The sequence below is a fragment of the Cervus elaphus genome, chromosome 13 (genome assembly GCF_910594005.1).
Source record: "Cervus elaphus chromosome 13, mCerEla1.1, whole genome shotgun sequence".
Taxonomy (NCBI): domain Eukaryota; kingdom Metazoa; phylum Chordata; class Mammalia; order Artiodactyla; family Cervidae; genus Cervus; species Cervus elaphus.
In genome coordinates, this window is record NC_057827.1 from 71,682,530 (window position 1) to 71,754,618 (window position 72,089).

Sequence of the window (72,089 nt, forward strand, 5' to 3'; positions counted from 1 at the left end):
CATTCTCACAGAGTGTTTGTGGACGTTAGAGGTTGTGGAGAGGGTGTGCCCATCAGACCCAGAAACAACACAGCCAGAAATGTCCCTGAGGACAGCCGGGAACTGGGAGCTGAAGGAACTTGTTGATTCAAGGGGAAGCACCTGCCCAGTCACCCTGGATCTGTCACTGGTCTTGGGCTCTGAGCACCGCCTGCATCCTTGCAGGGAGGTGTGTGTCTGGACTCACACTGAATCCCCCTCTCTGTGTCTTTCACACGGTAATACACGGCTGTGTCCTCGGTGGTCACAGAACTCAGAAGAAGGGAAAACTGGTTCTTATATCCCATCCATTCCACCCTCTTCCATGGAGCCTGGAAAATCTAGTCTCATTACAAACACTGGTGATGGTATGCCCACCAGTTCAGCATTTCTTTGCCAGCCACCTCCCTTCTCTCGTGATTGTCACTTCACAGTCATTCCTGGAAAATGCTCGTTTATAACAGAGAGTGTGGCCAACAGCTAGTCTGCAAGAGACGAAAAGAAATGAATTTCAGCTCTGTGCTCCTGATGGGCAGGGGATATACCAGCTGGTGAAGATGTGGCAGTTTATGAAGAACGTTTCTGGCACAGATGTCTTTCTCAGTGACCTGCTGAGTAATTGCAGGAGAAAACACACAAAGTGGCAGGGAGGCTAAGACCAGTGTTGACCTGAACCAAGGAGACTGCCAGTTAGTTATTTCAGAAAATTAAGCTTCTTGGGAATCAACAAAGAATTGCAATTTGGGGTCTGCAACAACGGGAAACACAAGAAAACTTCCAGCAGCGATGCAGAAGTAAATATTTATTGAGAGAAAAGGAAGTTTTGAGGGCTATAGCATACCCAGAGTCCGTGTTTTTTCACTAGCTTATTTTGACAAGCTCTTATTGAGTGAGGGTTTGTAAGGAAAATAGAGGCGTTGTCCTTTCTGTCGGTTTCTGCTATCATTGTCAGGCATAAGCGCTCCCCCTTCTGGTCTTCTAGTTGGACAAAATTGAAGTTCTTGTTTGTTTTATCTTATTTCTTTTCTTTTCTTTTTTCCATTTCCCCCTTTTGCTTCAGATTTTCTCTGGAAGTTTACCTGATCAATAGATTTTCCAGTTTCAGTGGCTGTTTCTGAAAGCCAGTAAGGACCTTTCCTGGCTGCAGTGCTCTATTGACGGGAAAAAGTTCACAATTTGGACTCTCTCTGGTGAAGTTGAAGTCATTTTTATGACAATATATTTTGCATATATTAATATTGTTTGAAAAATTACAGGTAAAAGAATTCTAGACCCAAAGTAAATGAAATTTTTGATATATGCATCATGTGTTTTAAATCTATTTGTTACCTGTGAGCTAAACTATCATTCCAAAGCAAAGTTCTGAAGCAGTTATTTTCTATACACCCACAGGGGCGAAGTTGTAAATATTAAGACAATAACGTCTGCTTTGGCCCAGCCTTGTTCCTCATGACTCCGGTTGGACCAAACCGGAGCTGGACTTCAGGCTGCACTTTCCATGCAGACAATGTAGAGCTCCCTCCCTAGTCCCAGGTCTCCGCCAAGACCTCCCCAGCCCCGTTCTCCTGGTGGCTCCATGCTCAGCTCCCTCACTGCTCACATCCCAAAAATACACATAGAGGAGTGTGTACTGGTGTCTCTGAGTGCACAGAACTTCAGAGGATTTTTGTATTTCACTTTACCACTTAGAGTAATTTAAGCCCAGCAATATGCCTTCTGCAGTTCAGCATTTTAGTGACATTTGACCAGATACCAGGTCTTTCTAATGGTTTATTCTTTCTTTCTCTCCTTTCTTTCTGTGGCAGCATTGTGTCCTAGTTGTCACGTGGCTCTCCAATTCGACGTGTGGGTTCTCCACTTGCAGGGTGGGCTCTGCTTTCTAGCTGCGGTGTGCAGGCTTCGTCGCCCCTTGGCATGTGGGATGTTACCTTTGTGACCGGGGATGCACTTATATCCCCTGCGTTGGAAGGCAGACTCTTAGCCACTGGACTCCCAAGAAGTCCTCCTGTATGAGGTTTTAATTCAGAGTTCCTCATCGTTATCAATATTTGAGGCTAGATATTCCTGTGCTGTGGGTGCTGTCCTGTGCATTGTAGGATGTCTGGAAGCACCCATGGACTTTCCCAACTAGATTACTAGGTACTTATAGCACCTCTCCCATGTGTTAGAAACAATCTTGTCTTCAAACTTTGACAAATGTACCCTGGGGGACAATATCACTCTGGTGATACCTTGACATCATTTCCATATGTACAACATTAGTCTGACTATTCAAGTGAAAAATGTTGCCTTAAACAGGACAGGACAGGACTCCAAAAAAACAGGACTTGCAGATCTTTGTGATAGTGGAGGAAAGATTTGAAGTTCAACAGTAGAACCATTCATGCCATGAAATGTTTATAAATTGTATGGTTTATATACCAATTTATAAACTTATTTTATTAGATACTAGATAACTAATAACTTGGGTGGTCACCTAAATTTAAAAACAAGTTGTCATGAAGAAGTAATTCTATGCAGCTGGTTCTATGATTGATGGGGCAACACAGGCCTGACTGAATCCATGAAAAACGACTCCAGTTCAGAAATACTTGGGGAAGGAGAAACTCTGAGACACCCACTTCACAGACATCACCCCATAATTCCACATGCCTCAGACCTGAGAGATGCTCACAGATGGGAGATGCCAGCAAGAAGAGAAACAAACAGAATAACTTCATGTGCTTTTTGATTAAACATTTGTCTTTCAGAGAATTATGGCAGTGAAGACAGAAAAAAAACACTGACTTTGAATGTGACAAGGACCACTTGACTATATAAGTCAGGCTTTTTGAAATACTTCACTGTGTCCATCTTTGCCTGGTTTTATCAAGACACCTGAAAAGTCAGGTTAGTGAGAATTCTTACCCTTGACTTCTGATCACCCTCAATCTTTATTGCAACCCTTTACACCTGCTCTCTTCCAGGTGATATGTGATTGTATGATCGCCTTTACCAAGAATTCTCTGGAGACAGTGCAGCTAGATCCCCCTGAACTGGAAGTCTTCTCATAGTCATTTCCCATCTAGTCTGCTTACCAATGTTTTTAGCAGTAAATCTCTGTCTTACCATCTATATTTGGCACTGAGCGAAGTTTCAAGACTGCCTCAAATAACAAAAGTGAGATTTGCAATCCTTGTCTCAAAGTCATATTCATATTTGACGTTAGTTTCAAGATCACATCCCCAGAAGTATAATTTGTACATGAATGAAGCTTATCTGTCATTGATGTTTTCTACTTAAGTCAGCACACAGCATCATGTGTTAAGGACTCTAGTCTGTACTTCAGGATATGATGGGACTGCTATAAACAGGCAAACTGTCAAGTAATAGCATGACAATTTAAAAAAACATGACATTAGTTGACCAGAAAAGGCACTAATTTACACAATAGGAGTTGAAACAAGAAGGCATAGATTTGAGTGACTTCAGGAGGAAATGTATGTGTGATTTGGGGTGGTTTAAGTACTGGCCGCGTTGTAAATGTCCATGAAAAACAGTCAATAAAATAAGCATTTTCCTTTCGGGAGGCAAATACCGAGTGCCTGAATTTAAAAAGATGGAATCCGTGAGCAATGAGGTCATTGCATGTGCGGTATTGGGCCCTCTGTCATCAGAGCCTATCTCACTGCAAGCTGAAGGATTCAGACACTTTGTGCCCTTGACAGAAAGCTGCAGGCAGCGGCTCTTCCTTTCACATCTGCAAAAACAAAGAATAGCAGTAGCTTCTACATGTTTGCAATCCCCTGGGCCTTCTCCGGACAGTCACCAGGTTCAAGAATTTCTTGATAACTTTGATAACTATGATACCTTTGAACTTTGAACTATGATAACTATGAACTTTGATAACTACGGTGTTGTTGGAACTCCTTCAAGAAATAGAAGAAAGTTCATAAATAACAATATCGTTTTCTGGAAGAAAAACAAACCGCAGTAACGACAGACTAGCATAGAGCAGAGGGCCTCTGGTAGAGATGAGGGCAGGAGAGTTAACGCGGGGGTTCTAACCACAAACTCCCCCAGCCCCCGTGCAGCTGCTCCTGGGCTCAGCATTGTACTCGGTGGGTCCTGAGTGCCCCCTGGTGGTCACGGAGCCCCACGCAGGGAGGCTGGTGTCTGGGCTCACGCTGCCTCCCCCGCACTGTGTGTCTTGCGCGGTGATACATGGTCGTGTCCTCTGCTCTCAGGTTGTTCCTTTGCAGAGAGCTGTGTTCTTGGAACTGTCTCTGGAATTGGTGAATCGGCCCTTCACAGAGTCTGCATGGTAGGTGCTGCCACTACCAGGATAGATAGATCCAACTTACTCCAGGCCCTCCCTTGGATGCTGGCGGGCCCAGGCCATGCAGTAATGACTGAAGGTGTGCTCAAAGGCTGCGCAGGAGAGTCTCAGTCACCCCTCCCCTCTCCGCGCTGCACCAAGCAGACTCCACCAGCTCTTCCTCACACAGGACACCTGCAAACTCGGAGACATCCTGGTCACGAGGCTGTCACACACCCACTGATTCCCTCACTCACATCCACTGCCATCCTCGGGATCTCTTGTTCTCCATCAATCACCTTGTAAAATCACGACAAGGACAACCCCGCCCAGTCCAAAGTCCATGCTGAGTGGTCTGTGTGCAGTCCTGATCCCTGAATGGGAGCACCTGGATCCCGGGGCTGGGGCTCCACTCCCAGAGCTGCAGGGTCAGGGCTGGGCAGGTTTTCATCAGCAGAGGGAGGATGCTATTTGCTTGTCTCCTGACTATGTAGCTGGATGTGGGTTTGGACACTGACAGAGGAGGAAGTGCCCCATTGCACCTGTGAGTATACTGGGTAGTGCGTTGGCAGCGACAAGATTTGGCAAGATATTGTTCTATTACGTGGCCATATCTTGGGAGAACTTCAAAGCTCATCATAGTTTTTCATTTTTGCACACATAAATAAATAAAGCACTTAGGTTTGAATGTTAATGCATTTACATGGATCACATGTAAAATCACAAGCAGAATCATCAAGGACTGTGCAATGTGTCCAAGAGACTCTATCTGGTAGGTGTGAGCCCTAGTGCCTGGGCTTGTGATACTCACCCTGGACCAAAGTTTTCCCCTGAGCCTGCTCCATGACAGAGTGGGATATGCCTAGAGAGGTCTGCAGGACCCTTTCTTGTAGTGAGAACACGTGAGAGCCTGTTGCATTCTAGTGTTTCCTGGAGAATGTCTGGTGACCCAGGGTTCACACAGGTGCATTTTCAGGACATTTGCATTTGAACATATGACATACCTGCTCATCCAGACAATCCCAACAGTGAGCAAACCCTTCTCACCAAATGTCCCCCTCTGGACCCTCTGTGAGTCCTCTTCCCTTGCCCCCCACTCCCTCCTCCTACCCCATATCAGGTGAATCATCATGCTCATGACCTCACCTCACATTTGTTTTTTTTCTGGAATGTAATGAGTGGGATGTGCAGCATGCACTTTAGTGGACGGAAGACACCGAGTGTGGGAACAAGAGTTATCCTGACACCTTCAGTCATTCCTGATGAGAAATATGAGTCAGGATGGGGATGTGACAGAGAACTCAGTTAGAAATTAAAATCGTTTGTAGACCACTTGTTTTCTTCTCTATGTCCCTAAAGAATCCCGTAAAATCAAGTTTTCTTATATAACATGCGTGCAGTGTGCTGGCCCGTCTGGGATTCCTGTTGAGGTCTGTCTTCTGAGTCTGACTGGAAGAGACTCCCTGTGTTCCCTGGCCCTCCTCAGGTGTCACCTGGTGACACTGACAGTCGTTTCTCCCTCCACAGGTGATCCTGTGGCCTTGGTGAGGTGAGAACGTTTCCTCATGACCCTGTGGCCTTTGGTGAGGTGAGGACATGTCCTCATGACCCCATGCCTTTGGTGAGGTGAGAACGTGGCCTCATGACCCTGTGGCCCTGGTGAGGTGAGAACGAGTCCTCCTATTACTGCAAAGGTTCTCAATTTGAGTTGTTAGCAATTAGTTATAACTATAGGGGGCTCCATGGAAAATAGAGATGGAGAGGAAACCACAGACTGTGGCAGGAGAGCAGACTCATCCTCCACATGTAGCTGGTGCTGAGGCTGGACCCGGTGCACGCTGAGGGTGCCCTGGGGTTCCTGAGGGCCCTGAGGGCCCTGAAACCAGCCCCTCCTGCCTCCCTGCAGGAAGGTGTGTGTCTGGGCTCACACGCCTGTGTGTCTCACCCAGCAATACAAGGCTGTTCCCTTGGTGGCCACAGAGCTCAGTGGCAGAGATCACTGCTTCTTGGATGTGTTCCGGGATATGTTTGTGCGGCTCTTGAGGGACGGTTTGTAGTGAGTTGAGTCCCTGTAGTTGAGTCCCTGTGTTGTATATTTCCCCATCCACAGCAGCCCTACTCTGGTGCCAGACAGATAAAGCTGCAGTCATGTCCACTGGTGATGGAGTAACCACAGCTATGAATAGCACAGGTGAGGAAACGTGTCCGCTAGAGCTTCCCTAGTGCTAGACAGGATCTGCAGCTCCCCCTGAGAGAAGACACCTGGGGACAAGGAGAATCAGGCTTTGTCAGTTACCCCGGTCACAGACATCCCCACAAACCCATGTTTGACCTGAGACCCTCACCTTGAGGAGCTGTCACCAGGAAGAGGAGAAGACCCCATCTGCTCTGGAAGAAGCCTCATCTTCTTCGAGACCACGTTCTGCCTTCGCTGAGACCTCAGCCCTGCGTGAGGGAGAGCAGTGAGCTCCCACTGCCCAGGGTTGGATTTTACCCTGGAGCTTGAAGAGGAATTTCATTTAAGAGCTCTATCCCTGAAAGTCCAGGGAGGCCATGGTCACACTATGCCTGGTCATCCCAGGATCCCCACGGGAGCCTTCTGAATTTCCATGGCTGGAAAGCATAGGGTGGGAAAGCACTGGGCCTCCCAGATGGGTTGGAGACAGATCCCAGGGCAGGTCCACTTTTCTGAGCCCAGAGTCTCCGTCCTCCATAGCCCCCCTGCTGCCCAACCCCCATCTCAGCTCAGCTCCCCTTCCTCTCAGGTGGAAATGGAGAAGTCCTCCTGAAGACCTCTGTATTTCCCCGTATGAATGATCCAGATAAGCTCAGAATGGAGTGTGGACTTCAAGAAAGTTGAGGTCAGATGGAACCACCTTGACTGACCTCACTAGGCTTGTATGTGTGTTTGTTGAGTAACTCAAAGAACTGGCCATCATATAAGTGTGACTTATATAAGGGTGGCATCATATAAGTGACTCAGTCATATCTGACTCTTTGGGGCCACATGGATTGCAGAAAGTCAGGCTTCCTTGTCCTTCAACAAGTCCTGGAGCTTGCTCAAAGTAATATCCATGGAGTTGGTCATGCCATCCAACCATCTCATGCCCTGTCATCCCCTTCTCCTCCTGCCTTCAGTCTTTGCCAGCATCAGGGTCTTCTCCAATGGATCAGTTCTTTGCATCAGGTTGCCAAAGTATTGGAGGTTTAGCTTCAGCAACAGCCCTTCCAATGTAGGTTCAGGACTGATTCCCTTTAGTATTGACTGGTTTGATCTCCTTGCAGTCCATGGAACTCTTAACAGTCCTTAAGACTCTTAAGACTCTTCTCCAACAGCACAGTTCAAAAGCATCAATTCTTCTGCTCCTAGCTTTCCTCATGGTCCAAATCTCCCATCCATACATGGCTACTGGAAAAACCATAGCTTTGACTAGATGAACCATTGTTGGCAAAGTAATGTCTCTGCTTTTTAGTATGTGGTCTAGGTTGGTCATAGATTTTCTTCCAAAGAGCCAGGGTGTTTTAATTTCATATATGCAGTCACCATCTGCAGTGATTTTGGAGTCCAAGAAAATAAAGCCTGTCATGGGTTCCATTTTTTCCTCATCTAGTTGCCATGAAGTGATGGGACTAGGTGCCCTGGTCTTCATTTTTGGAACGTTGAGCTTTAAACCGCCATTTTCACTCTCCTCTTTCTCCTTCATCAAGGGGCTCTTTAGTTCTTCACTTTCTGCCGTAAGGGTGGTGTATCTGGATATCTGAAGTTATTGATATTTCTCCCCGCAATCTTGATTACAGCTTGTGCTTCATCCAGCCTGATATTTCATATGATCTACTCTGCATATACATTAATTAAGGAGGGTGACAACATACAGCCTGGACGGACTGCTTTCCTGACTTGGATCCAATCTCTTGTTTCATGTCCAGATCTATCTGTTGCTTCTTGACGTGCATACAGATTTCTCAGGAGACACGTAAGGTGGTCTGGTATTCCCATTACTTTAAGAATGTTCCACAGTTTGTTGTGATCCACACGGCTAAAGTCTTTGGCATACTCAGTGAAGCAGAAGTAGGTGGCTTTCTGGAACTCTCTTTTCCTTTTGTGCAGTGTATGTTGGCAATTTGATGTCCGGCTCATCTGCCTTTTCTAAATCCAGCCTGAACATCTGGAAATTCTCCATTCATGTATTGTTGAAGCCTAGCTTGGAGAAGTTTGAGCACTACTTTACTAGCGTGTTAGATGAGTGCAACTGTGTGGTAATGGGAACTTTCTTTGGCATTGCTTTTCTTTGGGATTGGAATGAAAATTGGCCTTTTCCAGTCCTGTGGCCACTGCTGAGTTTTACAAATATGCTGGTATATTTTGTGCAACACTTTCACAGCATCATCTTTTAGGACTTGAAATAGTTCAAGTGGAATTCCATCACCTCCACTAGCTATGTTTGTAATGATGCTTCCTAACTCCCACTTGACTTCTGACTCTAGGATGTCTGGCTCTAGGTGAGTGGTCACACCATTGTGGTTATCTGGGTCATTAATATATTTTTTTGTATACTTCTTCTGTGTATTCTTGCCACCTCTTCTTAATATCTTCTGCTTCTGTTACATCCATGCCTTTTCTGTCCTTCATTCTGCCCATCTTTGCATGAAATATTCCCTTGTCATCTCTAATTTTCTTGAAGAAATCTCTAGTCTTTCCCATTCTATTATTTTCCTCTTGTTTCTTTGTGGTGATGACTGAGGAAGGTGTTCTTATTTCTCCTTGCTATTCTTTGGAACTCGGCATTCAGATGACGAGTGCATATATAAAAATGCATATTTAAATGTCTATATAAGTACACAAAGTGATGATATTTATAGTAAGGTGCCAATAAACCTAGCATATAGGTGAATTTGCAATACAGAATCTGTCAATAATGATAAACATTGAATATGCAGCCCTGGGGATCTCTGATACTAGAGTCTTTAACACTGCATGCTGCAGCTTCTACCTGCAGTTTGACTGTAAGAAGGAGGGTAAGTGACTTCTTCATGTACAAAAACAAAACAAAAATTAAAAATGTTTAAATATCTCATCTTTTCTTTTAGGATAATTAACAGTTTTGAGATTATGGTGAGACTCAACTGTTTTACTGAATTCCTTAGAAAAAAGAAAAATGATGCAGAAAAAAAATTGTAACTGTTGAGTAATATGTGTGTCAGTCGGTTCAGTTCAGTCGCTCAGTTGTGTCTGACTATTTGTGACCGCGTGAACTGCAGCACACCAGGCTGCCCTGTCCACCAACAACTCCTGAGCCTGCTCAACCTCATGTCGATCGAGTCGGTGATGCCATTCAACCATCTCATCCTTTGTTGTCCCCTTCTTCTCCTGCCTTTAATCTTTCCCAGGATCAGGGTATTTACAAATGAGTCAGTTCTTTGCATCAGGTGGCCAAAGTATTGGAGTTTCAGATTCAACATCAGTCCTTCCAATGTATATTCAGGACTGATTTCCTTTAGGATGCAGTGGTTGGATCTCCCTGCTGTCCAAGGAACTCTCAAGAGTCTTCTCCAATACCGCAGCTCTACATCGATTCTTTGGCTCCCAGTTTACCTTACGGTCCAAATCTCCCATCCACACATGGCTACAGAAAAGCCATAGCTTTGACTTAGATGGACCTTTGTTGGCAAAGTCATGTCTCTGCTTTTTCGTGTGCTGTCTAGCTTGGTCATAACTTTTCTTCCAAGGAGTAAGCGTCTTTTAATTTCATGGCTGCAGTCATCATCTGCAGGGATTTTGGAGCCCCCCAAAATAAAGTCTGTCACTGTTCCCATTTTTTCCCCCTCTATTTGTCATGAAGTGATGGGACCAGATGCCATAATCTTAATTTTCCAGAATGTTGAGTTTTGCGTCAACTTTTTCACTCTCCTCTATCCCTTTCATCAAGAGGCTCTTTAGTTCTTCTTCTCTTTCTGCCATAGAGTTGGTGTCATTAGTATATTTTGTGTGTGTGTGTGTGTGTGTGTGTATAAAAGTATCCCTACTTCAATGAAAATTAGAATCAGTAGGGAGAGAACAAGATGGCAGAGGAGTAGGTGGAGGTGGAGCATGTCTCTATCCACCCATACATCAGGAATACACCTTCTGAAAAAGAAGTGCATGCAGAACATCTGCTGAGATGGACAGGAGTACCTGACCAACAGAAAAGATATATAGACCCACGCAAAATTCGGTAGGATGAAGGAACTAGGGGGAAAAACAGGAGTGTTCATAGGACTGGGTCTGCCCTCAGCAGGTGGGGGAACTGAAGCAGGGGTCTGCTCTCCACATTAGGGCAATTGTCTGAGTCAAGGAGGAACATTTAAGGCTGAGAGTGAAACAACTGATCTGTGACAGCCTAATTGAAAGAGAAGCAGACAGTCCTTGCCACAGCCATACATACACTGGGCAGGGATGCAGGTCCCCTGGAAGGTGCAGTGGCTGGGAGCTGGACTATAGGGATTGTGGATCAATCCCAGGGTGAGGGCTGCTGTTGACGGCAGAGAGTCTGATTGAGGGGCTGTAAGGGAAGAGATTACGGTGGGAAGTGCCTGTGGAGGAAAGCTGGGCAGCCAGAGAAGCAAAGTGATACTGCTGAGTCACGTGTAAGGGGTGGAGCCATAACCAAAGCCTCTCTTTCCCCAGACACCAGTATTGGCTGCTGAATAATAGAGAGGGTGGTCCATCAAGCGCCTGACGCACCGATCTACAGAGTAGGACCCTAGGCAGGGGGATCCCTCTATCTGACTGAAAAGCTGAACAACAGAGAAGAGCCCTAGGCAAGGGAGCCCTCTAAGTGCCTGAACGGGTGGAGCTATGGAGAAAGACTGGCCAAAGAGGGCTTCTGATCAGAAGCTACAAGACACTCAGAATAAGACTCTGGTAGGGCCATAACTCCTGCGGTGGACGCAGTCTGTGTCCCTGCACACTCGGAGCTGCCAGGGTCCCCACAAGCCAAGCAGCTCTGCCACCATCATGCCCAGCTCTCACTGGGGCAGAGCTGCCACAGACAAAAGAACTCTGGGATCTCTACGTGCAGGGTTGCTTCAGTAGTGTCCGACTCTTTGTGACCCTGTAGACTGTGGCCTGCCAGGCTTGTCTGTCAGGGAGGGGGTTTCTCCAGGCAAGAATCCTGGAGTGTTTTGGCCAACACTGGCTGCCATACCCTTCTAGAGCACTATATTTCCTGCTACCCTAGCTGCCAACTCCCCTGAGTACCTGGTGCGGCCAGAACCCCTGCAACCCAAGTGGCTGCACCACCTCCACACCTGGCCCTCACAGGGGCAAGCCCAAGTCCTCCAGGGCAGCCTCAGGAGCAAACCCCAGTGGACGACCCACATGAAGAGGTGGAAATAAAACCACAGTTGAAACCCAGGGGTAGTGTGAGTAAGGAAGAAGACCCAGAAACTTCTCACCAGCTGTACAACCTGCAGATTAAATCCACATGATCAACTAGGCAGACTCTGTGTCTATGGAATATATAAAAGGTCACTGAGAGCTCCCGCAAAAGAAAATGCACTAGTTCTGATAGCTGTGAACACTGGAGGCAAGAACACAGAGGAGAAGTACCAGATTAGGATCTGAGCTGCCCCGACAGCAGGGCCGGAGATCAGCAGTGTCGGAGAGCATCCTAGGTATTGAGGACACCCAGCAAGGGAAAGGACTCTGATAGAAGTGACTCAAGAAAAGCGTCTGTTATTCTTATGTTTACACTTGATCTGTAGATTCTTTTAGATTTTTCCTTTTTTTTTCCTTTTGTTTTCCTCCGTGCTGTAGTTGTTGATTTTATCAGTGCTATGAAATCTAATGAAACTTTTAAGCTCCCCACTCCCCTTTTTTTTGCAGTCACATTTTTTATTGTTGTTATAAATTTCTGCTTCTATGTTCAGCTCTAGCTGTCCTAGGGAATTTTCCTTTTATTCTCTCTCTTTTTAATTTTAATTTTTTAAACCTATTATTATTTTTTCTACATTTATCTGTTTGTTTGCTTTTCCTACTGTTCTTTTCCCCCTTGCAGTTAATCTTTAGTGTATATAAAACTTCTTTATCTACCTCTATTTAACTTTGCTTGTGTATTCATTCTTTCTTCCATTTCCCCTCAAAATACTTGTTAGTTCTATTTTCATTGCTCTATTCCACATTTGGCACCTTGCTTTAGTTTTGTTTTCCAGTTTGTGCTTTAGTTAGTTTTGTTCTTAACTGGTAAACATAGTTTTTGAATTCCTTTGTTCCACAGGTCAACCTATGGTACTCTATTTTTGTTGGATTGTTTTGACTTTGCTCATGGATATATATGTATATGTGTCTATTCCATCATTTTAATTATTATTTGCCTGATTTTGTAACTGCCATTTTTCTGGGGTTCATATTTGGTTTCTCGTTTTGGATGTTTGTTTTGATCTCACTTAATACCATAATGAACCACTTGTGGAATCTTTGTTCCTGATGAGAGATCAGGCCCCGAGCCTTTGGAGTGGAAGCACTGACTCCAAGACCCTAGAATACAGAGAACTAAGCCTAGGGAGTATCAGATAGTGAGAACTCACACAAAGGAGACCACTTGAACACAAGACCTGGCATCACCCAACCACCAGTAGCAGGACCCCTCATCTAAACAACAAGCAAAACAAAAATACAAGCCAAGTCATCAGCAGACAGGATTACCACCTCACTCAGCTTTGCCCATCAGAGGTAAAACAGACAAACAAAAACTCAGCACAAGTAGTACCCTATATGAATCTCACACAAACCACTGGACCGACCTTAGGAGGGCAGAAACCAAAAGGAAGAAAAATTCAACCTTGAAGCCTGGTAAAAGGAGACGTCAAATATGATAAACTAAAAAAAAAAAAAAGAATGAAAAGGTAGAGAAATACTACACAGATGAAAGAACAAGCTAGAAACACAGAATTCCAAATAAATGAAGAGGAAATAGGCAAACTAGCTGAAAAGGAATTCAGAATAATGATAGTAAAGATGATCAAAACCTTGAAAACCAAATGGAAAAAAAGCAAGAAGCAATTAACGACTTAGAGAGTAAACATGCAAATGACCCAATTATTGAAATTAAAAATACTCTAGAAGAAATCAATAGCAGAGTATCTGAAGCAGACGAACGTATCAGTGAGTTGCAAGATATAATGGTGGAAATAACTTCTGAAGAGCAGAATAAGGAAAAAAGAATAAAGAGAACTGAGGATAGTCTCAGAGTCCTCTGGGACAATCTCAAATGCACCAATATTCGAATTATAGGAGTCCCCTAAGCAGAAGAGAAAAAGAAAGGGTATAAGAAAATTTTTGAAGAGATTATTGTTGAAAAGTTCCCCAATATGGAAAAGGAAATATTCAATCAAACCCAATAGGCACCAAGAGTCCCATACAGGATAAACCCAAGGAGAAACACCCCAAGACACATATTAATCAAACCAGCAAAGACTAAACACAAAGTAAGGCTACTAAAAGCAGCAAGGGAGAAGCAACAAGTAAGATACAAGGGAAACCCAGTATGCGCAACAGGTGATCTTTCAGCAGAAACTCTGCAGACCAGGAGGGAATGACAGGATATATTCAAAGTACTGAAAGGAAAAATCTATAACTAAGATTACTGGACCTGGCAAGGATCTCATTCAAAGTTGATGGGAAAATAAAAAGCTTTTCAGACAAGCAAGAGTTAAGAAGATTCATCACCACCAAACCAGCTGTACAGCAAGTTTCATGGGGACGTGTACAGTCAAGGAACACAGAGGGATAGAAGGTCTACACAGTGAGCCACAAGCAGCTAAGGAAACGGCAGTAGGAACATACATGCCAATAATCACTCTAAGTATAAATAGACTAACCAACTGCACAGCAAATTTCATAGGGACGTATACAGTCAAGGAACACAAGGGGGATAGAAGGTCTACACATGAGCCACAAGCAGCTAAGGAAACGGCAATGGGAACATACATGCCAATAATCACTCTAAGTGTGAATAGACTAAATGCTCCAGCCAAAAGACACCGTTGGAGAGCAGATATGAAAATAAGACCCATATATAGTCTGTCTATAAGAAACTCACTCCAGACCCAAAGACACACATAAACTGAAAGTGAGAGGATGGAAAAATATATTCTATACAAATGGGAGGCAAAAGAAAGCTGGAGTAGCGATCCTCATATCAGACAATGTAGGCCTTAAAATAAAGAAGATTACAAGAGATAAGGAAGGACACTGCATAATGATCAAGACATCAGTCCAAGAGGAAGACATAACAATTGTAAATATCTATGCGCCCAACATAGGAGCACCTCAATACTTAAGACAAACACTAACAGACATAAAAGGAGAAACTGACAGGAACACAATAATAGTAGGAGACTTTAACACCCCTCTTACACCAATGGACAGATCATCAAAATAGGAAATCAATAAGGAAACACAAGTCTTATATGATACATTAGAAGAGATGCTGAGATTAGCTAGATTATCTTCAGGGCATTCCATCTAAATGCAGAAGAATACACTTTCTTTTCAAGTGCACATGGAACATTCTCCAGGATAGACCATATCTTGGGTCGCAAATCAAACCTCAGTAAATTTAAGAAAATTGAAGTCATATTAAGCATTCTCTGACCTCAATGCTATGAGACTAGATATCAATTACAAGAAAAAACTGTAAGAAACACAAACACATGGAGATTAAACAACACATTTCTAAATAACCAACAGGTTACTGAAGAAATCAAAAGGGAAATCAAAATATTTCTAGAAACAAATGACAATGAAAACACAACTCAAAAGCTATGGGATGCAGCAAAAGCAGTTTTAAGAGGGAAGTTTATAGCAATACAATCCTACCTCAAGGAACAAGAAAAACATCCAACGGACAACCAAACTTTATGCCTAAAACAACTGGAAAAAGAAGAGTAAAATTATCAGAAGGAAAGAAATCATAAACATCAGAGCAGAAATAATTTAAAAAGAAATGAAAGAAACAATAGTAAAGATTAATAAAACTAAAAGGTGGCTCTTTGAGAAGATAAACAAAATTGACAAGCCTTTAGCCAGACTCATCAAGAAAAAAGAAAGAAGAATGAAATCAATAAAATAAGAAATGAAAAAGGCGAGGCTGCAACAGAGAATGCAGAAATACAAAGGATTGTAAGAAACTATTATGAACAAATACATGGCAGTAAAATGGATAACCTGGACGAAATGGACAGATTCTTAGAAACGTTCAGTCTTCCAAGACTGAACCAGAAAGAAAAAGAAATGATTAATAACCCAATTACAAGCACTGAAATTGAAGTTATAATCAATATCTCCCCCAAAGCAAAAGCCCGGGATCAGATGGCTTCACAGGAGAATTTTATTAAACATTTCAGTCAGTTCAGTCGCTCAGTCATGTCTGACTCTTTGCGACCCCATGAATCGCAGCATGCCAGGCCTCCCTGTCCATCACCAACTCCCGGAGTTTACTCAAACTCATGCCCATCAAGTCGGTGATGCCATCTAGCCATCTCATCCTCTGTTGCCCCCTTCTCCTCTGGCCCCCAATCCCTCCCAGCATCAGGGTCTTTTCCAATGAGTCAACTCTTCACATGAGGTGGCCAAAGTACTGGACTTTGAGCTTCAGCATCACTCCTTCCAATGAACACCAGGACTGATCTCCTTTAGGATGGACTGGCTGAATCTCCTTGCAGTCCAAGGGACTCTCAGGAGTCTTCTCCAACACCACAGTTCAAAAGCATCAATTTTTTGGTGCTCAGCTCTCTTCACAGTCCAACTCTCACATCCATACATGACCACTGGAAAAACCATAGCCTTGACCAGACAGACCTTTGTTGGCAAAGTGATGTCTCTGCTTTTTAATATGCTCTCTAGGTTGGTCATAACTTTTCTTCCAAGGAGTAAGTGTCTTCTAATTTCATGGCTGCAGTCACCATCTGCAGTGATTTTGGAGCCCCCTCCCCCCGCCCCCGCCAAAAAAAAAGTCTGATACTGTTTCCACTGTCTCCCCATCTATTTCCCATGAGGTGATGGGACCAGATGCCACGATCTCAGGTTTCTGAATGTAAAGCTTTAAGCCAACTTTTTCACTCTCCTCTTTCACTTTCATCAAGAGGCTTTTTAGTTCCTCTTCACTCTCTACCATAATGGTGGTGTCATCTGCATATCTGAGGTTATTGATATTTCTCCTGGCAATCTTAATTCCAGCTTGTGCTTCTTCCAGCCCAGCGTTTCTCATGATGTACTCTGCATAGAAGTTAAATAAGCAGGGTGACAATATACAGCCTTGACATACTCCTTTTCCTATTTGGAACCAGCTGCTGTTCCATGTCCAGTTCTAACTGTTGCTTCCTGACCTGCATACAGGTTTCTCAAGAGGCAGGTCAGGTGGTCTGGTATGCCCAGAGAAGAGCTAGTGCCTATCCTTCTAAAACTCTTTCAAAAAATAGCAGAGGTATCAGCACTTCCAAACTCATTCTACAGGACCACCATCACCCTGATAACAAAACCAGGAAAGACCACACACACACACAATACTAGAGGCCAATATCACTGATGAACATAGATGTAAAAATCCTCAAGAAAATTTTAGCAAACAGAGTTCAGCAACACATCAAAAAGCTCATACACCATGATCAAGTTGGGTTTATTCCAGGAATGCAAGAATTCTTCAATATGTGCAGATAAATCAATGTGATGCATGATATTAACAAACTGAAAGATAAAAACCATATGATTATTTCAATAGATGCAGAACAAGCCTTTGACAAAATTCAGCATCCATTTATAATTAAAACTCTTCAAAAATGGACATAGAAGGAACCACTTCAGCATAGTAAAGGCCATATATGATAAGCCTATAGCAAACATTATTCTCAGTGGTGAAACCCTGAAAGCATTCCCCCTAAGATCAGGCCACTTGATGAATGTGAAAAAAGAGAGTGAAAAAGTTGGCTTACAACTTAACATTCAGAAAACTAAGATCATGGCATCTGGTCCCATCTCTTCATGGAAAATAGATGGGGAAGCAATTGGAACCAGTGACAGACTTTATTTTTGGGGCTACAAATTCACTGCAGATGGTGACTGCAGCCATGAAATTAAAAGGCGCTTGCTCCTTGGAAAAAAAAGTATGGCCAAACTAAACAGCATAGTAAAAAGCAGAGATATTACTTTGCCAACAATGGTCTGTCTCGTCAAAGCTGTGGTTTTTCCAGTAGTCATGTGTAGATGGGAGAGTTGCAGTATAAAGAACCCTGATCCCAAAGAACTGATGCTTTGAACTGTGGTGTTGGAGGAGACTCTTGAGAGTTCCGTAGACTGAAAGGAGATCCAACCAGTGCATCCTAAAGGAAATCAGGCCTGGATATTCATTGGAAAGACTGATGTTGAAGCTGAAACTCTAATACTTTGGCCACCTGATGCAAAGAGCTGACTCATTTGAAAAGACGCTGATGCTGGGAAACATTGAAGGCAGGAGGAGAAAGGAACGACTGGGGATGAGATGGTTCTGAGGGAGTCAGTTCCTAGGCTGGTTGATGAGAAGTCTGGGGTCCCCAAGGATAGAGTGCTCTGAGGTTCTTGAGGAGGAGATAAGGGGCTGGACTGGACTTCTCATGCAGGTGGAAAGGACAAACTCCCCCCCGCCCCCCAACATTCCTTAGTCTTAGTCGCATAAAATGTTTTTATCGTTAAGCCTGGAACTGATGATTACACAACAAACAACTCAGTTTAAACTGTGTGAAAAGGATTCTATAACAACAATGTATCCTGCTTGAGGACAGTTCTTCCTTCCTGAAAACCCTCTGGCTAATTGTGTTATCTTAAAATGTAAATTACTGGAGTGGGTTTGGTAAGATCTTTACAACCTCCAGACACTCTTTTGATTCATTGTAATAACTAATTAAAAGGTATATAACTCCATTGCTAACACTAGCGAGGGGGCACTCTTTCTGCCCCTTTCTGATGTATATGTCAGAAGCTTTCTCTATCTCTTTTATAATTTAATAAAAGCTTATTACACCAAACCTCTGAGCGATCAAGCCTCGACTCTGGCCCCGGATTGATTTCTTCTCCTCCAGAAGCCAAGAATCCCAGCCTCTTTCATGGTTCAGCAGCCTTTCAGTTGGGTGGCATCACTGACTCAATGGACATGAGTTTGTGTAAACTCTGGGAGTTGGTGGTGGACAGGGAGGCCTGGCGTGCTGCAACCCAGGGGGTCACAAAGCGTCGGATGTGACTGAGTGCCTCAAATGAACTGGAGATCTGGAACAAGACAAGCGTGCCCTCTTTCACCACTGTTATTCAACATAGTTCTGGAAGTCCTAGCTACAGCAATCAGAGAAGAAAAAGAATGAAAGGAATCTAGATGGTAAAAGAAGAAGTAAAGTTCTCACTGTTTTCAGATGGCATGATGCTGTCCATAGGACACCCTAAAGATAGTATCAGAAAATTATGACAGCATACTAGTGAATTTATCAAAGCTGCAGGATACAAAATGAATATACGGAAATCACTTGCATTTCTATATACTAACAATGAAAACTCAGAGAAATTAAGGAATCAATCCCATTCACCATTGCAACAAAAAGAATTAAATATCTAGGAATAAACTTACCTATGGAGACAAAAGAACTCTCCAAAGAAAATAATAGGACACTGAAGAAAGAAATCAAAGATGACATAAACAGATGTAGAGATATTCCATGTTCCTGGGTGGGAAGAATCAATATTGTGAAAATGACTATACTATCAAATGCAATCTACAGATTCAATGTGGTCCCTATCCAACTCCCAAGGGCATTTTTCACTGAACTAAAACAAAATATTTCCCAATTCATGTGGAAACACAAAAGACCCTGAATAGCCAAAGCAGTCTTGAAAAAGAAGAATAGAGTCGAAGGAATCAACCTTTCTGACTTCAGATTATACTACAAAGCTACAGTCATCAAGACAGCATGGTACTGGCACAGAAACAGAAATTTAGAACAATGGAAGAAGATGGAAAGCCCAAAAGTAAACCCATGCACCTAGGAGTACCGTATTTTTGACAAGTGAGGCAAGACTATCCAATGGAGCGATGAGAGCTTCTTCAATAAATGGTGCTGGGAAAACTGGACAGCTACATGTAAAAGAATAAAATCAGAAACACTTCCTAATACCATACACAAAGATAAACTCAAAATGGGTTAAAAACCTAAATGTAAGACCAGAAACTATAAAACTCTTAGAGGAAAACATAGGCAGAACACTCGATGGCAAAAATCAAAGCATGATACTCTGTGACCCATTTCCTGGAGTTATGGAAATAAAAACAAAAGTAAACATGTCGGACTTGATTAAACTTAAAAGCCTTTGCACAGCAAAGGGAACTATAAGCATGGTGAAAAGGCAACCGTCAGAACGGGAGAAAATAATAGCAAATGCAACAACTGACAAAGCATTAATTTCCAAAATATACAAGCAGCACACACAACTCAACACCAGAAAGAAACAACCCAATCAAAAAGTTGGAAAAAGACCAAAACAGACATTTCTCCAAAGAAGACATACAGATGGCTAACAAACACATGAAAAGATGCTCAATGTCACTCATTATTAGAGAAATGCAAATCAAAACCACAATGAGATATCACCTCACACCATCAGAACGGCCATCATCAAAAAGTCTACAAACAATAAATTCTGGAGAGGGCATGGAGAAAACGGAATGCTGTTGCACTGTTGGTGGGAATGTAAAGTGATACAGCGACTATGCAAGACAATGTGCTACTGCTGCTGCTAAGTTGCTTCAGCCATGTCTGACTCTGTGCGACCCCATAGACAGCAGTCCACCAGGCTCCTCTATCCCTGGGATTCTCCAGGCAAGAATACTGGAGTGGGTTGCCATCTCCTTCTCCAATGCATGCATGCATGCTAAATCATTTCAGTCGTGTCTGACTCTGTGTGACACTATGGACAGCAGCCCATCAGGCTCCTCGTCCACAGGATTCTCTAGGCAAGAATACTGGAGGGGGTTGCCATTTCCTTCTCCAGCAAGACAGTATGGAGAGTCCATGAAAAAATTGGAATAAAACCACCATATGACCAAACTTCACTCTTAGGATTATACCCTGAGGAAACCAAACTTGAAAAAGACGTATGTAACCCAGTGTTCATTGCAGCACTATTTACAATAGTTAGATAGTGGAAGTAACCTAGATGTCCATCGACAGATGAATGGATAAAGAAGTTGTGGTACATATACACAATGGAATATTACTCAGCCATAAAAAGGAATGCATCTGAATCACTTCTGATGAGGTGGATGAACCTAGAACCTATTACACAGAGTTAAGTAAGCCAGAAAGCAAAGATAAATATCATATTCTAATGTATATGTAATGGAGAAAATGGAATCTAGGAAACTGGTACTAAAGAAGTTATTTACAGGGCAGCACAATTGCACTCATCTCACACGTTCGCAAAGTAATGCTCAAAATTCTCCAAGCCAGGCTTCAAGAGCTCATGAACTAAGAAATTCCAGATGTTCAAGCTGGTTGTAGAAAAGGCAGAGGAGCCAGAGATCAAATTGCCAACATCCACCCCATCATCGAAAAAGCAAGAGAGTTCCAGGAAAACATGTTTCTGCTTTACTGACCATGCCAAAGCCTTTGACTGTGTGGATCAAAATAAACTCTGGAAAATTCTGAAAGAGATGGGAATACCAGACCATCTGACCTGCCTCTTGAGAAACCTGTATGCAGGTCAGGAAGCAACAGTTAAAACTGGACATGGAACAACAGACGTTCCAAATAGGAAAAGGAATACGTCAAGGCTGTATATTGTCATCCTGCTTATTTAACTTACATGCAGAGTACATCATGAGAAATGCTGGGCTTGATGAAGCACAAGCTGGAATCAAGATTGCCAGAAGAAATATCAATAACCTCAGATATACAGATGACACCACCCTTATGGCAGAAAGTGAAGAAGAAGTAAAGAGCCTCTTGATGAAAGTCAAAGAGGAGAGTGAAAAAGTTGGCCTAAAGCTCAATGTTCTGCCTGTAGTCCGAGTCCCCAGTCGGGAAAGAAGACTCCTCGAAACAATGCAACTCGCAATAGGGAATTTATTACTGACTCGAGCCAGGGCCTCCCACCCTCACCAGGTGTGTGAGAACGAAAGGCCCCGAGCCCCAGTTCTCTCGGGTATTTATTAGGTCAAAATAAGCAGCAGGTAGTTGGCGCAATCAGATTGCTTACACAGTGGGTAGTTGGCGTAAGTGGATTGGTTACACAGTTGCAAGGTAATTTTTGTTGGCCCAACATGGGGCTTTCAGCTTTCCCCTGATAGGTTCCCTTTTTTCTGGCTAGGCATATGTTGATTGGCTGGCTCCAGGAGGCCTGATAATTATGTTACCCTGGGAAACCAGGCCTACTCCTAATCTAGGCTGCCTGCCATGGTGTTAGCCGTGACAGCCTCACACTCAACATTCAGAAAACAAAGGTCATGGCATCCACTCCCATTACTTCATGGCAAATAGATTGAGAAACAGTGGAAACAGTGGCAGACTTTATTTTTGGGAGTTCCAAAATCACTGCAGATGGTGACTGCAGGCATGAAATAAAAAGATACTTACTTCTTGGAAGAAAAGTTATGACCAACCTAGACAGCATATTAAAAAGCAGAGGCATTACTTTGTCAACAAAGGTCCATCTAGTCAAGGCTATGGTTTTTCCAGTAGTCGTGTATGTATGTGTGAGTTGGACTATAAAGAAAGCTGACCACCGAAGAATTGATGCTTTTGAACTGTGGTGTTGGAGAAGACTCTTGAGCATCCCTTGGACTGCAAGGTGATCCAACCAGTCCATCCTAAAGAAGATCACTCCTGGATGTTCGTTGGAAGGACTGATGTTGAAGCTGAAACTCCAATACATCGGGCACCTGATGAGAAGAGCTGACTCATTGGAAAAGACCCTGACGCTGGGAAAATTGAAGGCAGGAGGAGAAGTGGACGACAAAGGATGAGATGGTTGGATGGCATCAGTGACTCAATGGACATGAGTTTGAATAAACTCCAGAAGTTGCTGATGGACAGGGAGGCCTGGCATGCTGCGATTCATGGGGTCACAAAGAGTCGGACACGACTGAGCGACTGAACGGAACTAAATGGAGCAACAGGCAGAGAAGAGCCTTACGGACATGGGGGGAGGGGAGGAGGGTGAGACGCATGCAGAGAGTAACATGGAAACTTACATCACCATACGCAAAATACATAGCCAATGGGTGTTTGCTGTATGGCTCAGGAAACTCAAATATGGGCTTTGTATCAACCTATAGCGGTGGGTTGGGGAGGGAGATGGGAGGGAGGTTCAAAAGGGAGGGGATACGTGTATACCTGTGGCGGATTCATGTTGAGATTTGACAGAAAACAGTAAAAGTCTGTAAGCAAATACCCTTCAATAAAAAGTAAATAAATAAAAAAACTGATGGTGAGACTCAGAGTTGTATTGACCTCTTTGACAAGAAGAAAAATAAAACAGAAAACACACAATTACTGAGTATTGGATTACATGTGTGTGTTGTTATATGATCCATACAGACAGATCTGTCTATCTATATATATATATATACACTCACACACACAACTAACTTAGAGGCAAAATAAAAACTACGTAAAGATTAATGAAAGCAGTATAAACCACAAAAATGGAACAGTGAGGACACAAAAGAGGTTTCCAGGGAATCGCTGGGCGGGACGAGAAAACCAGATTCAAAGAGGAGTTCCCTCCTGGCCCACCCGGGGCACCTGCTCCTGGGCACAGTCCTGAACGTGGTGGCCCTGAGCGCCCCCTGGTGGTCCTGGGCCCCCATGCAGGGAGGTTTCTGTCTGGGCTCACTCTGACTTCCCCTCACTGTGTCCTTTGCACAGTAATACACGGCCGTGTCCTCAGGTGTCACGCTGCTCAGTGAGAGAGAGACTTGGCTCTTGGAGGTGTCCCTGGTGATGCTGAGCCGGGATTTCAGGGCTGGGTTATAGCATGTGCTTCCACCACTGCATATAACACCAACCCACTCCAGCGCCTTCCCTGGAGCCTGGCGGACCCAGCCTACAGCATAGCTGCTTAATGAGAATCCAGAGACAGCGCAGGTGAGGGAGAGGGTCTGTGAGGGCTTCACCAGGCTGGGTCCCGACTCCTGCAGCTGCACCTGGGACAGAACCCCTGTGGACAGAGAGAAGCACGGTGACTCACGGGCTCAGATGCAGCTTCCCCACGTGCCCATGTCTGATCCAGAGACACTCACCGCTGGGAGCTGACAGCACGAAGAGGAAGGTCCACAGTGGGCTCATCTTCGAGCAGATGAGAGTCACCGCTCCTGGAAAGCTCTTCAAGCCTGAGGAGGAGCCTGAATTTAAGTGACCTGGTGCTTTGTTTCCAGCCTGTGACCTGAGTGGATCTTTGCATGTGGGAGGGGCCTCTGCATAAAAAGCAGAAAGTAGTGAAAGGAGGGTTCAGTCTATGGGCCTCGCCCCGTGAGGAGGACGCTGACTGTTCAATCAGAGAACTCAGCCCCTCCTGCGGTCCCCCTCCCCCTGCCAGGAAGACTGTTTATGGAGGAATGGAATGATGAGGGAGGGTTGTTCGGGAAAAATGATGCTGTCAGGGAACAATGGCAGATTTTGGGAAGAGACTTTAACCCCAGGGAGGTCTTTACCTTCACTCAACAAAAGCCCACCACACATTCGGGGACCACCCAGGTGTGAAACACAAACTCTTGTTTTTTTTTTTTTTTCTTTTCTGATTAGCTTATGTTTGCTTACTCCATATTCAAACATTAGAGACAAAATATACAAGTAATAATCACATTGAATTCAAATGGAGTTGAGTCCAACTTAATGTTTATCAGAATTCCCAAAGCATTTATATTTCCCTTACCTTTTATGACTATTTTTTTCATCTGAAACAGCTTAAATACCCTCAAGAATCACTCTAGAGATGGTTTATTCACAGTAATTACACAGAGCATTAACTTTGTGGACAAAGTAGACGTTTCTGCTGAGAAGCCCGTCTTCCCAGCATGGCTGACTTGCCCAGTGGACTGTCCCACACTGTCCTGTGCACAACTCAGTGTCTGCATGAGCTTGTGAACCTCAGGACCCCAACCCTGCGTGTGGACACTGCGGACCCCAAGGCTACTACAGACTGAGGACAGACAGCTCCCAGGAGCTCCTCAGTGCTCCAACATGCTGGGCAGGTGCCCTGCTCACTCTGCACAGACTCCCTCCTCCTCCAAGTGCTTATTCCTTCCTCTCTGTGTCCCTGCCGTGAGATGGGAGCTCAGGGAACATAGTCCCCACCACAGTGGTGAGAGGACATGCATGGCTCGTGGAGGTAAACCTTCAGAGTGAATGGCGTGCAGTGTGAGGGCGGCATGGTCAGAGGAAAGCCCCTCCTCAGGAAGCAGGTTCCCTTGAAAACCCCACTGAGAGCAGCTTTCCTGAGCCCAGGGTCTCTGTGTCCTGGACTGAGCCTGAGGTCCTCTGAGTCAGCAGTGCTGGAGAGCAGAGCTCAGGCCCCCCGTCTCCCTGTGGCCCTGAGGCTGTGGCCTCGCACCTGCATCCCGGCTGTGAGCATGTAGACTGGGGATGACGGCTGTCACCGCATGTCTGGACTTTAGGTGGGTTTTCCGGGGGTGGTGAGTGCTGCCATCAGTGGTGTTATCGCTCCTGGAGCCAGAAAAGACCGATGTGAGTCCCCATCTCTGACTGACACCCTGTCCATGTGACCCTGGTCCACTCCTTCCTGAGATGTCAACACTGCAGCTTTGGGGCAGGTCAGCTCTCCCTCAGCCCAGGGATCTCAACTGTGTATCGGCTGAATTGGAAACTGCTGTCTATGAAAAGCCCTTTCCTCCATCCCGTTTCGTGAGGAGAGTCCTAAATGGACCATATTGCTTCTGTCTTTTCAATAATATTGGTTGTTGCTGCTGTTCAGTCGCTCAGTCATGTCTGACTCTTTGTGACCCCATGGACTGCAGTTCCCTGTCCTTCACCATCTCCCAGAGCTTGTTCAAACTGATGCCATCCAACCATCTGATTCTGTCATCTCCTTCTCCCCCTGCCTTCTATCTGTCCCAGCATCAGCGTCTTTTCCCAGGAATTGGCTCTTCCCGTCAAGTGGTCACAGTATTGGAACTTCAGCTTCAGCATCAGTCCTTCCAATGAATATTCAGACTGATCTCCTTTAGGATGGACTGGTTTGATCTCCTTGCAGTCTCAGAGATTCTCAAGAGTCCCACAGTTCAAAAGCATCAGTTCTTCAGCTCCCAGCCTTCTTTATGGTCCAACTCTCACATCCTTACATGACTAATGGACAAACCAAGGCTTTGACTATATGGACTGTTGCTGACAAAGTCATGTCTCTGCTTTTTAATACACTGTCTAGGATTGTTAGAGCTTTTCTCCCAGCAGTAAGTGTCTTTTAGTCTCATGGCTTCAGTCATCATCCACAGTCATTCTGGACCCCAAGAAAATAAATTCTTTCACTGATTCCATTGTTTCCCTATATATTTCATGAGTCATGGGTCCTCATGCCATGATCTTAGTAATTTGAATGTTGAACTTTAAGCCAGCCTTTTCACTCTCCTCTTTCACCTTTAGCAAGAGGTTCTTTAGTTCCTCTTCGGCTTCTGCCATAAGAGTGGTGTCATCTGCATATCTGAGATTATTGCTATTTCTACTGGAAATCTTGATTTCAGGTTGTGATTCCTACAGCTCGGCATTTGTGTGATGTACAAGGCATGTAAGTTAAATAAACACAGTGACAATAGAGAGCCTTGATTCATTCCTTTCCTATTCTTGATCCAGTCTCTTCTTCCATGATCTGTTCTAGCTATTGCCTCTTGACCTGTATACACATTTTTCAGGAGGCAGGTAATGTGGTCTGGTATTGCCATCTCTTTAATAATTTTCCATGCTTTGTTGTGATCCACACAGTCAAAGGCTTTAGCATAGTCATGAAGCATTAGTAGATTTTTCCTTTTAATTCTTTGCTCTTTTATGATCCAAATGTTGTTGGCAATCTGATCTCTGGTTCCATTACCTTTTCTAATCCAGCTTGTACATCTGGAAGTTCTCAGTTCATGTGCTGTTGAAGCCTCGCTTGGAGGATTTTGAGCATGGCCTTGCTAGCATGTGATGTGAGTGCAATTGTGCACTAGTTTGACCATTCTTTGGTGTTGCCCTTCTTTGGAATTGGAATGAAAACTGACCTTTTCCAGTGCTGTGGCCACTGCTGAGGTTTCCAAATTTGCTGGCATATGGAGTGCAGCACTTTCACAGCATCATCTTTTAAGATTTGAAATAGCTCAATTGGAATTCCATCACTCCCACTAGCTTTGTGTGTAGTGATGCTTCCTAAGGCCCACTTGACTTCGCTTTCCAGGATATCTAGCTCTAGCTGAATGATCACACCATTGTGATTATCTGTGTCATGAAGATCTTTTTCCTGTACCTCTTCTGTGTATTCTTGCCACCTCTTCTTACTATCTTCTGCTTCTGTTAGGTCCCTACCATTTTTGTGCTTTATTATGCCCATCTTTGCATGAAGTGTTCCCTTGGTATCTCTAATTTCCTTGAAGAGAAAATTCTAGTCTTTCCCATTCTGTTGTTTTTCTCTATTCCTTTGCATTGTTCACTTAAGAAGTCTTTCTTATCTCTCCTTCCTCTTCTTTGAAATTCTACTATCAGATGGGTATATCATTCCTTTTCTCCTTGGCCTTTCACTTGTCTTCTTTTCTCAGCTATTTGTAAGGCCTCCTGAGACATCTTCTATCTTTTCAATCATATGAGTGAGTAAATTAAATCAGAAAGAACCTGCGCTGCCCGTGTGTAGGTAATAAGACCTTCAACCAAAGCAGGAAGAGCAAGAATCACAGGACACATCTAGACTCTCTGGTCTGGACCTGAGAAGTGAGCTGATGCTGTGGGGCAGGGGAGGGAAGGTGTGGCATCCGACACCTGGAGCAGGTGAGACTGTTGCTACTCACCAAGGGGCATCAGGGCCTGCATTTGCAGAGATGCCCCGCATCTGACCTGGACACCATGAGCTGGTGGAGTTAGGAGACACATATAATTTCATGTTCTCACAGAAGGAAATATAACAGGTCCCAGGTTCATGGACCTCTTCTGTGCACAGATGTGTTGTGTCCGAACTAGGATCTGTGAGTTCAGTGTGTGAGTTCAGTCTGTCAGTTCAATGTGTGAAGATGTGTCCTCACACCACAGTATTTTTAATTTGAAATGTCATTTCATTTAATTACAAGGAAGTCTGTGGAAAATATTTATAATTAAAATTAAGTATGTCAAAATGTTGCACACTTTTGCACAAGAGCTCATACAAGAAATGATAAGACATTGATAAATGTGCTCATTCATGTCTGACTCTTTGAAACCCCTGGGCTGCATCACGCCCAGCTCCTCCGTGCACCAGTATCTCCAGTGATGCTATCTAACCACAACATCCTCTATCTTCCCCTCCTCCTTTTGCCTGAAGTCTTTCCCAGCATTAGAGTCTTTTTCAATGGCTCAGCTCTTTGCATCAGGTGGCCAATGTATGGGAGCTTCAGCATCAGTCCTTCCAAAAATATTTAGGGTTGATTTTCTTTTGAATTGACTGGTTTGCTCTCCTTGCAGTCCAAGGGAAACTGAAGACTCTTCTCCAGCAGCACATTTCATTTACATCAATTTTTCAGCTCTGTACTTCAATAGAGCCCTTTAAAATGAAGATTCTCCTAGATATGGTGGACTCTCTTCATTGTAGGAACACACAGCAGACCCAAGACCTTCAAAACAAGCCATGACCTTACACAATGGACACCTAGCACCCAAGTTTCTGGGCTAAACCTTCCTCTAAACCCATCATGAATTTAATGTTATCATTGCTTGCTTACAGGTCAGCAGTCCTCTTGTTTTCTAAGGACTTGGGTTATGCCACCTTTAGTGATCATTTACCTCTTTCTTTCATCCTTTCTTATAGTGGCTAAGAAGAAGAAAATGTCAGACTCTGTTTTGAGGACTACTGACCCCTTAAGGCTTAATCCTGTTTTCTCCTCTGCCCACACACTGGAGGTTCAATAAGAAACTTGTTTTCTCTCATTTGATGCAGGTGTGAGACTGAACCCACAGGAGCCTCTCCTGTGAGCAGGACCCTCATTGCTTCAACACCTCTGACCCCTGTAGAAACAGATGTCCTGGTCAGGTCTCCACTCCAGACTCAGGCTTCATTTCTGATTGCTGAGAGGATTTTCCTCCTCTCAAATGACACCTGGATAATGGACGTGATGAAGGGTTTATTAGTAAATCCCCTTGGTGTATCTGTGTGTGTGTCTATGTGTGCACGTGCACATACTGCAAGTTTGAACCAAGGTTTGGTGTGGATCCTTGCCTTTTCATAGTGCCCACTGAGCTTGATGCTGTGAGCAAGTGTGCAGACAACACCACCAGCAGCAGGGTCTGTCTCTCTGCCTGATGTCCACCATGTGCATCGTGCTGCTACCTCCTGGCAGGCTTGCTCACTGCCCTGTGCTGAGCTGCCCTGTTGAGCCCCGTAGAGTCCCTTGCATGTATGTAGCTGACTTACCTCCATAGATTTGGAAATTACTTGGCACTTGGCGACAGAAGAAAGTGACAGTGACTGCTTTTCTGCAGGAGAAAATGACTTTCTCTTATTCCAACAAATCTTTATAGGTCAAAGAACTAAGAGATAAAAAAGAATATTGAGGCCAGAGATGTTCCCCAAGGGGAAGTACTGACTGTAGAGGAAATCACAGATCCTGACAGGAAACCGGCCCTTAACCTCCATCTGCACCTGCTCCTAGGGCGGAAACAAGTGTGAGTCCCGAGCATCACCCCTGCATCCCCCAGCCTGTCTCCTGCAGGCTGGCTTGGTTCTGGGCTCACACTGACCTCCCCCCATGATGTCTCTTGCACAGTAATACACGGCTGGGTCCTCGCTGGTTACAGACATCAGCTGCAGGGAGAGCTGGTTCTTGGATGTGTCTCTGCAGATGGAGGTGCGGCTCTTGAGGGGTGGGTTACAGTAAGTGTTGCCACCAGAAATGACGGCTCACATCCACTCTACCCCTTCCCTGGGGGCTGGTGGATCCAACTCCCCAGTGAGCACTGGTATGGAGGAACCAGAGACGCACAGGTGAGGGATAGTGTGTGGGACGGCTTCACCAGTCCTGGGCCGGAACCTGCAGCTGCACCTGGGACAGGACACGTGGGGACAAGGGGAGTCAGTCGCTGTCAGTCACCTGCAGCCACAGCCGTCAGGCACAGGAGAAGCCTTAACTTTTAGACCACAGCTCTGCTTTCCCTAGACCTCAGTCCTGTGTGAAGGGAGTCCTGTGAGCTCCCACAGCCCAGGGGTAGATTGTACTCTAGGGAATGGGGGAACATTGCACGTGGGGGAAAGTTGTACTTATAAGTTGGGTAAGGCAGCTTTAGGCTCCACTCATCCACCTGGGACATTTGAGTTCTCTCACCCTGGCCTTTGGATCTGGAACACTTGGCCTGTGTGGGACGTTGGGAACAGGTCATGGCATTGTACCAGTTTTCTGATCACTAGAATAAAACTACACAGGATGTGTGAAAGTGAAGCTGCTCAGTCGTGTCCGACTCTTTGTGATCCCGTGGACTGTAGCCTACCATGCTCCCCCCTCCATGGGATTTTCCAGGCAAGAGTACTGGAGTGGGTTGCCATTTCCTACTCCAACACAGGATGAGTAGGTTTCAACACAGGATGAGTAGGTTTCTATAATTTTAATTTCTTGGATCTTCCAAGTAGCTGTTTTCATTGATTAGAGTTCTCTCCAAATAATTTCTGAAATTCAGATAGAACGAAAAAGTGTTCTCTTTATCAATTATGATGATCATATAGGTTTTATTTCTTAATCTCTTAATATGGTGTGTCATGTTGATTAATTTGCACGTATTAAAGAATCCTGCATCCCTGGATAATCCATCTTCATCACGGTGTTGTTTGCTGTTAATGTGTTGTTGGACTCTGTTTACTAGTATATTGTTGAGAGATATTTGCATCTTGCGTGTCAGTAATTTTGGCCATAATTTTCTCTTTTGTGACATCTTTGTCTTCCTGTAGTATCAGAGTGATGATGGCCTTGTAGAAAGAGCTTGGGAGTGTTTCTCTCTGAATTATAAAAGAAAAAACCTTTTGAGGATAGGTGTTAGCTCTTCTCTAAATGTCTGATAGATTCCTACCCTGAAGCCATCTGGTTGTGGACTTTTGGTTGTTGGAGCGTTGTTAATCACATCTTCAATTCCGTTATTTGTAATTGGTCTGTTCCTATTTTCTATTTCTTCCTCGTTGATTCTTTTTTTTAATTTTTTCCATTTTTTTTATTAGTTGGAGGCTAATTACTTTACAATGTTGTAGTGGTTTTTGCCATACATTGACATGAATCAGCCATGGATTTACATGTATTCCCCATCCCAATCCCCCCTCCCACCTCCCTCCCCACCCGATCCCTCTGGGTCTTCCCAGTGGACCAACCCCGAGCACTTGTCTCATGCATCCAGGCTGGCTGGTGATCTGTTTCACCCTTGATAATATACATGTTTCAATGCTGTTCTCTCCAAACATCCCACCCTCGCCTTCTCCCACAGGGTCCAAAAGTCTGTTCTGTACATCTGTGTCTCTTTTTCTGTTTTGCATATAGTGTTATCGTTACCATCTTTCTAAATTCCATATATATGCGTTAGTATACTATATACATGCACCCCAATGTTCATCGCAGCACTGGTTATAATAGCCAGGACATGGAAGCAACCTAGATGTCCATCAGCAGACGAATGGATAAGGAAACTGTGGTACATATGCACCGTGGATTATTACTCAGCCATTAAAAAGAATTCATTTGAATCAGTTCTAATGAGATGGATGAAACTGGAGCCCATTATACAGAGTGAAGTAAGCCAGAAAGATAAAGACCTCATTGATTCTTTGAAGGTTATATCTTTCTAAGAATTTGTCCATGATTCCCAGGTTATTCACTTTTAGTTGAGCACGCAGGGATGTGCGGCTAAGGAACAGGAGGGAAATCTCTCCCTGCGCTGTGTGAACTGAGCAGGGACACTTCCAGGGATGGCTTGCTAAATTCAGCACCTGTGAAAACCCCAAAAGACAACAGGGGCTCTTGAGCTTGGATGGTTCTAGTTTCAGCAGCCGTGCACTCTGTGGATCTGTACACGAGGGGGCTGGGTCAGAGGAGTGTCCATGTTGCCTCCATAGCTCCCATAGCAGGTCCAGGTGCAGTCCAGGTGGCTGAGCTCCGAGGATCTGTGCTGGTGATCTGGTGAAAACCATGCATAAGAGCCACCAGGGCCAACTGCTTGCATGTTGGTTTTGTTCACTCACTAAGTTGTGTCTGATTCTTTTTTGACACCATGGACTGTTGCACATCAGGCTCCTCTGTCAATGGGATTTCCCAGGCAAGAATACTGCAGTAGGTTTCTGTTTCCTTCTTTTGGGCCCAGGAGTTGAACCCGGGTCTCCTTCTGGGCAGGCAGATTCTCCACCACTGAGCCACCGACAAGCCATAATTGCCAGTGTACTCAGAGATACCTTGGAATTGAGAGCAGTGCCCACAGCAGCTCAATGGTCCTTTCTTAACTCACTTCAGTTCATAGCAATCAATATGCCATGGAGGCCCGTTTGGGAGCGACTTTCCCTGGGCCCTGACACTCAGTGCCTGTTTTATTACTAGTTTTTTTCTACACCAGCACAACTAGAATGTGATGTAGGAATTGGTTTACCTGCGTCTTACAGACGTGAAGCTAACCTGCAGCCTGGACTTGCGGTGATGTGCTGGAGGGCACACATCAGGGCACAGTGAGCCCTCCTGTCTGTGCCTGGGCTTCTCACAGTGGACCTGGCTGCCCCTACAGGGGATGCTGAACAGAGCTGGACGTGCCTACTCAGGCTCTGGTCTGTTCCTGGAAGGAGAACAGGCCTGATTTTCCTCCATTCTAGAGCTCCCTTAAGATGTTGTGGTAAAGAAAGGATTACAGATTTGTTTTCAGCACTTGTCTGAAAGTGCATGCTAGTATCTGTCTGACTATAACCTTTCCCACCAGCTATCTATGTGTCTAGTGGTAATTGCTTTGATGGTAAATATTTTACATAAAGCAAACCGCACAGTAGAACAGGATGTAGGTATTGTCTAAGCTTGTAGGGATTTATTGGACCTGGAAGCAAGGAGCACATGTAGAGCCACACACCATCATCCCCTGCAACTTGTATTATTCCCAGTGGCCCACAGAGGATCCCGTGGTGCTGCCTGTGCATTTATGCAAGAGACCAGGCAGCAATCCAAGAGCCTCCATCCTGGCAGGGACAGCTGGTCTACCAGTAGTGCAGGGCTGAGATTTCACAATGAGGAAGGAAAATCTGTTCCCTTTTCTGTAGCCTGGAGGACAGTTCAAAAGCATCAATTTCTTGGCACTCAGCTTTCTTCACAGTCCAGCTCTCACATCCATACATGACCGCTGGAAAAACCATAGCCTTGACCAGACAGACCTTTGTTGGCAAAGTAACGTCCCCGCTTTTTAACATGCTCTCTAGATTGGTCATAACTTTCCTTCCAAGGTGTAAGCGTCTTCTAATTTCATGGCTGCAGTCACCATCTGCAGTGATTTTGGAGCCCCCAAAAATAAAGCCTGACACTGTTTCCACTGTCTCCCCATCTATTTCCCATGAGGTGATGGGACCAGATGCCATGATCTTAGTTTTCTGAATGTTAAGCTTTAAGCCAACTTTTTCACTCTCCTCTTTCACTTTCATCAAGAGGCTTTTTAGTTCCTCTTCACTTTCTCCCATAAGGGTGGTGTCATCTGCATACAACTTACACATGATCACAATCTCATCAAATGTTATTGTTTAGTCACTGAGTGGTGTCTGACTCTTTGAGACCCCATGGATGGAAGCACCCCATGTTGTGCTGTCCTTCACCATCTCCCAGAGGTTTCTCAAACTCACGTCATTGAGTCGGTGAAGCCAGCCAACCATCTCATCCTCTCTCGCCCCCCTGTCCTCCTGACTTCAATGGTTCCCAGCATCAGGGTCTTTTCCAATGAGTTGACTCTTCCCATCCGGTGGCCAAAATCCTGGAGTTTCAGCTTCAGCATCAGTACTCCCAATGAATATTAGGATTGATTTCCTTTCAGAGTGACTGATTTGATCTTCTTGCAGTCCAAGGGACTCTCAAGACTCTTATCCAACACCACAGTTCAAAACCATTAATTCTTCAGTGCTCAGCTTTCTTTATGGTCCAACTCTCACACCCGAACATGACCTATGGAAGGACCATAGCTTTGCATAAAGGGACCTCTGTTGGCAAAGTATTGTACCTGCTCTTTAATATGCTGTCTAGGTTGGTCATAGGTTTCCTTCCAAACTTTTCTTCTTTTAATTTCATGGCTGCAGTCACCATCTGCAGAGACTTTGGAGCTCAAGCAAATAAAGCCTGTCAAGGCCCCCACTGTTTCCCCATCTATTATCTATGAAGTGATTATGATCATAGTTCACAGATGCCATGACCTCAGTTTCTTGAATGTTGACTTTTCAGCAAGCTTTTTCACTCTCCACTTTCACATTTGTCAACAGGCTGTCTAGGTTCCTCTTCGCTTTCTGCCGTAAGGGTGGTGTCACCTGTATATCGGAGGTTATTAATATTTCTCCTGGCACCTTGATTCAAATTTGTGCTTCATCCAGCCCAGCATTTCGCATGATGTACTGTAAATGTAAGTTAAATAAGCAGAGTGTCAATACACAGTCTTGACGTACTCCTTTCTCAATTTTGAATCAGTCCATTGTTCCATGTCCAGTTCTAACTATGGCTTCTTGACCTCCATACAGATTTCTCAGGAGGCGGGTAAGGTGGCCTGGTATTCCTGTTTATTTGAGAATTTTCCATGGTTTTTTGTGACCCACAGGCAAAGGCTTTAGTGCAGTCAATGAAGCAGAAGTAGATGTTTTTCTCATCAATTTATCAGATAGTTACAGTAATAAGACAAACAATGGATTTAAATCCTGGAGAGATGGAAATGCCCAGAGAGTAAAAGAGAAGAATATTATCTTAACTAGGGCAGAGGCCACTGAATAGAATGAAACCACCAGCAAATTAACCTGAAATGCATTCCCTGAGGTTGAGTGAGGAAAGGTGTGGTGGTGGTCACGGTGTCCTAAGTCCTGTCCCCACCAGTGCCAGTGTGGACCTGCTAAAGTGTAACCAGATGGTGTTGTTCTCCATGCACTCAGGTGTGTCTTCCTACCTGGGAGCCCGGGATTCCTGCCCGGGAACTTAGGTCCTCCCTGTATCTTGCTAGGAGGACTTTGGCTCTGGATTCTGACCTGGGACTGTCTCAGAGCACCTCAAATGGCAGTGTGACTTTTGTCCAGTCACCCCGTCCAACTGTGCCATACACTTACCATTTATGAAATGGGGAAATGGGTCCCGTGTGGAAGTGTGTAAAATTTTCATGTGTTTTCTGATGTGAAGGAAGCAATCACAACATTAGGCAGTTTAAAGTGACAGTCACCCTTTATTTTGTTCACACTCTGTGCTTTGGGAGGGTCCACCCCGTCTGACGCAGGGCTCCTGTGAGGGTCTCAAGTTCATCTCCAGGGTCCCCTCTTACAATACACTCACATGTAAGGAAGGTTGATCTGACTGTAGCCTGGGGCTCAGTCAGAGTACAGTGCTGGTCCTCATGTCCTTTTTGTGTGGACATTTCTTGGGCCCTGACTTCCTTTGCAAGATGACTGTGTCAGCAGAGTGAAGTTTTTGGTGCCCTGAGCTTCAGAATGAATTTTTAGATATCAACCCAGACACATGATTCATAAATCATTTCTAACTTTTTGTATTTATTAAAAACTCTGTCCTGACAACAACAGTGGTAACAATAACACTGACACAGGAATCAAAGCATAGACTTAGAGAATAAACTCACAAACATCAGGGTTGATAAATAGACCTGTATCATGAATAGAGAGTGTGAAGAGTACATCATGAGAAATGCTGGGCTGGATGAAGCCCAAACTGGAATCAAGGTTGCCAAAAGAAATATCAATAACCTCAGATATTCATATGACTCCACCCTCAAGGCAGAAAGTGAAGAAGAACTAAAGAGCCTCTTGATGAAATGAAAGAGGAGAGTGAAAGAGTTGGCTTAAAACTCAACATTCAGAAAACTAAGATCATGGCATCTGGTCCCATCACTTCACAGCAAATAGATGGGGAGACAGTGGAAACAGTGACTGACCTTACTTTTCTGGGCTCCAATCTCAGTGAAGCTTGTGACTGCAGCCACGAAATTAAAAGATGCTTGCTTCTTGGAAGAAAAGTTATGACTAACCTAGACAGCATATTAAAAATCAGAGACATTACTTTTCCAACAAAGATCTGTCTAGTCAAAGCTATGGTTTTTCCAGTAGTCATCTATGGATATCAGTGTTGGACTATAAAGAAAGCTGAACACTGAAGAATTGATGCTTTTGAACTGTGGTGTTGAAGAAGGCTCTTGAGAATGCCTTGGACTGCAAGGAGATCAAACCAGTCAATCCTAAAGAAAATCAGTCCCAAAGGTTCATTGGAAGGACTGACAAGAAGCTGAAACTCCAATAGTTTGGCCACCTGATGCAAGAATGGACTCATTGGAAAAGACCCTGAGGCTGGAAAGATTGAAGGATGGAGAAGAAGGGCACAACAGAGGATGAGACGGATGGAACCCTTCACCAAATTGATGGACATGATTTTGAGCAAGCTCCGGGAGTTGGTGATGGGCAGGGAGGCCTGGCGTGCTGCAATCCATGGGGTCGCAGAGAGTCGGAAAGGACTGAGTGACTGAACTGAAAGTTTCAGTTCTTTATTGAGAGACCTGTTTATTTCTGGATATTCCAGAACGCTGATCTGGATGAAATACAATGTTCTAAGAGATCTATTTTGTTGCAACATGTGGAAATTTTCTTCTTTTCTCTACTTCTCAAACTTTCTTCTTGGAAACAGCATCCATGTGTTAAGATTTTAGCCTTAAAGGAGCAAGATGTCACTAAATTAAAATCGCAGTGTGCCAAACTCATATGTGACATTTAGTGTATCTGATATCACAAAAGGGGCTGTGCTTATATCAGATAGGCTTCATGGTGTCCAAAGTTTCCTAAATCCCAAAAGTAAATGCCTGATGTGAGGCTCTTCATGGGCGAGTTGACTACTGTTGAGATTGGATTTTATACTTCTTTATTATCTAGATGTGATTCTCTCAACAGTTACAATCCCACCTCAATTTCATGGGAGAAACCAGATGACAGAGCTTTCACGTCTTTAAAGTAGAGTTTTAGAGGCCACCTGCCTCTGGCCATCTCCATGTTTCCTGTCGTGTGAAAAATGAAGGGGTTCCCTTGGAGTTCTCACTAAAATGAAGGGACCACCACAGACACATCGGGCGACAACAGATGCTGTGGTGTGTGGGTAGTGCCTGTGCCTTACAGTCATTATGGCCACTGAGCTTCTGGTTACGACCCTTTACCACGTTCAACAATTCTCAGTCAGCCGCCTCACCCCAAGAGGTCTTTTTATTTGCTGCTTCTTGCACGACTCTTCATCTACCCTCCACCCCCATCACCAGTGACGCCCATCGTGATTGTTTCACACTCATGGACACCTCCTGACACCTGATCCTCTGGAGCTATCTACTCGCAGCGACTCTCAGGAGACAGACCTAAGCCTCATATGTTGCCACCTGGTACCTTCACCTACTGGACCAATGCCCCAGAAGAACTCTTCAGCCTCACTGGAAAGGACCCTACCAAGCACTGCTAACCAACCGTCCAGAGGATAGGAACTAGGATTCCCATGACACACAGTAAGAACAGCTGAGTCCTGAATGGACTTGCACCTCAAAGCTGACCTGAATTTAATGATATTTCAGAGTTTAAGTTAGTATGTTATGAGAACTTCCTACAGTATCTGGACCAGACCTATTGGGCATTTTTCTGCCAAACCCTGGATGATAATGTAAAATGTCACGTGCTTCCCAATGACTATGATCTTGACAACACATGGGTTTTAGTTAAAAAATGCCTGAGAGCTCTCCCTATCAGTCCTCTTCTTACCTAAATGTGACAGCAACAGACTTACATTCTGCGCACTTTCCCTCTGAATGACACTGCACCCAGAAAAGTTCCTCCTGTCACTGAGAGACAAACGTTTAAAAAACCCAAGTATTGCTCATTTTCTGAGAAGGATCTTGACAAAAGTGAGGGTGTTTTAACTTGTTTAGGTCGTGTCTGACTCTGTGCAACCCTATGGGCTGTAGTCCACCAGGCTCCTCTGTCCATAGGATTCTCCAGGCAAGAATCCCGGAGTGGATTACCATGGCCTTCTCCAGGGGACCTTCCCAACCCAGGGATCGAACCCTTCTCTCCCAACTCTCTGGCACTGGCAGGAGACTCTATTACTAGCAGGTTTTTTTTTTTTTCTTCTTATCAGTAATGTCACCTTGGAAGCCCTTGACCAAAAGTGGAAAGTGTAAAAGAATTAGAATAAGAATGAGGAGGAGAAGAAGGAGAAAGTACAACGAAATAAAACCCAGTGGACAGGAGGAGGAGTTTTCATGCCCTTGGACAATCTCTGAATCGAACCTGAACAAAGTTACCTCTTCTTTTCTGCCAAAAAACTCAGGTAAAGAAAAACCACAGAGTTTTAGTTACAAGAGCCCTCCCACCTCACTTTTTACTTTGATACAAAAGACAGTCTCTCCACTTCTACTGGGGAATTGCACATGACTCTTTATAATTGCAGACTCCAATTTGTAATTCTCGGTTGGTCCTAAATAAATTCATTTTTGCTACTGAAATGCCTGGCAATCTGTTTTATGTCCAAAAGCTTACTTTCCATAATACTTTCCATTTTTTATTGGTTCCATACTATACTAAGCCGGTCACCTGGATGGACTTGTGGACATTCCTGCAACATCCTTGCTTAGATGAGAGAAAGTGGCCACAACCAGCCTGTGAGAGACTAGAGGAAATGAAGATTATTTCACTCCTGCTGAGAGGGGATATGGATATAGGTGAAGGTCATCATCCACTTTGGGGTCACATTTGGGGTCCAGATGTAAATTAGCAAGTAGGTGAATTTGCAAAAACGGAATCCATGAATAATGAGGATCACTCCCTATGGAACATCGGAATGCAGTCTGTAACACTACAACTTGCAGACTTCGAAGTGTTTGTGAAGGTAGACTGAAAGCAGGAGGGTGTGTCTTCTCACTGAACATGTACAGAAACAGCAAAAGTAACGTTTAAAGCTTTCCTGGGGCTTCTTGGGCCATTCACTAGATTTGATGACTTTGGACTCATGGAAAATGACGGTGAGCCTCAGAGTTGTAGTCAGCGTCTATGGCAAGACAAAAACAAAACAGAGAAAACACACAATTCTGACTATTGGATTACACGGGAGTGTTGGTACATATTCTACACAGACACATACATACAAACACACAACTATACTTAAACGAAAAATAAAAACTATGTATGGTTTTATGAAAGCAGTATAAGCCACAATAACGGAACAGTGAGGACACAAAAGAGGTTTCCAGGGAATCGCTGGGCGGGATGAGAAAACCAGATTCAAGCAAGAGTTCCCTCCAGGCGCCCCCAGGGCACCTGCTCCTGGGCGCAGTCCTGAACGAGGTGGGCCCTGAGCGCCCCCTGGTGGTCCTGGGCGCCCAGGCAGGGAGGTTTTTGTCTGGGCTCACGCTGACTTCCCCTCACTGTGTCCTTTGTACAGTAATAGACGGCTGTGTCCTCTGGTGTCACGCTGCTCAGTGAGAGAGAGACTTGGCTCTTGGAGGTGTCCCTGGTGATGCTGAGCCGGGATTTCAGGGCTGGGTTATAGCCTGTGCTTCCGTCACTACTTATTCCACCAACCCACTCCAGCGCCTTTCCTGGAGCCTGGCGGACCCAGCCTACAGCATTGCTGCTTAATGAGAATCCAGAGACAGCGCAGGTGAGGGAGAGGGTCTGTGAGGGCTTCACCAGGCTGGGTCCCGACTCCTGCAGCTGCACCTGGGACAGGACCCCTGTGGACAGAGAGAAACACCGTGACTCACGGGCTCAGAGGCAGCTTCCCCACGTGCCCATGTCTGATCCAGAGACACTCACCGCTGGGAGCTGACAGCACGAAGAGGAAGGTCCACAGTGGGCTCATCTTCGAGCAGATGAGAGTCACCGCTCCTGAAATCTCTTCAAGCCTGAGGAGGAGCCTGAATTTAAGTGACCTGGTGCTTTGTTTCCAGCCTGTGACCTGAGTGGATCTTTGCATGTGGGAGGGGCCTCTGCATAAAAACAGAAAACAATGAAAGGAGGTCCTGTCTATGAGGCTCCCCCTGTGAGGAGGTGCTGACTGTGCCCTCAGAGAACTCAGTCCCCGCCTGAAGACCCCTTCCCCATGCCCCCGGGCCTCTGTGTCCACGAATGAAAGGATGTGGACAGGCTCGTCAGGAAAAAAGATGTGGTCAAATATCAAGCACAGATTTTGGTAAGGGAGTAATCCCATGGAGGTTCATCTCTTCATTTGTCAATTAAACTGCTCAGATTCAAGGTCTGCATACTTGTCAGAAATTCTTATTAATTGTTCTTTTCTGCATTAGTGTATATTCATGAACAGGATATTAAAACAGGAGGGAGAGATTATGTGATAATTGCATTCAATTAAAAAAAAACTGAGTACAAATTAAATTGATCATAACTCCAAAGGATTTTTTATTTCCCTTAACAGGCAAGACCATTTCTTCATCTGAAGCAGTTTGAAATCAAGAGTTTCCCTGGAGGTGGGGTGTTCATAAGTACGAACCCTGCAGTTAACTTTGTGGACAAAGTAGTCATTTCTGCTGAGAAGCTCATCTTCCCAGCATGGCTGGCTTGCCCAGTGGGCTGTCCTGCATGATCGTGTGCACAACTGAATGTCTGTAGGAGCTTGTGAACCTGAGGACCTGCTTCTTGAGTGTGGACACTAAGGACCACAAGGATACCAATTACTAAGGACAGACAGCGCCTGGGAGCTCCTCAGTGCTCCAACATGCTGGGCAGGTGCCCTAGTCACTCTGCACACACTCCCTCCTCCTCCAAGTGCTTATTTCTTCCTCTCTGTGTCCCTGCCGTGAGATGGGAGCTCAGGGAACATAGTCCCCACCACAGTGGTGAGAGGACATGCATGGTTTGTGGAGGTAAACCTTCACAGTGAACGGCAGGCAGAGTGTGAGGGCTGCATGGTCAGAGGAAAGCCCCTCCTCAGGAAGCAGGTTCCCTTGAAAACCCCACTGAGAGCAGCTTTCCTGAGCCCAGGGTCTCCGTGTCCTGGACTGAGCCTGAGGTCCTCTGAGTCAGCAGTGCTGGAGAGCAGAGCTCAGGTCCCCCGTCTCCCTGTGGCCCTGAGGCTGTGGCCTCGCACCTGCATCCCGGCCTGTGAGCATGTAGACTGGGGATGATGGCTGTCACCGCGTGTCTGGACTTTAGGTGAGTTTTCCGGGGGTGGTGAGTGCTGCCATCAGCGGTGTTATCTCTCCTGGAGCCAGAAGAAACTGGTGTGCGTCCCCATCTCTGACTGACACCCTGTCCGTGTGACCCTGGCCCTCTCCTGCCCTGAGACGTCACCCCTTCGCGTCTGGGGCAGGTCAGCTCTTCCTCGGCACAGGGATCTCACCTGAACACTGACTGAGGTAGAACCTACCGTCTATGAAAAGCCCTTTCTGGTCTGGCTTTGGCGATAGCAGTTCTGCACCAGCATGTCTTCTGTACCGGATCCTGTTTCCCGACACCTGAATGTGCTCTGGGGAGAGGTCCCTCCTCACTCTGCCTCAGAGTGTGTGGCGTCACTTGTCCCAGATGGCATGCACCGTGATGAGGACTCCTGTCCTGGATCAGGATCTGATCCAGGTGACCCTGGAATTGTGGGCCTCTGGCTTCCAGGTCACTGAGCTTCTGAGGGATGAGAATGTGTTCTCATGCTTTGGCTCAACACCTTCGTCCCTCATCAAAGCCAGTGGGATCTTGTGTGCATCAACTAGCAGGCTTTTCTCTCCTCTACTTTCTCTGATCTTGTGATTCCATTGGACCACCTGTAAAATCCAAATATGCTTCTCACCTCCCGGGACTGGAAGACTGCAGACCACAGCCCCAAATCCACTGCCAGTTGGTCTATTATGGGCTTTAGTTTATGGCATTAGAACCTGAATCCCCAGAGAATCCCCAACAACTCCTCAGCCGTGAGCAATCAAATGCTGGTACCCACTCTGACCTGTTGAGTTCAGGGCTTTCTGGATAATGTTGTCTAGTAGCTTTGTGTGGCGTCTTTAGGGTTTTCCATCTATACTGTTATGCATTCTGCATATAAAGACAATTTCACCCCTAAAATCTATGTTAGCACAACAGTTCTAAGAAGAAAGTTGATAACAATACAGGCTTTCCTCAAGAAACTGGAAGTAAACAACCTAACTTACTACCTAAAGGAATTAGAGAAATGAAGATTAAGCAAAGCCCAGAGACAGTAGAAGGAAGGAAAGAACAAAAACCAGAGAAGAAATCAGTAATATTGAGATGAATATAGACATACACACACAACAAACAATGAAAAGGATAAGTGAAACCAGAAACTGGTTTGTTGGGAATTTTTGCAAAGACAAACAATATCATAAATCTTTACCCAGGTTCACCAAGGAGAAGAAAGAAACTACTGGAATAAAATGAGAAATAGATGAGGAGACACGGTATTAGCCAACTAATACCACAGAGACCCAAAAAAGTCACATGGGATTGTTACAAACAGTTGTGTGCCTGCAAATTGGACAACCTAGAAGAAATGGTCAAATTCGTAAACTGCAAAACCTTCAAAACTGAGTCAAGATGGAACAGACAACTTGAAAAGACTGATCATTTGTGTCTAAATTGAATTTTATAATCATCATTTCAAAAAGTTCCAGGAACAGTCAAGGAACAATTTCTCTCGGGAATTCTACAAAACATACCTTTGAGGAATTTAAATGAAAAAATTCTCAACAAAGTATTAGTAAATTAAATTCAACAATGTATAGAAAAGATCCTACACCATCATATATTGTCTTTTACTTGAGGATCACGGTTCAACATCTGTCAAGAAGCATTTAACAGGAGGCTTCCTGTGTGCTGTTTTGGACCTCTCAGGAGTCCTCTGTTCCTGATCAATTAGTGAATATTCAGGAATTAAGAGGAGGGCCAAGCCTTTCCTGGGGCTGAGGAATCCAGGCATTTCCTTCGTTAGCTTTTCAATATGGTGATAAGTACCCTCTTCCTTCTTATGAACCTTAAGGTAAAAGTGATTGTTTACAACACTCTCTCTTTAATATGGATTGCCTTATGTTTTGTAAGTCTGGAATTTTAATCTTTATCTTTGCTGAGAATAACTACCTTGTAAGGCAATATATATGCCCACACCATGTTGAATAAAACACCTTTGCTCCATCAGAGCTGGAGTCCCCGTGTCTGTTTGTCTGCCTTTCTTTCTTTATTTCTCTCTCTCTCTCTCTCTCTCTCTCTATTTCTGGCTGATTCCCTGGAACGCAAAAGCTGGCTGCACAACCCAGGGAATATTAGCCTTTTTCTTTTGTTCATTCTCTCATCGTCGACTCCAGACCACCAGGTTCTGGTCCAATACAGGACCAACAAACATCCAAAATGACCTATATGATAAACCACATACATATTGATAATTATCTTAAATGTAAACTGATTAATGCTCCACCAAAAGATATGGACCTTGCTGATGAAACAAAAACAAGACCCATGCAATGCTGTCTAGAAGAGACCCCCTCAGACCTACGGACAGAAACAGATGGAAACTGAGAGGATGGACAGGATGTTCCACGTAAATGGAAAGGAAACTGAGGTAGCAAGTCTCATACCAGATAAAATAGACTCTAGAGTACTGTTACAGGAGCCAAGGAGGACACAATAATCTGAGAATCAGTCCAAGAGAAAGACACAGCGCTTGCGAATACACATGTGCCCAACATAGGGTTAGAGCCTCAGACTCCACTAGCAGGAGACAGGCTGGTGAAAGTGCTCGGCTTCAAACATGGACCACCTTCCACGAAAGGGAAAGGAAAGTGAGGGGGCAGATCAACAGGCCCAGAGGCTGGAACAGGAGCCAAAGATTATTCCCAGACCTTGAAGCTTAGTAGAGTTTGCCTCAATGGACTTAAAACAGTTTCCGGGCCCAGTGGGGCTTCCCAGGTGGCTCAGCGGTGGAGAATCTTTCTGCAATGCAGGATACACAGGAGACTCAGCTTTGATCCTGGGTTGGGAAGATCTCCTGGAGGAGGGTATGGCAACCACTCCAGTGTTCTTGCCTGGAGAACCCCATGAGCAGAGAGGCCTGGTGGGCTAGAGTCAATAGGGTCACAAAGAGTCCGACATGACTGAGGTGACCACACACACACAAGCACTGGGGCCAGGGATCCTTTCTGACTTTCATTTATCCTTTTTACAGAAGGAAAATGCTTGTAGCTGAGATATGCCTGTCTGAGAGTTGTATTTTAGGATGCAGATCGTCACCCATAGCTGAGGTAGAGGATTAGATCTGGGACTTGTGGTTGATGGTATTTAGACCAAATTTGCTGTTTATTCTCTAAGGGTTGACATTTTAGAGGCCTGCTGGGGTTTGCTAAGTGTAATGAGCCTGGAGGATGAACACGAGGATTTGCAGGGCTGAAGGTGGACTGTGTGTGTTTGAATCATTCATGGAGTCTATGAATGTCATCTCCCATGGCATAATGGACCTTGGAAAACATGGGTAATTTAGAGGTCTAGGAATTTTGAATATTCCTAGATTAGCATGTGGTTACAGTTGAAACAACAACCTTGTTCGTCAGAGGGAGGCCAAGGGCATCAGACCCTGGGAGGAGTGACCACTGATGGAAGGTGCTTTGCTGGGCTGTGCAGAGGAAGGGAGTGCCTGAGAGCCAGGGATGCAGGCAGTGAAGTTCTAGACTGGACACGGCAAAGAAGCAGATTGTCCCTGACTTCATCCTTTCAGAGTGCATACAGGAGCTCGGGTGGGTGGTCTGTAAACAAGCCTTTATTTCCCGCAATGCTAGAGGCTTGACGCCCCAGGTCAGGACACCAGTGAGGCTGCCTTCTGGTGAGGGCCCCCTTCCTGGTTCACACCAGGCACCTTCCTTTGGGGTCCCCACCAGGCAGAGGGGGGCAAGCATGTTCTCTGGGGATTCTTAGAGCAAATTGAACCCCATTTATGGAGACTTCACTCTCAGGACCTAAGCACCGGACAAAGACCCCGATTCTAACATCATTATCCTAGGTGCACAGGAATTCCAAACATGAATTCTGAGGGCACAGAAGCATTCAGACCACAGCGCTCCGTGAGAGACTGAGGTGTGTGTGGTCCTGCCACACCTGGATTCCAATCCAGTGAAACTGATTTCAGACTCTGACCTGTGGAGTGAAAGGGAATGCGTGTGTGTTGATTGGAGCCCTGCATGTGCAGGAACTGGAACCATGGTCAGCAGAGTAACATGGACTAGAACGTGAGTCACGTTACCCAGTGTCTCCCCCAGGGCTCCCTCTTACGTGGGGACCACAAGCACTGCAGGTCACCGTCCCCAGGAGGAGGTTCCTCAGGAAACTGTAACAAAGTTTATTTTCTTGGCCTCCAAAATCACTGCAGATGGTGACTGCAGCTTTGAAATTAAAGGACACTTACTCCTTGGAAGAAAAGCTATGACCAACCTAGACAGCATTTTACAAAGCAGAGACATTTCTTTTTTTTTTTCCATGTATTTTTATTAGTTGGAGGCTAATTATTTTACATATTGTAGTGGTTTTTGAGACATTTCTTTCCCGATAAAAGTCCATCTAGTCAAAGCTATGGTTTTGAAGTAGTCCTGTATGGATGTCAGAGTTGGACTATCAAGAAAACTGAGTGTCAAAGAGTTGATGATTTTGAACTATGGTGATGGAGAAGCCTCTTGTGAGCCCCTTGGACTGCAAGGAGATCCAACCAGCCAATCCAAGGGGAAATCATTCCTGAATATTCAGTGGAAGTGCTGATCCTGAGGCTGAAGCTCCCATACTTTGGCCACCTGATGTGAATAACTGACTCGTTCGAAGAGACCCTGATGCTGGGAAAAGCTGAAGGCAGCAGGGGAAGGTGACGACAGAGGATGTGATGGTTGGATGGCATGACCAACTCGATGGATGTGAGTTTGAGCAAGCGCCAGAAGTTGGTGATGGGACAAGGAAGCCTGGCATGCTGCCGTCCGTGGGGTCACAAAGGGTCAGACATGACTGAGCACCGAACTGAACTGAAACAGACATAAAACACCTTGCTAAAAAAGAGTGAGGGGGCATTCTTTCTGCCCCCTTTTGATGTCTATGTCAGAAGCTGTCCCTATGTTTTTTATACTTTAATAAATCCCTGTTACACAAAACCTGCAAGGAATCAAGCCTTGTCTCTGGCCCCAGATTGAAATGTTCTCCTCTGAAGGTCATGAATCCTGGTGTAGCTCTTGGCTCACAGCAGCAAACTCTCACAAACAGTGAGTGGGGCTCGGGTTGAAACCGAGATGTGTGCAGGACAGAGTGTGGGCACGAAATGGGAGCCCTGTTGTTGGTCTGCTCATAGAGTTATGGCTCTGGCTGCCAGAGTTTGGCAAATCTGTGGGCCTGTTCAGAGAAGCAGGGCTGACATTTGGGCTGATTACAGCTACTCCCAAAAGAGGTGCCGGAAGATGGCTTTAGCACATTACCCAGCCAGCAGGTCGAGAGACTGGGACTGTGCATGCCTGCCTGAGGTACCTCTGAGTCAATTACAGGGATTCCTACAATGCATTCAGCCCCTCAGGGAAGCGCAAGCAACAGTGAACACAGAGGATGCACACACTAGGAGACAGGCAGGATTGCAGAATAACACATCATGGCAGACAGCTCATGGGAAACAGCATGCACTGGTTCCTTTCCCAGAGGGAACACACCACAACTTAGGTCTGGATCTGGGGGATCCTACTCCAAAACTGGAGAGGATACCCTGCCCCCAACAGGGCTATGGCAGCCACAGAGCCAAAAGGAGCCCCGTTGAACAGCCAGCAAGGCTCTTGTTGCCACAACTTTCTGTCAAAGGGACACACTTTGACAGGAACACACTCCTATCAAAGGAACAAGGGGCAGTGCATCATGAGGAAAGATGCGGAAAGCATCCATAGAAAAACAGCCCTCACACCATAAATATTGGTCTCTCACAATCTATACATGCTCACCTCTTCATAAACATAACCCTTAGAGATCACAGCAGATAACCGTTTGAACTAAATTCACAAAAAAGTGAAAAAGCAGAGAAACAATTCCCAATTACTATAACTGAGAGAAATCTCCTGAAAGAACCAATGAAGCAGACTCATCCAGTCTACCAGACCCCAGGTTCAAAAAAGTGGTGATAAATACTCTAAGGGAATTAAGAAAAACTATTGATAAAAAATGTGGGTCACTCATTAGAAACTAGAAAGAGAGCCAATCAAAAGTAGACAGCTTAATCACCAAGATAAAAACTGAATCTCAAGGTAGTGAATAGCAAACCAAATCATTCAGAAGATCACATTTGTGATCTGGAAGGTGGAATAATGGAAACCAGCCAATCAAAACAGCAAAACGACTCACCCCCACCCTTCCCCGCCCCCGCCAAGGATGAAACAACATGTGAGATATTTGGGATAATGAAATGCATGCCAACTTATGCATAATGCAATCCCAGATTATGAAGAAAGAGAATAGGAAATTGAAAATGTATTCAAAGAAACTATGACTGAATACTTGGAAAACCTAAAGAAGAAAACATATACCTAGGCACAGGAAGCACAAAGAGTCTTGAGGAAATGGAATTCAAACAGACCCACTCCAAGACACATCATAATGAGAAGGACTAAAGTTAAAGATAAAGAGAGGATCCTGACAGCACAAGAGATGACAGTCAGTTGCCAGGCAACTGAGAAGGCTATCAGCTGATTTTTCTATAGAAACTCTGCAGGTCAGAAGGGAGTGAAAGTCAGTGGCCTCTGTCCACAAGATTATTATGTAGAAGAGAAAGAGAGATAAAAAACTTTTCAGACAGGCAAAAAATGAAAGAAAAAAATACAGCAGTACTAAAATGTTCATAAATATTAATTTTTCTGTAAATAAAAAAGAAGCAACAACTTATAGGAAAAAGAAAATCAGACTAGGAAAGGCAAATCCATAAAAGGTTTGAAAAATCTCTTAAATATGACAGTATATATAATTTAAAAATTAGAATATGTGAAAGTGATTATAATACTACAAAGAGCAAAAAGATGTACACGAAGATGTAAGGTAGGACATCAAAATAAAAATTAAATGTGAGGAGGGAGAGTAAGAAAACACACATCTTTTAGGATATGCTTGAGTTTATATGACTACCAGTCTAAATATAATAGATATGTTTATGGGATAGCATACTAGAAAACCATGAATGCTGCAAATCAAAAACATCATGGATTGACAGATATCAAAAAGTAAAAACAAAATGATAATGCAAAACAAAATTAACAAACCACAAAAGAAAAAAAAGAGATGAAAGCACCATAGAAAAATAGAAAATCAACCCAAAAAGCAAGATTTAAAATGACAACGAAAGTGAAAGTGTAAGTCGCTCAGTCATGTCCAACTCTTTGCGACCCCATGGACAATTCTCTAGGCCAGAATACTGGAAGATCCCTTCTCCAGAGGATCTCCCCAACCCAGGGATTGAACCCAGGTCTCCCGCGATGCAGGTGGATTCTTTACCAGCTGAGTCACAAAGGAAGCTGTAAAATGACAACACTTATCACCAATTACTTTAGTTGTCAATGAACTAAGTTCTCTCATCAAAAAACGTAGAAGCGGATCAGATAATAGAATAAGACCCTATAATAGACTGCACCCACTAGACCCATTTTAAGTTGAGAGACACATAGATTGAATAACGAAGAATTAAGAAAGCTTTTTCTTGCAAATCTTAATGGGAAGAAAGCAGGTGTAGCAACACTCCTATCAGACAAATAGACTATAACCAAAGTGCCTTAGGAAAGATAAAGAAGAATGCTATGCAATGATAAAAGAATCAAAAAATGAGAATATGAAACACTTTAACATATATGCCTACAATACAGGGGCATCTACATATATAAAGCAAATACTGCCAGACACAAAGGGAGAAATTAGTTGCAATGCAATAATAAGAGGAGATTTTTACACCCCACCAACATCAACCCACAGATCATTCAGAGAGAAAATCAATAATGCAACAGATATCCTGAAAAATATGATAGACCAATTGGACTTCCTTGACTTTTCTCTTTTTTTAGGCATTAAACACACACACACAGACTAAGCAGAGCAGAGTACACATTCTCACAAAGTGTTTGTGGACGTTAGAGGTTGTGGAGAGCGTGTGCCCATCAGACCCAGAAACAACACAGCCAGAAATGTCCCTGAGGACAGCCGGGAACTGGGAGCTGAAGGAACTTGTTGACTCAAGGGGAAGCGCCTGCCCAGTCACCCTGGATCTGTCACTGGTCTTGGGCTCTGAGCACCGCCTGCATCCTTGCAGGGAGGTGTGTGTCTGGACTCACACTGAATCCCCCTCTCTGTGTCTTTCACACGGTAATACACGGCTGTGTCCTCGGTGGTCACAGAACTCAGAAGAAGGGAAAACTGGTTCTTACATCCCATCCATTCCACCCTCTTCCATGGAGCCTGGAAAATCTAGTCTCATTACAAACACTGGTGATGGTATGCCCACCAGTTCAGCATTTCTTTGCCAGCCACCTCCCTTCTCTCGTGATTGTCACTTCACAGTCATTCCTGGAAAATGCTCGTTTATAACAGAGAGTGTGGCCAACAGCTAGTCTGCAAGAGACGAAAAGAAATGAATTTCAGCTCTGTGCTCCTGATGGGCATGGGATATACCAGCTGGTGAAGATGTGGCAGTTTATGAAGAACGTTTCTGGCACAGATGTCTTTCTCAGTGACCTGCTGAGTAATTGCAGGAGAAAACACACAAAGTGGCAGGGAGGCTAAGACCAGCGTTGACCTGAACCAAGGAGACTGCCAGTTAGTTATTTCAGAAAATTAAGCTTCTTGGGAATCAACAAAGAATTGCAATTTGGGGTCTGCAACAACGGGAAACACAAGAAAACTTCCAGCAGCGATGCAGAAGTAAATATTTATTGAGAGAAAAGGAAGTTTTGAGGGCTATAGCATACCCAGAGTCCGTGCTTTTTCACCAGCTTATTTTGACAAGCTCTTATTGAGTGAGGTTTTGTAAGGGAAATAGAGGCGTTGTCCTTTCTGTCAGTTTCTGCTATCATTGTCAGGCATAAGCGCTCCCCCTTCTGGTCTTCTAGTTGGACAAAATTGAAGTTCCTGTTTGTTTTATCTTATTTCTTTTCTTTTCTTTTTTCCATTTCCCCCTTTTGCTTCAGATTTTCTCTGGAAGTTTACCTGATCAATAGATTTTCCAGTTTCAGTGGCTGTTTCTGAAAGCCAGTAAGGACCTTTCCTGGCTGCAGTGCTCTATTGACGGGAAAAAGTTCACAATTTGGACTCTCTCTGGTGAAGTTGAAGTCATTTTTATGACAATATATTTTGCATATATTAATATTGTTTGAAAAATTACAGGTAAAAGAATTCTAGACCCAAAGTAAATGAAATTTTTGATATATGCATCATGTGTTTTAAATCTATTTGTTACCTGTGAGCTAAACTATCATTCCAAATCAAAATTCTGAAGCAGTTATTTTCTATACACCCACAGGGGCGAAGTTGTAAATATTAAGACAATAACGTCTGCTTTGGCCCAGCCTTGTTCCTCATGACTCCGGTTGGACCAAACCGGAGCTGGGCTTCAGGCTGCACTTTCCATGCAGAGCTCCCTCCCTAGTCCCAGGTCTCCGCCAAGACCTCCCCAGCCCCGTTCTCCTGTTGGGTCCATGCTCAGCTCCCTCACTGCTCACATCCCAAAAATACACATAGAGGAGTGTGTACTGGTGTCTCTGAGTGCACAGAACTTCAGAGGGTTTTTGTATTTCACTTTACCACTTAGAGTAATTTAAGCCCAGCAATATGCCTTCTGCAGTTCAGCATTTTAGTGACATTTGACCAGATACCAGGTCTTTCTAATGGTTTATTCTTTCTTTCTCTCCTTTCTTTCTGTGGCAGCATTGTGTCCTAGTTGTCATGTGGCTCTCCAATTCGACGTGTGGGTTCTCCACTTGCAGGGTGGGCTCTGCTTTCTAGCTGCGGTGTGCAGGCTTCGTCGCCCCTTGGCATGTGGGATGTTACCTTTGTGACCGGGGATGCACTTATATCCCCTGCGTTGGAAGGCAGACTCTTAGCCACTGGACTCCCAAGAAGTCCTCCTGTATGAGGTTTTAATTCAGAGTTCCTCATCGTTATCAATATTTGAGGCTAGATATTCCTGTGCTGTGGGTGCTGTCCTGTGCATTGTAGGATGTCTGGAAGCACCCATGGACTTTCCCAACTAGATTACTAGGTACTTATAGCACCTCTCCCATGTGTTAGAAACAATCTTGTCTTCAAACTTTGACAAATGTACCCTGGGGGACAATATCACTCTGGTGATACCTTGACATCATTTCCATATGTACAACATTAGTCTGACTATTCAAGTGAAAAATGTTGCCTTAAACAGGACAGGACAGGACTCCAAAAAAACAGGACTTGCAGATCTTTGTGATAGTGGAGGAAAGATTTGAAGTTCAACAGTAGAACCATTCATGCCATGAAATGTTTATAAATTGTATGGTTTATATACCAATTTATAAACTTATTTTATTAGATACTAGATAACTAATAACTTGGGTGGTCACCTAAATTTAAAAACAAGTTGTCATGAAGAAGTAATTCTATGCAGCTGGTTCTATGATTGACGGGGCAACACAGGCCTGACTGAATCCATGAAAAACGACTCCAGTTCAGAAATACTTGGGGAAGGAGAAACTCTGAGACACCCACTTCACAGACATCACCCCATAATTCCACATGCCTCAGACCTGAGAGATGCTCACAGATGGGAGATGCCAGCAAGAGGAGAAACAAACAGAATAACTTCATGTGCTTTTTGATTAAACATTTGACTTTCAGAGAATTATGGCAGTGAAGACAGAAAAAAAACACTGACTTTGAATGTGACAAGGACCACTTGACTATATAAGTCAGGCTTTTTGAAATACTTTACTGTGTCCATCTTTGCCTGGTTTTATCAAGACACCTGAAAAGTCGGGTTAGTGAGAATTCTTACCCTTGACTTCTGATCACCCTCAATCTTTAATGCAACCCTTTACACCTGCTCTCTTCCAGGTGATATGTGATTGTATGATCGCCTTTACCAAGAATTCTCTGGAGACAGTGCAGCTAGATCCCCCTGAACTGGAAGTCTTCTCATAGTCATTTCCCATCTAGTCTGCTTACCAATGTTTTTTGGCCATAAGTCTCTGTCTTACCATCTATATTTGGCACTGAGCGAAGTTTCAAGACTGCCTCAAATAACAAAAGTGAGATTTGCAATCCTTGTCTCAAAGTCATATTCATATTTGACGTTAGTTTCAAGATCACATCCCCAGAAGTATAATTTGTACATGAATGAAGCTTATCTGTCATTGATGTTTTCTACTTAAGTCAGCACACAGCATCATGTGTTAAGGACTCTAGTCTGTACTTCAGGATATGATGGGACTGCTATAAACAGGCAAACTGTCAAGTAATAGCATGACAAGTTAAAAAAACATGACATTAGTTGACCAGAAAAGGCACTAATTTACACAATAGGAGTTGAAACAAGAAGGCATAGATTTGAGTGACCTCAGGAGGAAATGTATGTGTGATTTGGGGTGGTTTAAGTACTGGCCGCACTATAAACGTCCATGAAAAACAGTCAATAAAATAAGCATTTTCCTTTCGGGAGGCAAATACCGAGTGCCTGAATTTAAAAAGATGGAATCCGTGAGCAATGAGGTCATTGCATGTGCGGTATTGGGCCCTCTGTCATCAGAGCCTATCTCACTGCAAGCTGAAGGATTCAGACACTTTGTGCCCTTGACAGAAAGCTGCAGGCAGCGGCTCTTCCTTTCACATCTGCCAAAACAAAGAATAGCAGTAGCTTCTACATGTTTTACAATCCCCTGGGCCTTCTCCGGACAGTCACCAGGTTCAAGAATTTCTTGATAACTCTGATAACTATGATTCCTTTGAACTTTGAACTATGATAACTATGAACTTTGATAACTACGGTGTTGTTGGAACTCCTTCAAGAAATAGAAGAAAATTCATAAATAACAATATCGTTTTCTGGAAGAAAAACAAACCCCAGTAACGACAGACTAGCATAGAGCAGAGGGCCTCTGGTAGAGATGAGGGCAGGAGAGTTAACGCGGGGGTTCTAACCACAAACTCCCCCAGCCCCCGTGCAGCTGCTCCTGGGCTCAGCATTGTACTCGGTGGGTCCTGAGCGCCCCCTGGTGGTCACGGAGCCCCACGCAGGGAGGCTGGTGTCTGGGCTCACGCTGCCTCCCCCGCACTGTGTGTCTTGCGCGGTGATACATGGCCGTGTCCTCTGCTCTCAGGTTGTTCCTTTGCAGAGAGCTGTGTTCTTGGAACTGTCTCTGGAATTGGTGAATCGGCCCTTCACAGAGTCTGCATGGTAGGTGCTGCCACTACCAGGATAGATAGATCCAACTTACTCCAGGCCCTCCCTTGGATGCTGGCGGGCCCAGGCCATGCAGTAATGACTGAAGGTGTGCTCAAAGGCTGCGCAGGAGAGTCTCAGTCACCCCTCCCCTCTCCGCGCTGCACCAAGCAGACTCCACCAGCTCTTCCTCACACAGGACACCTGCAAACTCGGAGACATCCTGGTCACGAGGCTGTCACACACCCACTGATTCCCTCACTCACATCCACTGCCATCCTCGGGATCTCTTGTTCTCCATCAATCACCTTGTAAAATCACGACAAGGACAACCCCGCCCAGTCCAAAGTCCATGCTGAGTGGTCTGTGTGCAGTCCTGATCCCTGAATGGGAGCACCTGGATCCCGGGGCTGGGGCTCCACTCCCAGAGCTGCAGGGTCAGGGCTGGGCAGGTTTTCATCAGCAGAGGGAGGATGCTATTTGCTTGTCTCCTGACTATGTAGCTGGATGTGGGTTTGGACACTGACAGAGGAGGAAGTGCCCCATTGCACCTGTGAGTATACTGGGTAGTGCGTTGGCAGCGACAAGATTTGGCAAGATATTGTTTATTATGTGGCCATATCTTGGGAGAACTTCAAAGCTCATCATAGTTTTTCATTTTTGCACACATAAATAAATAAAGCACTTAGGTTTGAATGTTAATGCATTTACATGGATCACATGTAAAATCACAAGCAGAATCATCAAGGACTGTGCAATGTGTCCAAGAGACTCTATCTGGTAGGTGTGAGCCCTAGTGCCTGGGCTTGTGATACTCACCCTGGACCAAAGTTTTCCCCTGAGCCTGCTCCATGACAGAGTGGGATATGCCTAGTGAGGTCTGCAGGACCCTTTCTTGTAGTGAGAACACGTGAGAGCCTGTTGCATTCTAGTGTTTCCTGGAGAATGTCTGGTGACCCAGGGTTCACAAAGGTGCATTTTCAGGACATTTGCATTTGAACATATGACATACCTGCTCATCCAGACAATCACAACAGTGAGCAAACCCTTCTCACCAAATGTCCCCCTCTGGACCCTCTGTGAGTCCTCTTCCCTTGCCCCCCACTCCCTTCTCCTACCCCATATCAGGTGAATCATCATGGTCATGACCTCACCTCACATTTGCTTTCGTTTCTGGAATTTAATGAGTGGGATGTGAAGCATGCACTTTAGTGGACGGAAGACACCAAGTGTGGGAACAAGAGTTATCCTGACACCTTCAATCATTCCTGATGAGAAATGAGTCTGGATGGGGATGTGACAGAGAACTCAGTTAGAAATTAAAATCGTTTGTAGACCACTTGTTTTCTTCTTCAGGTCCCTAAAGAATCCCGTAAAATCAAGTTTTCTCGTATAAAATGCGTGCAGTGTGCTGGCCCGTCTGGGATTCCTGTTGAGGTCTGTCTTCTGAGTCTGACTGGAAGAGACTCCCCGTGTTCCCTGGCCTTCCTCAGGTCTCACCTGGTGACACTGACAGTCGTTTCTCCCTCCACAGGTGATCCTGTGGCCTTGGTGAGGTGAGAATTTGTCCTCATGACCCTGTGGCCTTTGGTGAGGTGAGAATGTGTCCTCATGTTCCCATGCCTTTGGTGAGGTGAGAACGTGTCCTCATGACCCTGTGGCTCTGGTGAGGTGAGAACGTGTCCTCCTATTACAGCAAAGGTTCTCAATTTGAGTTGTTGGCAATTAGTTATAACTATAGGGGGCTCCATGGAAAATAGAGATGGAGAGGAAACCACAGACTGTGGCAGGAGAGCAGACTCATCCTCCACATGTAGCTGGTGCTGAGGCTGGACCCGGTGAACGCTGAGGGTGCCCTGGGGTTCCTGAGGGCCCTGAGGGCCCTGAAACCAGCCCCTCCTGCCTCCCTGCAGGAAGGTGTGTGTCTGGGCTCACACGCCTGTGTGTCTCACCCAGCAATACAAGGCTGTTCCCTTGGTGGCCACAGAGCTCAGTGGCAGAGATCACTGCTTCTTGGATGTGTTTCGGGATATGTTTGTGCGGGTCTTGAGGGACGGTTTGTAGTGAGTGTCCCTGTGTTGTATATTTCCCCATCCACAGCAGCCCTACCCTGGTGCCAGACAGAAAAAGCTGCAGTCATGTCCACTGGTGATGGAGTAACCAGAGCTATGAATAGCACAGGTGAGGAAACGTGTCCGCTAGAGCTTCACTAGTGCTAGACAGGATCTGCAGCTCCCCCTGAGAGAAGACACCTGTGGACAAGGAGAATCAGGCTTTGTCAGTTACCCCAGTCACAGCCATCCCCACAAACCCATGTCTGACCTGAGACCCTCACCTTGAGGAGCTGTCACCAGGAAGAGGAGACCCCATCTGCTCTGGAAGAAGCCTCATCTTCTTCGAGACCACGCTCTGCCTTCGCTGAGACCTCAGCCCTGCGTGAGGGGGAGCAGTGAGCTCCCACTGCCCAGGGTTGGATTTTACCCTGGAGCTTGAAGAGGAATTTCATTTAAGAGCTCTATCCCTGAAAGTCCAGGGAGGCCATGGTCACACTAAGCCTGGTCATCCCAGGATCCCCACGGGAGCCTTCTGAATTTCCATGGCTGGAAAGCATAGGGTGGGAAAGCACTGGGCCTCCCAGATGGGTTGGAGACAGATCCCAGGGCAGGTCCACTTTTCTGAGCCCAGAGTCTCCGTCCTCCATAGCCCCCCTGCTGCCCATCCCCATCTCAGCTCAGCTCCCCTTCCTCTCAGGTGGAAATGGAGAAGTCCTCCTGAAGACCTCTGTATTTCCCCGTATGAATGATCCAGATAAGCTCAGAATGGAGTGTGGACTTCAAGAAAGTTGAGGTCAGATGGAACCACCTTGACTGACCTCACTAGGCTTGTATGTGTGTTTGTTGAGTAACTCAAAGAACTGGCCATCATATAAGTGTGACTTATATAAGGGTGGCATCATATAAGTGACTCAGTCATATCTGACTCTTTGGGGCCACATGGATTGCAGAAAGTCAGGCTTCCTTGTCCTTCAACAAGTCCTGGAGCTTGCTCAAAGTAATATCCATGGAGTTGGTCATGCCATCCAACCATCTCATGCCCTGTCATCCCCTTCTCCTCCTGCCTTCAGTCTTTGCCAGCATCAGGGTCTTCTCCAATGGATCAGTTCTTTGCATCAGGTTGCCAAAGTATTGGAGGTTTAGCTTCAGCAACAGCCCTTCCAATGTAGGTTCAGGACTGATTCCCTTTAGTATTGACTGGTTTGATCTCCTTGCAGTCCATGGAACTCTTAACAGTCCTTAAGACTCTTAAGACTCTTCTCCAACAGCACAGTTCAAAAGCATCAATTCTTCTGCTCCTAGCTTTCCTCATGGTCCAAATCTCCCATCCATACATGGCTACTGGAAAAACCATAGCTTTGACTAGATGAACCATTGTTGGCAAAGTAATGTCTCTGCTTTTTAGTATGTGGTCTAGGTTGGTCATAGATTTTCTTCCAAAGAGCCAGGGTGTTTTAATTTCATATATGCAGTCACCATCTGCAGTGATTTTGGAGTCCAAGAAAATAAAGCCTGTCATGGGTTCCATTTTTTCCTCATCTAGTTGCCATGAAGTGATGGGACTAGGTGCCCTGGTCTTCATTTTTGGAACGTTGAGCTTTAAACCGCCATTTTCACTCTCCTCTTTCTCCTTCATCAAGGGGCTCTTTAGTTCTTCACTTTCTGCCGTAAGGGTGGTGTATCTGGATATCTGAAGTTATTGATATTTCTCCCCGCAATCTTGATTACAGCTTGTGCTTCATCCAGCCTGATATTTCATATGATCTACTCTGCATATACATTAATTAAGGAGGGTGACAACATACAGCCTGGACGGACTGCTTTCCTGACTTGGATCCAATCTCTTGTTTCATGTCCAGATCTATCTGTTGCTTCTTGACGTGCATACAGATTTCTCAGGAGACACGTAAGGTGGTCTGGTATTCCCATTACTTTAAGAATGTTCCACAGTTTGTTGTGATCCACACGGTTAAAGTCTTTGGCATAGTCAGTGAAGCAGAAGTAGGTGGCTTTCTGGAACTCTCTTTTCCTTTTGTGCAGTGTATGTTGGCAATTTGATGTCCGGCTCATCTGCCTTTTCTAAATCCAGCCTGAACATCTGGAAACTCTCCATTCATGTATTGTTGAAGCCTAGCTTGGAGAAGTTTGAGCACTACTTTACTAGCGTGTTAGATGAGTGCAACTGTGTGGTAATGGGAACTTTCTTTGGCATTGCTTTTCTTTGGGATTGGAATGAAAATTGGCCTTTTCCAGTCCTGTGGCCACTGCTGAGTTTTACAAATATGCTGGTATATTTTGTGCAACACTTTCACAGCATCATCTTTTAGGACTTGAAATAGTTCAAGTGGAATTCCATCACCTCCACTAGCTATGTTTGTAATGATGCTTCCTAACTCCCACTTGACTTCTGACTCTAGGATGTCTGGCTCTAGGTGAGTGGTCACACCATTGTGGTTATCTGGGTCATTAATATATTTTTTTGTATACTTCTTCTGTGTATTCTTGCCACCTCTTCTTAATATCTTCTGCTTCTGTTACATCCATGCCTTTTCTGTCCTTCATTCTGCCCATCTTTGCATGAAATATTCCCTTGTCATCTCTAATTTTCTTGAAGAAATCTCTAGTCTTTCCCATTCTATTATTTTCCTCTTGTTTCTTTGTGGTGATGACTGAGGAAGGTGTTCTTATTTCTCCTTGCTATTCTTTGGAACTCGGCATTCAGATGACGAGTGCATATATAAAAATGCATATTTAAATGTCTATATAAGTACACAAAGTGATGATATTTATAGTAAGGTGCCAATAAACCTAGCATATAGGTGAATTTGCAATACAGAATCTGTCAATAATGATAAACATTGAATATGCAGCCCTGGGCATCTCTGATACTAGAGTCTTTAACACTGCATGCTGCAGCTTCTACCTGCAGTTTGACTGCAAGAAGGAGGGTAAGTGACTTCTTCATGTACAAAAACAAAACAAAAATTAAAAATGTTTAAATATCTCATCTTTTCTTTTAGGATAATTAACAGTTTTGAGATTATGGTGAGACTCAACTGTTTTACTGAATTCCTTAGAAAAAAGAAAAATGATGCAGAAAAAAAATTGTAACTGTTGAGTAATATGTGTGTCAGTCGGTTCAGTTCAGTCGCTCAGTTGTGTCTGACTATTTGTGACCGCGTGAACTGCAGCACACCAGGCTGCCCTGTCCACCAACAACTCCTGAGCCTGCTCAACCTCATGTCGATCGAGTCGGTGATGCCATTCAACCATCTCATCCTTTGTTGTCCCCTTCTTCTCCTGCCTTTAATCTTTCCCAGGATCAGGGTATTTACAAATGAGTCAGTTCTTTGCATCAGGTGGCCAAAGTATTGGAGTTTCAGATTCAACATCAGTCCTTCCAATGTATATTCAGGACTGATTTCCTTTAGGATGCAGTGGTTGGATCTCCCTGCTGTCCAAGGAACTCTCAAGAGTCTTCTCCAATACCGCAGCTCTACATCGATTCTTTGGCTCCCAGTTTACCTTACGGTCCAAATCTCCCATCCACACATGGCTACAGAAAAGCCATAGCTTTGACTTAGATGGACCTTTGTTGGCAAAGTCATGTCTCTGCTTTTTCGTGTGCTGTCTAGCTTGGTCATAACTTTTCTTCCAAGGAGTAAGCGTCTTTTAATTTCATGGCTGCAGTCATCATCTGCAGGGATTTTGGAGCCCCCCAAAATAAAGTCTGTCACTGTTCCCATTTTTTCCCCCTCTATTTGTCATGAAGTGATGGGACCAGATGCCATAATCTTAATTTTCCAGAATGTTGAGTTTTGCGTCAACTTTTTCACTCTCCTCTATCCCTTTCATCAAGAGGCTCTTTAGTTCTTCTTCTCTTTCTGCCATAGAGTTGGTGTCATTAGTATATTTTGTGTGTGTGTGTGTGTGTGTGTGTGTGTGTGTGTGTGTATAAAAGTATCCCTACTTCAATGAAAATTAGAATCAGTAGGGAGAGAACAAGATGGCAGAGGAGTAGGTGGAGGTGGAGCATGTCTCTATCCACCCATACATCAGGAATACACCTTCTGAAAAAGAAGTGCATGCAGAACATCTGCTGAGATGGACAGGAGTACCTGACCAACAGAAAAGATATATAGACCCACGCAAAATTCGGTAGGATGAAGGAACTAGGGGGAAAAACAGGAGTGTTCATAGGACTGGGTCTGCCCTCAGCAGGTGGGGGAACTGAAGCAGGGGTCTGCTCTCCACATTAGGGCAATTGTCTGAGTCAAAGGAGGAACATTTAAGGCTGAGAGTGAAACAACTGATCTGTGACAGCCTAATTGAAAGAGAATCAGGCAGTCCTTGCCACAGCCTTACATACACTGGGCAGGGATGCAGGTCTGCTGGAAGGTGCAGTGGCTGGGAGCTGGACTATAGGGATTGTGGATCAATCCCAGGGCGAGGGCTGCTGTTGACGGCAGAGAGTCGGATTGAGGGGCTGTAAGGGAAGAGATTATGGTGGAAGTGCCTGTGGAGGAAAGCTGGGCAGCCAGAGAAGCAAAGTGATACTGCTGAGTCACGTGTAAGGGGTGGAGCCATAACCAAAGCCTCTCTTTCCTCAGACACCAGTATTGGCTGCTGAATAATAGAGAGGGTGGTCCATCAAGCGCCTGACGCACCGATCTACAGAGTAGGACCCTAGGCAGGGGGATCCCTCTATCTGACTGCAAAGCTGAACAACAGAGAAGAGCCCTAGGCAAGGGAGCCCTCTAAGTGCCTGAACGGGTGGAGCTATGGAGAAAGACTGGCCAAAGAGGCCTTCTGATCAGAAGCTACAAGACACTCAAAATAAGACTCTGGTAGGGCCATAACTCCTGCGGTGGACGCAGTCTGTGTCCCTGCACACTCGGAGCTGCCAGGGTCCCCACAAGCCAAGCAGCTCTGCCACCGTCATGCCCAGCTCTCACTGGGGCAGAGCTGCCACAGCAAAAGAACTCTGGGATCTCTACGTGCAGGGTTGCTTCAGTAGTGTCCGACTCTTTGTGACCCTGTAGACTGTGGCCTGCCAGGCTTGTCTGTCAGGGAGGGGGTTTCTCCAGGCAAGAATCCTGGAGTGTTTTGGTCAACACTGGCTGCCATACCCTTCTAGAGCACTATATTTCCTGCTACCCTAGCTGCCAACTCCCTTGAGTACCTGGTGCGGCCAGAACCCCTGCAACCCAAGTGGCTGCACCACCTCCACACCTGGCCCTCACAGGGGCAAGCCCAAGTCCTCCAGGGCAGCCTCAGGAGCAAACCCCAGTGGACAACCCACATGCAGAGGTGGAAATAAAACCACAGTTGAAACCCAGGGGTAGTGTGAGTAAGGAAGAAGACCCAGAAACTTCTCACCAGCTGTACAACCTGCAGATTAAATCCACATGATCAACTAGGCAGACTCTGTGTCTATGGAATACATAAAAGGTCACTGAGAGCTCCCGCAAAAGAAAATGCACTAGTTCTGATAGCTGTGAACACTGGAGGCAAGAACACAGAGGAGAAGTACCAGATTAGGATCTGAGCTGCCCCGACAGCAGGGCCGGAGATCAGCAGTGTCGGAGCGCATCCTAGGTATTGAGGACACCCAGCAAGGGAAAGGACTCTGATAGAAGTGACTCAAGAAAAGCGTCTGTTAGTCTTATGTTTACACTTGATCTGTAGATTCTTTTAGATTTTTTCTTTTTTTTTTCCTTTTGTTTTCCTCCGTGCTGTAGTTGTTGATTTTATCAGCGCTATGAAATCTAATTAAACTTTAAACTCCCCACTCCCATTTTTTGCAGTCACATTTTTTATTGTTGTTATAAATTTCTGCTTCTATGTTCAGCTCTAGCTGTTCTAGGGAATTTTCCTTTTATTCTCTCTCTTTTTCATTTTAATTTTTTAAACCTATTATTATTTTTTCTACATTTATCCATTTGTTTGCTTTTCCTACTGTTCTTTTCCCCTTGCAGTTAATCTTTAGTGTCTATAAAACTTCTTTATCTACCTCTATTTAACTTTGCTTATGTATTCATTCTTTCTTTCATTTCCCCTCAAAATACTTGTTAGTTCTATTTTCATTGCTCTATTCCACATTTGGCACCTTGCTTTAGTTTTGTTTTCCAGTTTGTGCTTTAGTTAGTTTTGTTCTTAACTGGTAAACATAGTTTTTGAATTCCTTTGTTCCACAGGTCAGCCTATGGTACTCTATTTTTGTTGGATTGTTTTGACTTTGCTCATGGATATATATGTATATGTGTCTATTCCATCATTTTAATTATTATTTGCCTGATTTTGTAACTGCCATTTTTCTGGGGTTCATATTTGGTTTCTCGTTTTTGGATATTTGTTTTAATCTCACTTAATGCCGTAATGAACCACTTGTGGAATCTTTGTTCCTGATGAGAGATCAGGCCCCGAGCCTTTGGAGTGGAAGCACTGACTCCAAGACCCTAGAATACAGAGAACTAAGCCTAGGGAGTATCAGATAGTGAGAACTCACACAAAGGAGACCACTTGAATACAAGACCTGGCATCACCCAACCACCAGTAGCAGGACCCCTCATCTAAACAACAAGCAGAACAAAAATACAAGCCAAGTCATCAGCAGACAGGATTACCACCTCACTCAGCTTTGCCCATCAGAGGTAAAACAAACAAACAAAACCTCAGCACAAGTAGTACCCTATATGAATCTCACACAAACCACTGGACCGACCTTAGGAGGGCAGAAACCAAAAGGAAGAAAAGTTCAGCCTTGAAGCCTGGTAAAAGGAGACGTCAAATATGATAAACTAAAAAAAAAAAAAAGAATGAAAAGGTAGAGAAATACTACACAGATGAAAGAACAAGCTAGAAACACAGAATTCCAAATAAATGAAGAGGAAATAGGCAAACTAGCTGAAAAGGAATTCAGAATAATGATAGTAAAGATGATCAAAACCTTGAAAACCAAATGGAAAAAATGCAAGAAGCAATTAACGACTTAGAGAGTAAACATGCAAATGACCCAATTATTGAAATTAAAAATACTCTAGAAGAAATCAATAGCAGAGTATCTGAAGCGGACGAACGAATCAATGAGTTGCAAGATATAATGGTGGAAATAACTTCTGAAGAGCAGAATAAGGAAAAAAGAATAAAGAGAACTGAGGATAGTCTCAGAGTCCTCTGGGACAATCTCAAATGCACCAATATTCGAATTATAGGAGTCCCCTAAGCAGAAGAGAAAAAGAAAGGGTATAGGAAAATTTTTGAAGAGATTATTGTTGAAAAGTTCCCCAATATGGGAAAGGAAATATTCAATCAAATCCAATAGGCACCAAGAGTCCCATACAGGATAAACCCAAGGAGAAACACCCCAAGACACATATTAATCAAACCAGCAAAGACGAAACACAAAGTAAGGCTACTAAAAGCAGCAAGGGAGAAGCAACAAGTAAGATACAAGGGAAACCCAGTATGCGCAACAGGTGATCTTTCAGCAGAAACTCTGCAGACCAGGAGGGAATGGCAGGATATATTGACAGTACTGAAAGGAAAAATCTATAGCCAAGATTACTGGACCCGGCAAGGATCTCATTCAAAGTTGATGGGAAAATTAAAAGCTTTTCAGACAAGGAAAAGTTAAGAAGATACATTACCAGCAAACCAGCTGTACCACAAATTTTATAGGGACTTATATAGTCAAGAAATACAAGGGAGATAAAAGATCTACAAAATGAACCACAAGCAATTAAGAAAATGGCAATAGGAAAATATATGCCAATAATTACTTTAAGTGTAAATAGATTAAATGCTCCAACCAAAGGCACTGTCGGAGAACAGATATGAAAATAAGACCCATATACAGTCTGTCTATAAGAAACTCACTCCAGACCCAAAGACACACATAAACTGAAAGTGAGAGGATGGAAAAATATATTCTATACAAATGGGAGGCAAAAGAAAGCTGGAGTAGCGATCCTCATATCAGACAATGTAGGCCTTAAAATAAAGAAGATTACAAGAGATAAGGAAGGACACTGCATAATGATCAAGACATCAGTCCAAGAGGAAGACATAACAATTGTAAATATCTCTGCGCCCAACATAGGAGCACCTCAATACTTAAGACAAACACTAACAGACATAAAAGGAGAAACTGACAGGAACACAATAATAGTAGGAGACTTTAACACCCCTCTTACACCAATGGACAGATCATCAAAATAGGAAATCAATAAGGAAACACAAGTCTTATATGATACATTAGAAGAGATGCTGAGATTAGATAGATTATCTTCAGGGCATTCCATCTAAATGCAGAAGAATACACTTTCTTTTCAAGTGCACATGGAACATTCTCCAGGATAGACCATATCTTGGGTCGCAAATCAAACCTCAGTAAATTTAAGAAAATTGAAGTCATATTAAGCATTCTCTGACCTCAATGCTATGAGACTAGATATCAATTACAAGAAAAAACTGTAAGAAACACAAACACATGGAGATTAAACAACACATTTCTAAATAACCAACAGGTTACTGAAGAAATCAAAAGGGAAATCAACATATTTCTAGAAACAAACGACAATGAAAACACAACTCAAAAGCTATGGGATGCAGCAAAAGCAGTTTTAAGAGGGAAGTTTATAGCAATACAATCCTACCTCAAGGAACAAGAGAAACATCCAACGGACAACCAAACTTTATGCCTAAAACAACTGGAAAAAGAAGAGTAAAATTATCAGAAGGAAAGAAATCATAAACATCAGAGCAGAAATAATTTAAAAAGAAATGAAAGAAACAATAGTAAAGATTAATAAAACTAAAAGGTGGCTCTTTGAGAAGATAAACAAAATTGACAAGCCTTTAGCCAGACTCATCAAGAAAAAAGAAAGAAGAATGAAATCAATAAAATAAGAAATGAAAAAGGCGAGGTGCAACAGAGAATGCAGAAATACAAAGGATTATAAGAAACTATTATGAACAAATACATGGCAGTAAAATGGATAACCTGGACGAAATGGACAGATTCTTAGAAACGTTCAATCTTCCAAGACTGAACCAGAAAGAAAAAGAAATGATTAATAACCCAATTACAAGCACTGAAATTGAAGTTATAATCAATATCTCCCCCAAAACAAAAGCCCGGGATCAGATGGCTTCACAGGAGAATTTTATTAAACATTGCAGTCAGTTCAGTCGCTCAGTCATGTCTGACTCTTTGCGACCCCATGAATCGCAGCACGCCAGGCCTCCCTGTCCATCACCAACTCCCGGAGTTTACTCAAACTCATGCCCATCAAGTCGGTGATGCCATCTAGCCATCTCATCCTCTGTCGCCCCCTTCTCCTCCGGCCCCCAATCCCTCCCAGCATCAGGGTCTTTTCCAATGAGTCAACTCTTCACATGAGGTGGCCAAAGTACTGGACTTTGAGCTTCAGCATCAGTCCTTCCAATGAACACAAGGACTGATCTCCTTTAGGATGGACTGGCTGAATCTCCTTGCAGTCCAAGAGACTCTCAGGAGTCTTCTCCAACACCACAGTTCAAAAGCATCAATTTTTCGGCGCTCAGCTTTCTTCACAGCCCAACTCTCACATCCATACATGACCACTGGAAAAACCATAGCCTTGACCAGACAGACCTTTGTTGGCAAAGTGATGTCTCTGCTTTTTAATATGCTCTCTAGGTTGGTCATAACTTTTCTTCCAAGGAGTAAGCGTCTTCTAATTTCATGGCTGCAGTCACCATCTGCAGTGATTTTGGAGCCCTGCGCCCCACTCCCCCGGAAAATAACTATGATAGTGTTTCCACTGTCTCCCCATCTATTTCCCATGAGGTGATGGGACCAGATGCGATGATCTCAGGTTTCTGAATGTTAAGCTTTAAGCCAACTTTTTCACTCTCCTCTTTCACTTTCATCAAGAAGCTTTTTAGTTCCTCTTCACTCTCTACCATAATGGTGGTGTCATCTGCATATCTGAGGTTATTGATATTTCTCCTGGAAATCTTAATTCCAGCTTGTGCTTCTTCCAGCCCAGCGTTTCTCATGATGTACTCTGCATAGAAGTTAAATAAGCAGGGTGACAATATACAGCCTTGACATACTCCTTTTCCTATTTGGAACCAGCTGCTGTTCCATGTCCAGTTCTAACTGTTGCTTCCTGACCTGCATACAGGTTTCTCAAGAGGCAGGTCAGGTGGTCTGGTATGCCCAGAGAAGAGCTAGTGCCTATCCTTCTAAAACTCTTTCAAAAAAAAGCAGAGGTATCAGCACTTCCAAACTCATTCTACAGGACCACCATCACCCTGATAACAAAACCAGGAAAGACAACACACACACACAAAACTAGAGGCCAATATCACTGATGAACATAGATGTAAAAATCCTCAAGAAAATTTTAGCAAACAGAGTTCAGCAACACATCAAAAAGCTCATACACCATGATCAAGTTGGGTTTATTCCAGGAACGCAAGAATTCTTCAGTATGTGCAGATAAATCAATGTGATGCATGATATTAACAAACTGAAAGATAAAAACCATATGATTATTTCAATAGATGCAGAAAAAGCCTTTGACAAAATTCAGCATCCATTTATAATTAAAACTCTTAAAAAATGGACATAGAAGGAACCACTTCAACATAGTAAAGGCCATATATGATAAGCCTATAGCAAACATTATTCTCAGTGGTGAAACCCTGAAAGCATTCCCCCTAAGATCAGGCCACTTGATGAATGTGAAAAAAGAGAGTGAAAAAGTTGGCTTACAACTTAAGATTCAGAAAACTAAGATCACGGCATCTGGTGCCATCTCTTCATGGCAAATAGATGGGGAAGCAATTGGAACCAGTGACAGACTTTATTTTTTGGGCTACAAATTCATTGCAGATGGTGACTGCAGCCATGAAATTAAAAGGCGCTTGCTCCTTGGAAAAAAAGTATGGCCAAACTAAACAGCATAGTAAAAAGCAGAGATATTACTTTGCCAACAATGGTCTGTCTCGTCAAAGCTGTGGTTTTTCCAGTAGTCATGTGTAGATGGGAGAGTTGCAGTATAAAGAACCCTGATCCCAAAGAACTGATGCTTTGCACTGTGGTGTTGGAGGAGACTCTTGAGAGTTCCGTAGACTGAAAGGAGATCCAACCAGTGCATCCTAAAGGAAATCAGGCCTGGATATTCATTGGAAAGACTGATGTTGAAGCTGAAACTCTAATACTTTGGCCACCTGATGCAAAGAGCTGACTCATTTGAAAAGACGCTGATGCTGGGAAACATTGAAGGCAGGAGGAGAAGGGAACGACTGGGGATGAGATGGTTCTGAGGGAGTCAGTTCCTAGGCTGGTTGATAAGAACTCTGGGGTCCCCAAGGATAGAGTGCTCTGAGGTTCTTGAGGAGGAGATAATGGGCTGGACTGGACTTCTCATGCAGGTGGAAAGGACAAACTCCCCTCTGCCTCCCAACATTCCTTAGTCTTAGTCGCATAAAACGTTTTTATCTTTAAGCCTGGAACTGATGATTACACAACAAAAAACTCAGTTTAAACTGTGTGAAAAGGATTCTATAACAACAATGTATCCTGCTTGAGGACAGTTCTTCCTTCCTGAAAACCCTCTGGCTAATTGTGTTATCTTAAAATGTAAATTACTGGAGTGGGTTTGGTAAGATCTTTACAACCTCCAGACACTCTTTTGATTCATTGTAATAACTAATTAAAAGGTATATAACTCCATTGCTAACACTAGCGAGGGGGCACTCTTTCTGCCCCTTTCTGATGTATATGTCAGAAGCTTTCTCTATCTCTTTTATAATTTAATAAAAGCTTATTACACCAAAGCTCTGAGCGATCAAGCCTTGACTCTGGCCCCGGATTGATTTCTTCTTCTCCAGAGGCCAAGAATCCCAGCCTCTTTCATGGTTCAGCAGCCTTTCAGTTGGGTGGCATCACTGACTCAATGGACATGAGTTTGTGTAAACTCTGGGAGTTGGTGGTGGACAGGGAGGCCTGGCGTGCTGCAACCCAGGGTGTCACAAAGCGTCGGATGTGACTGAGTGCCTCAAATGAACTGGAGATCTGGAACAAGACAAGCGTGCCCTCTTTCACCACTGTTATTCAACATAGTTCTGGAAGTCCTAGCTACAGCAATCAGAGAAGAAAAAGAATAGAAGGAATCTAGATGGTAAAAGAAGTAAAGTTCTCACTGCTTTCAGGTGGCATGATGCTCTCCATAGGACACCCTAAAGATAGTATCAGAAAATTATGACAGCATACTAGTGAATTTATCAAAGCTGCAGGATACAAAATGAATATACAGAAATCACTTGCATTTCTATATACTAACAATGAAAACTCAGAGAAATTAAGGAATCAATCCCATTCACCATTGCAACAAAAAGAATTAAATATCTAGGAATAAACTTACCTATGGAGACAAAAGAACTCTCCAAAGAAAATAATAGGACACTGAAGAAAGAAATCAAAGATGACATAAACAGATGTAGAGATATTCCATGTTCCTGGGTGGGAAGAATCAATATTGTGAAAATGACTATACTATCAAATGCAATCTACAGATTCAATGTGGTCCCTATCCAACTCCCAAGGGCATTTTCACTGAACTAAAACAAAATATTTCCCAATTCATGTGGAAACACAAAAGACCCTGAATAGCCAAAGCAGTCTTGAAAAAGAAGAATAGAGTCGAAGGAATCAACCTTCCTGACTTCAGATTATACTACAAAGCTACAGTCATCAAGACAGCATGGTACTGGCACAGAAACAGAAATTTAGAACAATGGAAGAAGACGGAAAGCCCAAAAGTAAACCCATGCACCTAGGAGTACCGTATTTTTGACAAGTGGGGCAAGAATATCCAATGGAGCAATGAGAGCTTCTTCAATAAATGGTGTTGGGAAAACTGGACAGCTACATGTAAAAGAATAAAATCAGAAACACTTCCTAATACCATACACAAAGATAAACTCAAAATGGGTTAAAAACCTAAATGTAAGACCAGAAACTATAAAACTCTTAGAGGAAAACATAGGCAGAACACTCAATGGCAAAAATCAAAGCATGATACTCTGTGACCCATTTCCTGGAGTTATGGAAATAAAAACAAAAGTAAACATGTCGGACTTGATTAAACTTAAAAGCCTTTGCACAGCAAAGGGAACTATAAGCATGGTGAAAAGGCAACGCTCAGAATGGGAGAAAATAATAGCAAATGCAACAACTGACAAAGCATTAATTTCCAAAATATACAAGCAGCACACACAACTCAACACCAGAAAGAAACAACCCAATCAAAAAGTTGGAAAAAGACCTAAACAGACATTTCTCCAAAGAAGACATACAGATGGCTAACAAACACATGAAAAGATGCTCAATGTCACTCATTATTAGAGAAATGCAAATCAAAACCACAATGAGATATCACCTCACACCATCAGAACGGCCATCATCAAAAAGTTTACAAATAAATTCTGGAGAGGGCATGGAGAAAACGGAATGCTGTTGCACTGTTGGTGGGAATGTAAAGTGATACAGCGACTATGCAAGACAGTATGCTACTGCTGCTGCTAAGTTACTTCAGCCGTGTCTGACTCTGTGTGACCCCATAGACAGCAGCCCACCAGGCTCCTCTATCCCTGGGATTCTCCAGGCAAGAATACTGGAGTGGGTTGCCATCTCCTTCTCCAATGCATGCATGCATGCTAAGTCGTTTCAGTCGTGTCTGACTCTGTGTGACACTATGGATAGCAGCCCATCAGGCTCCTCGTCCACAGGATTCTCTAGGCAAGAATACTGGAGGGGGTTGCCATTTCCTTCTCCAGCAAGACAGTATAGAGAGTCCGTGAAAAAATTGGAATAAAACCACCATATGACCAAACTTCACTCTTAGGATTATACCCTGAGGAAACCAAACTTGAAAAAGACGTATGTAACCCAGTGTTCATTGCAGCACTATTTACAATAGTTAGATAATGGAAGTAACCTAGATGTCCATCAACAGATGAATGGATAAAGAACTTGTACATATACACAATGGAATATTACTCAGCCATAAAAAGGAATGCATTTGAATCACTTCTGATGAGGTGGATGAACCTAGAACCTATTACACAGAGTTAAGTAAGCCAGAAAGCAAAGATAAATATCATATTCTAATGTATATGTAATGGAGAAAATGGAATCTAGGAAACTGGTACTAAAGAAGTTATTTACAGGGCAGCACAATTGCACTCATCTCACACGTTCGCAAAGTAATGCTCAAAATTCTCCAAGCCAGGCTTCAAGAGCTCATGAACTAAGAAATTCCAGATGTTCAAGCTGGTTGTAGAAAAGGCAGAGGAGCCAGAGATCAAATTGCCAACATCCGCCCCATCATCGAAAAAGCAAGAGAGTTCCAGGAAAACATGTTTCTGCTTTACTGACCATGCCAAAGCCTTTGACTGTGTGGATCAAAATAAACTCTGGAAAATTCTGAAAGAGATGGGAATACCAGACCATCTGACCTGCCTCTTGAGAAACCTGTATGCAGGTCAGGAAGCAACAGTTAAAACTGGACATGGAACAACAGACGTTCCAAATAGGAAAAGGAATACGTCAAGGCTGTATATTGTCATCCTGCTTATTTAACTTACATGCAGAGTACATCATGAGAAATGCTGGGCTTGATGAAGCACAAGCTGGAATAAAGATTGCTGGGAGAAATATCAATAACCTCAGATATGCAGATGACACCACCCTTATGGCAGAAAGTGAAGAAGAAGTAAAGAGCCTCTTGATGAAAGTGAAAGAGGAGAGTGAAAATGTTGGCCTAAAGCTCAATGTTCTGCCCGTAGTCCGAGTCCCTGGTCGGGAAAGAAGACTCCTCGAAACAATGCAACTCGCAATAGGGGAATTTATTACTGACTCGAGCCAGGGCCTCCTGCCCTCACCAGGTGTGTGAGGACGAAAGGCCCCGAGCCCCAGTTCTCTGGGGTATTTATTAGGTCAAAATAAGCAGCAGGTAGTTGGCGCAATTGGATTGGTTACAGAGTGGGTAGTTGGCGGATTGGTTACACAGTTGCAAGGTAATTTTTGTTGGCCCAACATGGGGCTTTCAGCTTTCCCCTGATAGGTTCCCTTTTTTCTGGCTAGGCATATGTTGATTGGCTGGCTCCAGGAGGCCTGACAATTATGTTACCCTGGGAAACCAGGCCTACTCCTAATCTAGGCTGCCTGCCATGGCGTTAGCCATGACAGCCTCACATTTCCTCCCTGTCTGTTGTTCAAGTAGAGGAATCTTCCTCTTCACCCTGTGTAATTGACTGATATTGTGACTGATATTGTTGTCTTAATATCATAATTTGGATGGTATTTAGGCGCTCCCTAATAAATGAGGCCAGATGGTTTAAAATGCATGGACCAAAGGTCAGTAACAATATTAATATTATAAGTGGACCCAGGAGGGTGGAAATCAAAGTGGTCAGCCAGGGGGAGCGCTGAAACCAAGATTCAAACCAACCTTGTTGGGCTTTTCGTTCTCTCTTCCACTGGGCTAGTTTCTCTCTTACTTTTTGGAGAGATTTTTGTACCACCCCTGAATGGTCGATATAGAAACAGCATTTTTCTCTCAGTGCTGCACATAATCCTCTTTGTTGCAGAAACAACAAATCTAAACCTCTGTTATTCTGTAACACTACTTCAGCCAAGGAGCTCAAGGATTCTTGGAGGTGCAAAATGGACTGTTGCCATGGTTTCACAACCCCAAGCGGCGCAATAAAAAGTGTCAACTCCCCCACACTTTTCAATTTGGTTTCGATCCCTTCTTCCCCCTGGGCAGACATAGACAGGGACCTGTTCGTAGTACTGTGGGCCTTTTCACGCACAGTTACTGGTGAACAGACCGAAAGAGCCATGGGCAAAGAACTTGGTCAGTTGGTGGCGACCAAACCCATTACCGTCAGCCACCAGCATGCACAAATCAAAGGTCAGTACTGGCCACCATGTCCCTTTGGGGGCCACGTTGGAGCTCGAATTAAGCACTTCTCCAGTCTCAGGATTGTAGATCACCCAAGTCAGGTTAGCTGGCTGATGGGGGTTGTGGCTGGTTGCTCCTGGGCCGATAAAAACTGTTATCAGCAGGAGAGTTAAGAGGGCTCCCGTCATACGAGTTTCAGTTTCAAAGGATTTGACAGGTGAGGTCTTGCCTCCCATTCTGCTTGCATCTTCTCCTGTCCTTCCAGGGTGGCTTGCCGCACGTGATTGCAGTGAACCTAGGGCCCGATTCCCATCGACCCTAACAGCAGTAGGAGTGGTAAGGAGAACAACATAAGGGCCTTTCCATCTAGGTTCTAATGCTTTAGATTGGTGTCGTTTTACCCAAACCCAATCACCCAGGCCAATATTATGTGAGGAGATGGTCCCCTTGCTTGGACCCTCGTGTATCTCTCAAATTAATTTCCAAACATGGCTATGCACCTTACTTAATGCCATCAGTGATTGTTGGAATTGTCCCAAGGTAGGGGGTGGTAGGCATTTTCTTTCGAATATAGGACACACAGGAGGGGGACTTCCATACAGAATCTCAAAAGGGGTAAGATTCAGCTTATAAGGGGTGTTTCGCACTCGAAAGAGCGCGAAGGGAAGGAGGGTCACCCAGTCCCCGCCAGTCTCTATTGCCAACTTTGTCAAAGTTTCTTTTAGGGTCTGATTCATTCTCTCAACCTGTCCTGGGCTCTAGGGATTATATTCACAATGTAACTTCCATTTTGTCCCCAGAGCTTGGGCCAGCCCTTGTACAATCTGGCTCATGAAGGCAGGTCCGTTATCAGAGCCCATAGTCACTGGCAGCCCGTACCTAGGCACTATCTCCTCTAAGATCTTTTTAGCAACCACTGTTGCTGTCTCTCCCTTAGTGG

At 44.2% G+C, this 72,089-nt stretch overlaps 2 gene segments (V, D, J or C); both read right to left on the minus strand.

Annotated features, from left to right (window-relative positions):
* Positions 1–415: 415 nt before the first annotated feature.
* LOC122706364 lies at positions 416–23,688 on the minus strand. The segment is given in 4 exon segments: positions 416–426; positions 6,877–6,883; positions 23,221–23,528; positions 23,611–23,688. Coding segments are annotated over 3 exon segments (360 nt in total).
* Positions 23,689–39,002: 15,314 nt separating this feature from the next.
* LOC122706356 lies at positions 39,003–39,700 on the minus strand. The segment is given in 2 exon segments: positions 39,003–39,469; positions 39,552–39,700. Coding segments are annotated over 2 exon segments (498 nt in total).
* Between the last annotated feature and the right edge of the window lie 32,389 nt (positions 39,701–72,089).